Genomic DNA, 72089 nt, shown 5'->3' with positions numbered 1-72089 from the left:
CATCAATCCTTCAGGGCCAGGATTACAAGCAGTAAGCAATGGCCCTGGCGAAGCTTTCAGACAGCTCCTGCCTGTTTTCACCAGACAGCTGAGTATTTTCTTTTCTGACCAAGACTACTGTCATGGCTGCAGCAAGGACACGGTACCCAGTCATCTCCCCGCCTAGGATGCTCCAGGCATCTGCTGGTTGCTCTCACCTGTGTGCAGCCCTGCGTGCAGAGGGATTCCTGGCCACGTGTCCCCTCTGCGTCTGCAGTGCTGCTCTCAGTGGTGTCTGGAGCGCTTGCCCAAGCTGATGTATCTCCTGTAATAGCAGTTATCCTCTCCACATTTTCTTAATAAGCCACCCCACTAATTTTTCTTCACATCCCCTTCTGTATCACTGGAGTCTCCTGTCCTGTTCAGTTGTACTAGCTTTTTCTGTGGAAGGCAGGAATGTCTTGAACTAGTCTTCCCTCTTCAGATTTTGACAGTACCTGAGCAGAAACATGGAGAAAAAAAAAAAAGAAAAGTAGCTGTGGTATGGTAGTTACTCTGACTTTTATAAACAGAAATACATTTTTCTAAAAATATAATAGGAATAAATACTGTAGCTCTATGGATCTCTCAGGAGATGCATGCTTTCTTTCTCTCCTTGTATCTTTTTTCTTTCAGGAAAAGGATAACAAGTGATATATACCCTAATCTTATATAGAGCAGTCTGCCAATTTTATCTGAAGACTGTAAGAAATTACTCAAGTAAGTGCTCAAGCTGTGCTCAATGTTTTTAGGAAGAACAGCAAATTGAAAATATTCTTTCCTTCCACAAGAATCAGATGTAGCCAGAAAAAAGTAGAGGTAAAAAAGGAAGAAGAAGAAAAACAAAAATAGCAACTCCTTTTCTTGAGGAAGAGGAAATTCATCTCCTGTGTGGTAGTACACTTTGACCTATTTTGTCAAATTTGGATGAAAAGCTAAAAAAACAAAAACCAAAACCTGCACTTCAGATTGAATTTTTTTTGAGAATATTGAAACCTTTGAATATTTTATGTTGAAAGAAAACATTTAAATTGCCTCCAGTTTGGACCATTTAGGTTTGTTAGACTAACGTAATATTAAAAATTTAAGTGAATTCATGTGCTTTCTCAACCTTTCCTGCCTGACTTTCCACATCCTCCAGCTGCATTCCTGCAAGGAGCAAAGAGCAAAAGGAGTTTCCCAGCATCACACGAATGTCTAGTACTCAGTAGAAAGCATCTTCTTCAAAGGGAAAGGGGATGATATGTATTTTGCTACTATAATGTATACTGCTTTATTAGAGTACAAATAGACTTTACTTTTCCAATAATAGTGTGTGATTTGTTATATGTTGTTATGAAAGATATTTAGTCCTGGTGGCAATATAACGATGTATTAATCTTTATCACTTTGGTATGCTTTTAAGCATCTCAGTCTTCAACAACCTTCTGTAGCCTGGACCATCCAGGATATAAGCATAGTAAAATGCAATTATACAAGCACAAGGTTTAACACAAAACCTTGAAACATCTGTAAGTTCAAACTTTTTAAAAATAACATTCACAGTTTTAATCTTAGAAATACCTTGTACTCTGAATAAGTTTTAACCAAAATGAAGTAAAATCAACAGTATTCTTGTTGTATGTGGGATTATTTTTATATAGAATACAGTATTTCTTAAAGAGTAAGCAGCAGGTGAAAAAAAATTCTATTTGAGTAAAAACTTTTGAAATTATTTTAAAACCAGGCTCTAATTTGGGACCATTTCCCCAGATTTCACTCTATAAAACAGTTAAAAATCAGACCTGAACTGGACCTAACACCCAGAGTTTTTAGTATTCTGATCAGAAAAGAGCAAACTGCTAAATAAATAAATGACTGTAATTATACAACTATTTTGTGAGACAGCGTGTGCTTTATCTTCATCATGGCCACAGCTCTGTCCAGCAAACTGCCTGTGTTCAATCAGATTGCAGAGTCTGCATTTTTCTGAGGAATTGCCATTTTGTGCCTATTCCCAACTGCTGTAAGTAACAACATGTATCAGTGCCAGCCCATTCCTTCCCCTTAGAGCAAAACAGGTGCCTAAAGATGAACAGATTAACTCTGTTCCACTTCTGCACATGAAAAAAACCCTGACTTTTGGGTGTTCTTGTAAATATTTCAGTAGAAATCCCTTGTGAGGGATTCTGTCTTTTGTCAGAGCCAGGTTCCTCAGAAACGGTGCTTTTAGTAATAATTGCTTTGCAATCACATCAGTGTGTCCTAGTTTCCAACTCTGCAGTGATGTGAGGCATTTCTTTGAGCCTCTTCTCTTTCTGGAGAGGTTTATGGTAATGCATAAACCTCTCCACTGGTTATTATTTTTTTACATAATTAACATGCCATTAAAAAAAGATGTTTTGGAGCCTTATTATGTAAGCTGAATTTCTGGCTCACTTGCTAAACATCTAGCTTGTATTTGGGCAATGAGTGAGTCACTTCACATGATTTTCAAATGGCTATTTCCCCAATCTGAAGTCCTCTGAAATCAAGAAAAACCTTTTCTTGGGTTTAAAGGGCTTTAGATCTGACCATAAATTGTTAAAGTAGTCCTGTTTCTTATGCTTACTCAAACAGAAGCTGCATAGACTTAGAGATGTATTTGTATGTCCCAGCACTTCGTCATCATGTTGTAGAAGCAGCAGCAGCTATTTCTGAAAGGTGTGGCCATCTCACCATTAGCACAGAGTATATTCTACCCTTTGGATTTTGTTTTTACACTTTTTATACTTACACCAAAAAGTCTTTTATTTTCTAAGAAAAGCTTACAAGGAGACAAAAGAGAAAAATTTTAAATGACAAAATATGAAGTTGAAGTGATAAACAACTGTTTTGACAACATTTCAGTAGTTACACGTATAAGTACAATGTAAGTAGAGAATATTCTGGGGTTGGCATTTATTTTTCAGAATTGACTAAATCAAAGGAATAAGCGCCTTTCTACTGAAGCATCATTACAGTTTCAAACCTTTCTTCAGCTGTGTTGTAAAAGGTATCTAAGAGCACTATTTAAGCTACAAGCGCAGCCATAAAAACCATTACTACTTAGCTGGTAGGCAGTAAAATTTTCCTTTTATAGTCTTTCATAAAGGTCTGACTCATGCAATGCCTTGTTTCTTTATACATGCATATATTAGATATATATATTTATATGTATATTTTCCCTGAAATACTTTTAAATAAGGATGAGCTCTATAGCTAAGGAAAATGAAGTGAAGGTGGCCATAGTGTGTGCAAAAAACATGTCTAAATGTAGACACTGGCAGGCAAAAGTTGGTTAACTGCTCCTCGGATCAATACTTATAGATTCCTTCTGCAAGACTGTGACCTTGAGAAAGACACTTGCATTTAATTTGTTATGTTTGGGGATTACATGAGTGATGTGATTTGTGGGCAGATACAGATTTATTTCAGCTATGTCCTATGCATTCTTGCCTTCAATGTGGACCCAAACTAACTCCCAACTGACTCTTAGCATCATTGTTTCAAATGGTATCTAAATATTTATTTTCCTTCAGCAACAAATGAAAGATAGTATCTGGAGTAGCAATTAACATTATTAGCTATCTTCAAGAGGCTGGCCCAATTTCCCTGCATTTACTTTGCTAGTTTAACGGTAGCTGCACTCATCTCGTATTTAAGAAGGATCCCACCTCTAACAGGTAGCATTTGGGGTTTTTAACTGAAGTGAAAAATGGTTTTATCTCCCTTCCCTAAAAGACAGCAAAGAACTGGCTGTTTTTCAGTAAGTAAAAATAATCATGGTTTTATCCTATACATCTGCCTTTACAAATCCCAAACCTTTTTGCCTCTACTTATATTGTTTGCTCAGGTGGAGCAATATTAGGAAAAGCAGATGAGAAAGTTAACTTCTCAGACCAGCACAACTCCATTTAGTTTTGCAGTAAACCTGCTGTTTTAAGGTGCATTTTGGTTGTTGAATATTGGAACCCTCAAGGAGATTGATGAGATGAACGAGCCTGGCTTTGTTCAACTCCCTGACAAACACTTTAGGGAAAAGATGGAGGAGAGGTGCTCTGAAAATCTGAGGCTTCCTACCCTGTCAGAAAATAAGCAGACCTTCATTATATTCTCATTACTCCAGCTCTCAGCACAGAAAGGCAAAAAATAAAGGTCACTAGCTTTTACCATCTGTGCTAAAATGAGATGAAGGTAATAGAGAACTCCAAGATTTATTGCTTAACTGCTGATCCGAGGCTTCAAGTAAGTAGTAAGACATATAATCCTATTTGAACAACTTCTTAAGTTGTAAGGGCATGTTCCAGAACCACTGAATTTGATTGGAAAATTGGAATTAGTTTCATCAGGCACTGGATCAGGCTTTACAGATTAATTGAAAGAATTAATCTGAAATATTGACTTCTGAATTTGTTTATGATGGAAGAAAGCAAGAATTTTAATTTGTGAGCAAATGTTTAAAGAATACATCCAGGAGTATTTGAGAAAAATGAGTTTTGGAAGTTGCACCAGATTTCTGCCAAAGTATGATGTTTAATAAGAGGGGAGATTTTCCCTCAGTTCATTTGGGAAACATTTATAAGTTTCATTCGACTGTCAAACAACTGAGGGATAATGATACCTGGGCAAGAGGCTGTCTCAGCAAACATGAAAAATAATTCTCTCCTAGTGCAGGTATAAAGAAAACCTTGCAACCTCAGACAATTCCTCGTTTCCCTGACCAAAATTTAAATCTGTAAGTGTCTGGTGATGGCTTCATTGCTCATTAAAAAGAAAATTTCCATGAAACAGAAAAAAGTAGGAAATGTTTTGAAAGTAAATGTAGTACTATAAAGGAAGCTGGAAAAAAAAAACCCAACTAGTTTCACAGTATCTTTATCAGGCACCTTCAGATAACAACATTCTTCTTTACATGGTCCTACTAAACAACCAAAATAGAGTCCCAATAAAATGTCAGCAATATCAGAGTGTACTTAAAATAGGTATTTGCTATCTAGGTGTTGTTCTGATTCAGAGAGACCCATTTACTATTCAAGTAAAATTGGCTCTGGGCAAGACTTCTGTTACTGCTTAATCTGATTCATAAAAGAAGCCAATTTGTGCATTCATTTACTGTCTCTGCATCCTTGATGGGATGGATGCAAGTTCTTTTACAGTTTACCCCTATTCTTTGGAAAACCTCCTATCAAAACATTCTAGCTAAGAATCTGCTTATGACATGTGGTAGGATATGCAACACTTAAAACTATGCACATTATAACATTCAGTTGATGACGGCTATCTACAAACACCAGTTTTTCAAAGGTCAGTATCCTGTGCTCTTTGGAGATACCATCAGCTTTCAGTGAGATGGATAAAAAAGCTCAATAGCTAAATTCATGGAAAGAAATGAGGTGAAAGAGCCTAACTGTGTTAGACATTTTGCAGCTGATTCAGCAAGGCCAACTGTGCAATTTTTAAATTATATACTTTGAAGATCTGTTAATTGTCAGATGAGCTTTCATTTTTTAATCAGGTGCCTGTTTCCATCGGACCAAGGGATGTTTTTTCTTGCTAAGGACTTTATCAGCCAATACTATCTTTCTCTCACTCACCAGCTCTCTTTGGTTTTCCTGTGAAAGGCCAGGTGTAAAATACTGTGGTTATGATACAGGTAATTCCAGCATTTCTTAACTGTCCTGCTAATTGAGCTTTAACTACCCAAAATTCATCCTGGCCAAGAAGAGAATGTTTTACACTTCTGCATTTATGTGAGTTGCTCTAAATAATATCAGGTGAAGGAGAAAGCCACAAAAACAGTGTGGGCAGTGCATTTTAATAGCAATTACACTTCATTCAGGTTTTATTATGTGCAAATATCACCAACCTTATCAAACTGAATAACCACAGCTGTTAGTAAATTTGCATCTCTTTGTTAGGAGGATTTGGCTTTTTGCTGAACACTCTATAGAAAAAACAGTTAGTATATAGTCTTTGCCATGCCAGTCATGTTTGTGTCAGTCAATAGTTTTAATCTATCGTGGGCACAGTCATAAGCCACTGTCAGCACTGAGACCTCTTCCTGCATGTATCTAACAGTCTGCATGTACTGGATTCAGAGCTTTTAAATGCAAGTAAACTTTCAGCTTAAGTGATTGTAAAAGTCTTTATCTCTGCAGTTCATCTATGCTCTGATGAGTTAATGCAATGAATGTACGAAAATCTTAACAAGTTAATGAATTCCTCAGCCCTTTTCCTGAAGATCAGCATAGGCTCATCTCTAGTCTGTACTAAAATGAGATGCTGTCAGGTGTCATAGTAACAGCTCAGTGGATATTGTTTAATCCTTAGTCGTGAACTTGTACTGACTGACTTCAGCAGCAGAGACACACGCACATTAAGAAGAATCTTGTCCTTAACCTGGGGCGGTAGGAATCTCTGAAGATGAGCCTGCTGTGTGCATGGATGTAAATACATGGTTGTGGGGTAAACCTGCTCAGTCATGCAGACCGTCAGTGAAGTTTTAATAATCTTGTTTCACTAGAGGATAACTTGATTTTTTAATGAGTCCTTAACGGCAATAAAGAAGACAAAATGAATTAAAATAGAGGGTTAAGAAAAAAGAAAAAAGCCAGTCTGGTCTCTTTCCCAGCAGAGCGAGGAATTCATGCGTCTGTGAAAAAATAAGCAGTTCTGCTTGACATTGTAATGGTTTGAGTAAGGGCAGTGCGTACAGGGAGGAAGACCTCTCCATCTGGGGATCATTTCAGGATCTCTTTAAGTAGGAAGGTGATCAAATATGATAAACAGTTATATAGGCACCAGTAAGGCCTCGTTTGCCAGAGATGTATCCCTTGAGACAGACTGAGTTTGACTTCAGTACGTTATAAGGAGATAGCTCTGACTGAAGATTTTCCTGGAGCTGGGGCACCTTTCAAGCAGGGCTATCAGCCCCTGCTCTCTTATAGGCACTGAATTTACCTTGCAGCACTGCTCCAGGAGAAAGGCTCTTCCTCTCCATCCACTCCATCTACTCTTCTATTTCATGGGAGTTAAGTTTTCTCTGAGATCTTAATTCTCCCTTCTTAAACTTAGCCAATGGACTCAAAGGCTGTAAGTCAGAGATGGGCACAGGACAGTCCTCATGAATGAATAAGCCTTGTTTCCCTAACTGAGAGAAACAAGGAGAAAAATCCTGAAAAGCTAACACACTGCATCAGAGCTGGAAGCAGAAAAATCAGTGGTGTTTTCTGTGAATTGCAGGCTTGAGGTCTGCCGCCTTATTTTTCCCTCTTCCAACAGCCTGGTTTCGAACAGTGTGTCTTGCTAAATGTGTAACTGATTTTGATGTGGAATTCACTCTTGTTTTGTAGCTTTGAAAGATGTATTTGATGAGAAGAGCCTGTTCCCAAAAGAAATTCTCAATCATGAACTAAAAGCAAGACAATTCTGTGAGCAAATGTGCAGTGAAGGCAAGATAAAAAGAAAGAAGTAGCAGGCAAAACTGAAAGAAAAATAAACTTTCTTTTCTTAGGAATATTTGTACAAAGGAAAGTGTGTACAAAGAATGCCATATATAGATTGAAACTGCCTTTGCTACATGATATTACTTTCTATAATGCATTTCCTCTCTCCCCTCCTTTTTTTTGGGGGGGGCAACCCTTTCAGCATTTACTTGGGATCTTGTCTTTATAGGGCTCTTAGGTCTTAACTAGCAAAGGAGTATCCAGCTGTCTAGCTTTGTTCCTACATGTTTCATCTAAGGAAATGAAATCAATGAGGAAATGAAATCACTTTTTTGTCTGTACTGAATCATTTTTTTGACCAAAGTCCAGCTGAAGTTTCCAGGCGTTTGGATGCTTTTGGAGTGATAGTAAAATTGAGAGCAGCCAAAACCCAAATCCAGATTTGATTTAGACCAAGTAGTTTGGGTCCAGTCAAGTTGTCAGCTGTTCACCCTCTCCCAAATGTAAGATTTTCTGTAAGAATTTCCTGTTCTAACCCTAAAAAGAGAAATGTAAGCTTGAGGCCAGAGAAAAATCTGAAGTTTGCAGTTATTTTCTTACTAAGCATGTGCTGCCCTCAAGGCTTGATATTCATTAATTCAGATTAAATACATATTGACCCCAAATTTCATGTCATACTTCTACCAAACATTCCTTTATATTCACCAAAGTGTATGCAAATGACAAGCAGCAGTTGAGACTGAAGCTTGATTGTGTTCGGTGGTGTCTAAACAGTAATCATGGTAATCCTGGCTCTTTTTCCTTTGCATTAGAAAATGAAGTAAGTATTTCTTGTTTCTGCTAGAAAAGGAAACACCAATATTCTGAGACTGTTGTACTCCCACTTCCTTTCAGAATCTGAAGTGCAAGAAATCTCTGTAGACAACCTAATTTCCTAAGTTTTCTACCTTAATACATGTTCTGGATAAAATTTAGGGAAGTAATTGACTATTCAAGTGCTTATCTAACTGAAGGAAATGTTTTAAGATATACTTTTCTAAAAATTCAGGTTCTAATTCTTCCTCCTTTGGGAGCTTTGCCGCTCACTAAGGAGCAAGGTCAGACTATAGGAAGAAAGCAACTAGCTGGTTTTCAACCTCAGATGCAGCTTTTGCTCAGGAAATACTGTTCCCTGCAGTATATAGTTGAATGTTTGTCCTGTTCATTTAAAACTCAATCCACGGTTTCTAGCAACTTTTCGCACAAACACTTAAATGTCAGAGCTATTCTACAAAGTGGGTATCATTTCTACTTGAAAATTGTTTTCACTAGAAAATGGACTTTATTCAAACCAATTTACATATCTTATTAAATGAGTTTTAGTACTTTGGCTCATCCTCAAGTTTACGTCAACATGCAAAACTGTTACTGAATAATTTGCTTGTGTAATTTTCCAATCCGAATCCTGTGAAGTTTTAACACATTAGTTTCACTGGATTCAGTAGGACTATTCAGGGTTTATATATGTATGCTTTTAAAAAATAAATCTCAAGTGCGTACTTGTTTACAAAGTCAAATCTTTTTTTTCCCCAGTATCATATAAGAACTCCAAAATGAATAAAGTCTTCTCTTATAAGAACATAGTCACATCATAATGGGTAATATCCAAGATGTGTTTCATTAATTCAGAGCTCTTCTATCACCTCAGTGGCACAGATATAAAAATCAGTGAACAATTTCATGAAATAAACCAAGCTGAGGAGAGTTAAGTATTAAGCTAAAGATTGAAAGATTAAAAATTGTGACATTTTATGTTCTAATTTTTTGCCAGAACTATATCATGTCTCTCTTGCTCTCTCTTTTTTCCCTCCCACCCCTTTTTTTTACAGCTCTCCTGTAATATCGCCTTCATGGTTTTAGGACCTCAATTACACACATACTAGGTGTTCGATGCTTTCTGAGAAGGGAAAAATTATCCTTGCTTTGAGAAACTCTGATTCTAGATTAGACAATTAAGTGGAATAGAGATGAAGCAAGCAATCTGAATACATGTATAAGTAAGTAGATTTTGCAAGCCATGTGGCAAAGTTTGGAAGGGTCTTAAACATAAAGTTGGCTAGACAGGCTTTGGATGACTGCTGTATCCTTAAAGGGTGTGAAGAGAAAGGCACAGGGATGATTACATGAAGGGTGACAGAAAGATGCCTGCAAGCAGGGTGGGAGCACAGGGTACTCTTTTTCAACAGCCTGATACCTACATGAAATATCTTTTTTTTTCATATCAGTTAAACTTAATTTCAAACCTGAAGACTTTCAAGCAGAGACCAATTTTTAAAAATCAATCTGCTGTAGCGATGCTCTTTCTTGCCTCAGATATGGAAAGCAATTGCTGCATGTCTACCTCACGTCAAAATTATACAGGTCAGAGGTGCAAATGGGCAACAGTTCTGCTGTACCAATGACAACTTTTAGGTTTGATTATTTCTCAGTCCTCAGGGCTTGAAATGAAATCTTTATAGTCTTGGTGAAAGAGGATTCCTACCTTCCCAGCAAGACACACAACATGTGCTCCTAGTCCTAAAAGATCACAATATATTGGACTTTAAACTAGTGTCCCCTCTATCTACAGAAAAGCTATTCTGGTCAATCTCACCACTTTCCAAAACAAGCCTTATGGCACTCTCTTCCTTTAAAGCTCAAGCAAGCTTGAGTTTATACAAATACGAAGAGTGACAATGAACGTTTGCAAAACATCCACAAATAATATTTTTGGTACACTTACAGCACATATCTAGCATAGACTGGATAGTATATTAACAAGTTGAAATGCATTTGTGATGATTTGCACAAGTCACAATAGCCTTGTCTCAAACTCACACAGACTAAGAGCTTTCTAGCCTTTCTATTGTGCATTTTCAGTGCTTTTAATGCCAAAACGTTTCTCTGTTTTAGACTGGATTGCTCTTAGGCTAGAGCTGTTTTGGTCATGTACAGCTGTGCAACTAAAGGTGGATTAGGGAGTTTTTCCCCCTTTGCGTTGTATGCCCTGTGTAAAGGGTAGGCATCCTCATGCCTTTAGTACCGCACCGCTGCAGCCAGCCTTCTGCCATGTCCGACTGCTGGGAATGCCCGGGATGTGCTTTGGACGCGGGATCCCGCAGCCCATCTCCTGCTGCAGCCCCGCAGGAGGAGCTCGCCAGGGACCCTCTACAGTAGATGATTGATTTCAAATGCACAGAGTACTGAGCTTTGTTTCAAACGAAAATGCTTTCGGGTAAACAAATGTGAGAAGCACCCTTGGATGTTAGAACAGAACTGGGATCACCTTCCTAAGGCATCTTGTCGCCTCGTTAAACCCAAACATTGTTCCCTCTATTAATTTCTTACAGAAAGTGAGGCAGCTACGTTTTGGAAAGGCAGCCTCTCCTAATGAAGTCGGTGGCCACCTGTTGCAGGCTCTGTGCCTCAATCACACTGTTTTTCAGGATAAGCTTAGTTGTGTCCTTGCCTTAGTCTTTATTTTTCAAGGCAAACCTATTTTTAAAGTTAATACAGCCCTGAACAGTTAGACAGCTGGGATATTGTTTTCCAGGTAACCGTACATGTTAATCCTGTAAATGGCTTTCGGGAACAGTTAACGTATTAGTGATGGTTATTCACATGAGACAGCTAATGCGTTAGTGACAGCTATTAACACAAAAAGATAAATATTTTAAATTGGGGTTAGTATTATCACTGCCTAAATCCCTGTTACTTTTACTTAAGTTTCAGCAGTACAGCAAAGCAGTGAGTGAAGGCCTAATCCTTGTATTCCCTGAAGACCAGTAAATTTGCTATTGATCTCAACAAAAGCTGTTTTGGAAAACTTGACTGAATTAAATATATATTTATCTCCGTAGCTTAAGATGTTTGGGCATTGATCCAAAGCCCATTAAAGTAAATGGGAAGAGTCCTATTGGTTTTATTCCTTTTCAGATTATGCCTTTAGGACAGTACAGGTGATAAACAGAATTAAGGGTTTGGTACAGGATTCTCGGAAGAGCTAAAGTGAGATGCTTTTTAAATCCCTGCCTTCAGTTCCCTAATGCGATTGAAGTTTATACTCTAAGTTAACACATTACAGACATCCTATTTCTTGGTTTGTGCTGGTCCAGTGAAAAAGACGATTCCCATAAAAGAAAATAAATATGCTGTGGCACTTCTTTGAATGGAGGAAAAGGATGGCAGGTGTTTGTGATCCTTTTGAGGTGTACTTCTAAGTGTCAGTATCTGAAACTAGCATTTCTAAAGGAAAGTTTTACTGGGGCTTCCAAGTTCCAGTCAAAAAAATTCTTACTCCTTAAATGTCGGTTAAGAATTGTACCAATATCTTTAGTCATCTTGACTTAAAAATTCTGGATGGATACACTATACAACCGAAAATCCAGGCTGATACTTGCAGTAAGAGCCAATCTCTACTCGCAATAGAGTATTTCGCAATAACGTACAGGCTTGGTGTTCTTCTGTACATAAAAGATTGATACAACATTTGTGTGTGGAGCATTTGTTGCTCAAATCAGGGAAGCCAGTCTATCATTGAACTTGATTCTCAGAAAGGAAGAAACCCTCTCTTGTAAGTTTTAAAACAATTTTGACTGTGTTAGAGAGTGGAGCACTGAAAGGAATATGATACCTTAAGCCAAAAGATACTTGTAAGAAGGCCAAAAATATGAATTGTAACTTTCACTTATATGGATTTTTGTACATACAAGTGATTGTGAGACTAAATCTATGGCATCCATTGAGATACAGAAGCTTACTTTAAGGGCTGATACACACGGAGTCTTGTTACAGATCAGAGATCACACTCCCTAAAGGTGCAGACAAGTTGCTTTTCTCTGGACATACATTTTATGTATGAGCTAAACACACTAAGCAGTAAAACTTCAGAAAAGAAGACAGTATTGTTTTATCTAATTGTCTCAGACAAGTGTAGTACTTGGAAGATAAGTCACTTCCCTGATTTCAGTAATTTAATTTCAGTTTCAATCATTCAGAGAGAAAAAAACTGCAGTAAACTGTGCCATAATGAGAAGTGCTTAATTTCAAAGCTCTGCCCTCACTGTTACTGGCACATGTCTGGCTTGTAGGCTTGCTCTGTGCCTGTGATGCCGAGCATTGCGCAGTTGGCAGTGGATCTCTAGGAAGTTCTTCCCCCTTCTTCTGCATTCACCTCTTGGTGCTGCTCTAGTGGAGCAAGCAAACCAAAGCAAGCTTGAAACAAGCTTTGCAATGCCCAAGAAACACAGGTGGCGGGTATCTCCTGATCTGCTGATGTCTATATTGTGTAATAAAGGTATGGATTCCCTACCACTGGAGTAAATTGAAGTAAATTATTATTGGTTTGTCTTTGTCCCATAGTAACCACAGATTAATGTGGAAAATAAGTCCAAAAGAAAGGGAAGCACTTAAGAAGTATGTTAATACCTGTCAAAACTATCATCTTTACTGTGAGGGTCACTGAGCACTGGAACAGGTTGCCCAGAGAGGCTGTGGAGTCTCCATCCTTGGAGATATTCAAAAGACATCTGGAGACAATCCTTGGCAATGTGCTCTAGGTGATCCTGTGTGAGCAGGGGGATTGGATGAGATGATCTCCAGGGGTCTCTTCCAACCTCAACCATTCTGTGATTCTATGATTCAGAGACACTGGTTAGGTAGACATTTCTTTTGTTGATGTAAGAGTGTATCAGTGTCACTGAAAAGGACCAGCCATCATTGTTAGAAAATCAGAGAAGTGGTGCCTGGAATGCAACACACTATCTAAAGCTTGATCCTCTATTTGGAAGTCAGAAGTTTTGCCACTGGCTTCAATACAGGCAAAATCAAATCCCTGGATCAGGATTTTTCTGATCTGCAGTATGAATGTGTGTGGTGCTTTGCAGGTACCTTCCAGTTCCACGCAGCCCAGCCGGAACAGCGAGCTGAAGCCTTGCGGATGGCGAGACCTGACAGATGATATCTGGGGACCTCAGGCTGTGACCACTGTGCTACATTTAAGTGAGAACACCTCTGCTCATTTCCAGCTTGCATCAAATCCCACCTTTTAGTTTGTATGCCCTTTACTCACAACTTTATACATGTGTTAGTTTAGTCCAGAGAGCTGTAGCTACCCAAAACTTCTCAGCCTGAGGACTTGGTTACTATGAAGGTACTGATGTCATGTGTGCACAGCTACGTTCTGATGTCCAGGGTTACTGTGCATACAAACTTTACCCATTAAGTTCCTCACTGAAATTATGGGGGGAATGAAAAGTTCACTACTATCATGAGGGATTTCTGGTGTCAAATTCTGGTCCTGTATGAGAAACTGGTTGTACCTCCATTCTTTTTTCAGCCTTCCTTAATGCATACTTTAAACGGTCTTTTTTTAAAAGGGTAGACAAGAAAGACATTGAAAGATTAAAAAAACAAGTCCAAAATGCAATTCTACATGTAAAAAACCCACATTTTCTTTGCTAATGCTTTTTAAATGTGTGCAGACTGTATGAGAAAGGTACATTTATATTTTTAAAAGCAGGACTATCTGAAGCCTGATTCTCAGAAAAGCAATAAATCTACTTTAATTATTTATCATTCTAATACAATCTTTACAAGTACAGTCACTGATTTGCACTTAAAATAAAATGTCTGAGGCATATATAATGTTGCTTTGGAACACTTTTTTGCTGTTATGTCTCTTTCTATAGACTCACAACAGTATTAACTTCTCAAGGGAAAGTCTGGCTTTTATCACATACTCATAGACCTATGATGTAAGTCTACTCATTCAAGCAGATGCCTACTGGCTATCACAGTTTTTCTCCTGACCATTAAAATATTTAAATAGACAAGTTACATTAAACACCATCTCTCTAACTGCTGCCAAGTGTCATGCAGTCAGTCACTGCCAGAAAGGTCTCTTTTCAGAGTACCTACTGATACCACATGGCACGAGCAGAGCAGTGACAGTGGGTGGCCACAACACTAGATGAGTTTCATAACCTGCATGGTTGCAGAAATGACAACATCAGAGGGATAGGATAAGATGAGCATGGAACATAAGAGAGGAAAAAACAGAGGCTATAATCAACTGAACTACTGATACACTGGCACAAAGCAGTTTAGTTGTAATGCTAGTGACATCAATAGAGACACTCTGGAAATGCAGTTGATTCAGGATTAAAAAATAAAAATTACAATCAAATATGTAATCAATAAGCTGTAGATTTCAAAATGTAACTGCTCTCTACAGAGGGCTCTCATTATCCACCCTGGTAGCACTTTTAATGAAAATAATGACCGCCAGAGCACGGAAGTGACTTCAAAATTCACCTGTATCTCTTACATGCTACCCACAATCAAAGTCAGACACTTTATATTTACAGCTCTTGGCATCAACTTGCAAGAGAACCAAGGATCTCACTGGTACACTACCATCTTTAAATTACTTTGTTTCATGGTTTGCTTTTGAAGTGAGGTTTATTCCGTATTATCCTTTGAAGAAACTCATACAGTTAAGAGACAGGCTTTGCTACACTTCTGCTGAGCAGTATTTTAATTTTTGAATAGTCCCTGAGCCTGTTTGTGGGTAAACGGTAAATTCCCCATTCCAGGGGAAGGATGAATCTGTTTGTAAATCACTTCACATGTGTGATTAGGTCTTAATACTGAAGGAGTGGCTTCACTTTATTTTCCACTCTATATGAGCAGGGTCGAGAGTAGTTTCAGTAGCTGTCAGGTCATATTTATAGGAGGGCTCTGAGTGGGGAAGAGGATGTGAAGCATTACCACATCTGTCTTTCTGTAGTGCTGCTCTTTCTGAAGATCAGCTCTGAGGTACTTTCTAGCTGGAGGAGTATGCGTGTGGAGGTACAGAATGCATGCAAAACCAAGAGTGTTTGCTTTCTTATTCTTTTCATGCAATCTTCAGGCTTCATTACTTTGCCTGTATCTGCAGGGAGCTTCCATCTGCTGTGGTTTGCCATAAAATGACAAGACATCCTCTTTTGTATGACTCTGACAAGGACATTGCTAGTTTTCAGGGACGTCTAATTTCTTTACCTACCACCTTTACAAAGATTGTATTAAGGGGCTCTGTTTGGCAGGGGAATTCATTACTGTTGTCTCTCAACTTTCTGTTTCATTAAAGCAGAACTCCTGGTGTAACGGAAACATTCGGAACATTGCTATACATTTACAAAGCAGCCCTAGCTGTACCCTACTGTAGGCTCCAGGGGATTATGGAGTGCATTCTGTGTATGGATAACAATGCTATTACACAGCTGCTTTACGCTCTTTAAATGAAGGTGCTACTATTAATACGTATATTTTGGGGGTGAGGAATTTTCCCCGCTCCAGTCACTTTTCTCTGTCACACTATTAAAAAACAAAAAATTTGCATTTAATCTTGCCAGTGTCCTCTACCTTCAAGAAGGATTCATTGTGAAAGAATGGTATTGCCATAGCAACGAGGAATTTTTTCAGACAGCTATAAAACTGGTGAATTTCCAAGACACAAAAGCTTGTTCAGAGGCCAGAAGTACCTGGATAGAAAACAAAACAGATGGTAAATTCTCTACAGCTTTCACAGAATCATTTTTTGCCAGTTATTCCCCATCTTCTCCTATGACCTAAATGCTTTACAATTAGCTTGCGATCCATGACAGATTCAAGACTTTGCTCAAAGGAATTGGAAGTTAGCTCTTTTTCCACTATACCCTGTTGCTCACATTAGCAGCTAGTCTGTAAAGGATAGGAAAACTACTAAGGTGCTCTAAAAGGTTTATTAAGGGGTTATTAAGCTGAAGGATGGCTCTGTTTGGTAATAGAGGATAATAATATACTTCTCTAAAAGGATATGTACGATCATGTATCACACATTCTTGCCATGAACATGAATTAGTTTTCATGTGTATCAATACTTTTGCTCATGTCAGTGGGACAAACATGTAAGGAGAAGTTTTCTAATAGCAGTGTGACAGACTTCTATAGACAGACTGTATAGTACCTGCTTTTAGATTTTGATATTGTTTAAAAGAGTGGCTGGTATCATTATGATCTTCTCATAGCAAATAAGTGCAAATTTTGTTACAACTCTTGCTTTTTCTCTGAGCAAAATAATAATAATAAAAAATTGTTCCGAGTGAAGAATTTGGCCAGCAGGCTTGTTCTGGTGAATTCCACCTACTCCCCAGGAGAGTGAAACGGGGTCAGAACAGAAGCTACTCGTAAGACAGCATCACTACGAAAGAGAACTCTGTAATGCAGATATCAATGGTACACTTTCAATACAGAATGAGAACTGGTATTTTAACAAGAGCAAGGTTCTCCACGTTCAAGACAACTTTTTTGCATTTTAGCCATTTTTTCTGACAATTATGAGAGGGATCAGATTTTGGAATTGCCATAAAATGGAGAGTTCTGCTTAGTTTTAAACCCTGTTCTGCACCTACAGAGAACCTTGCCTACTTGACTTCTAAATACTGCTGTCTGGGAGCAGAGCGTTGGCATACTTCACTGCACCATAATCAGTAAACCTTAGACTGCTGGGCCCTTACAGCTGGTACTGCTTTTGTATTACATTTTGGAAATGTTAATATTGCCTTTAAGTTAATTTCTGCTCCAGTTTTTTAGTCCTTGGGCTGCTCGTGAACTTATTTTAATGCAGAAAAAGTGATTTACTGCATCTAGCAAGGGTGCTAAAAGGAAACTGGAGATAACCTGATTTTATTTTAATGATAGAGTTTGCCAGAATCAAATCTTAATTCTTAACCAGCCCATTTTCATTGTAAACCACGGTTCTTCAGCACATACGTCATTGCTTAAATGGGCCATTTTAAGCTTTCAGTTTGCCAGATGCCTGCAGGGAAGGTAATAACTATAGTTAAAACAGAATATAGTTACAATATGCCCTTTGGATAAGTTTTAAAGTGAAATGCCATTTCTTGAGTTGAAGAAGTTAAAATCACCTGCTATCTCAAGTGCGTTACTATCCATGATTATTTGGGCTAAGCAAATGCACACTACAGAGCAGCCATATGAAGACACAAGTGGATTTCTTCCCTTGTAATTGTTTGGTTTTATTTCACTTGCGATTTAACACAGCATTTTACTGAGGTGTGCCACTGTTCTCTGCTACACAACATACTAAACACCAAGAGAGTTGGGACAGTGGCTTGTGGTGGCAGATTTTGACTACTGGCTGTATTTCTAACTTATGAAGGAGAAATGCAGCCCCTTCTTCATGACTCAAAAATGGATCCTGGGTGGTTGATTAAAAAAAAGGTAAAGAAAAGTTATTTTCTTCATTCAGTGGGGAAGTGGCTTATTCCTAAACAAGAACACATTACAGAATCTTAAAGGATTTAGCAGAAGTCTATTAGGTTATTTTCTTTAGTGAATCAGATTTAACTGATCTTCAGCTTCTCCTCCTTTTTACCATAGTGCTTCTGCTAAGATTTTTCACTTTCTCTGAATAAAACTAAACATTAAAACAAACAAGTACTTTATTGGACTATTTATCAGAAAGAAACCTAAATCCTCATCTCAGCTTTTCTTGCTCTTTATCCAGGGATAGTTCTAGTCCCTTAGCACTACTGTACTAATCTAAAAAGAGTGTTTAGCACTGGTGAACCGGGGTACAGTAATCATGCTTTTTTTCTTTGTTACAGTACTATAAGGCAGCAATTTTTGCACTTTATTACAGCACCATATGATGGCAATCAGCAAATGAGAGTGCAGAGGGGGAAACAGGAAATTCCCCACATCCTTTCAAGCTACAATTTTTAACAATATGTCTTTAATGAAAATCTCTACTGTTTTACGATCTGTGTTGGAATTAAAATGTCAAAACCAAGATACTTCTTAAATTATGGGTTTGAATCAATGACAGACCATTTCTAGGAGATGCAAATAGCTGCCATAAAAAGAAGAGAAATTACTGCTATTTTTAAAGATTACACAGTCAGTATTTTTGTCAGAGTGCCTTTGGAGTCTGTCATAATGACAGGCATTTAGGGAACTATACAGGTCTAATGTGTATCATCGCAGATAGATTCAGACGAATGAAGTCCTGTAATACAGTCCTGTATGGTTGTTTTGCAGGCCTGGGGCAAAGTTGGTTGTTTCTTTACTGCTTTACCCTCCTTCCCAGAAATGTTAAATTTCAGTGTTCGTTCTGAGGGAGTGAAGCATTCTGACAGCTACAAGTGCAATGGGGGAAGATGAGTGGATATTTCATTTGCAAAGAGTGGAAATAACAAGTGGATATTACAGTTGGTTGATCCGCTATTGTACTTGTGGGAGAGTATTAGCCTTTTGTAACGCTGAACAGCATCAGATAAGTGGAGTCAGAAACCTTTTACACAGGTGCACACTGTAAAAAGTAAACTTAGTGCGTAATGAAAGCAAGGAGCTATAAGAAGAATGTAATATCTATAATTGTACCTAACGTACTAGCTCTTTACTGAACAAAAGTTGAATGACCATCAGCGTGTAGCACAAAACCGCACAACTTCACACCAACTTGAGAGATGTAATCCTAGCTAGATGGACTACAGAAAAAGGCACAGGAATACTAAGCATAAAAAAGAGAAACCGATACCTACTGGACCAGGGGGAGGAAACTACTGGGTTTCATGGGATTTTGAAAAAAAACCCCTTGTTATAACCCTGAATTGCATGGGAATGGGAATGCTAAATATAGAGCGTCCTTCTGATATGAGAAAGAAAAGGATCCAGCATGCAGTTTCCAGACTCCACATGTCTTTGCTATTCAAGACAACTTATCCAAACGGGCCATCACCAGTGAATCTGCTTGCAGATGAACTTGAGCTGTCTGAAACTGCTGATACTTTAAAGGTCCATTACTACTGAAAATTCCTTTTTAATTAAAGGAAAGGAGTCTTAAAAATGCATTGTTAGTTCTTCTTTAATCTTTTCCCTTTAAAACTTAAATATGGGGAAGAAAAATATTTGGTCCTCATGAATAGCACCCCTTACCCAACACTTGATCTTTGAAAGAGAAAGTATCAGATCCCTGAGGAAGCAGTTCATACACTGGCTGTCCTGAAGTCACACAGGCCTGAGAAGTTTTGAGGTCTGGGCAAACACGGTCATGGAGAAAGGCAGATAAACAGGCAGAAACCTGGAGGATTTCCATCTGTCTGTATGGCATTTTGATTTAAGCAGAACTTTGCAGAACTTTTTGATTTGAGAAAATCAGCACCTTCTTATCAGAACAGTTGTTGGAATTTTTTTCTAAACAGCTGTGCTCTAAGTGCTACATAGAGATTGGCCTACATTCAGTCATTGCACTGAATAATGTTTCTACATGGATCATTTTAAATCTGTGTGTGTGTATCTGCCCAGTTTTATGTGGGTCTTTGAGATTCCACAAGGTTTGGAGGCAGGTTCCCAGATCTCTTTTGTAGTCTCTAACGATCTGATGGGCAGACAGTTCCCTAGGACCTTTCTCCCTGAGACATTTCTTGTCAGTATTTTCTTATAGGAGGGGATTTTCTGGCCTATAAACTAGTTAAGGAGGAAACCTGTATCCTGCAGTTATTACTCTTCATCCATTTTAACAGAAGTGTTCAATTTCAAGAGAAGTCATTCTGGCACTTTTCATAAACACTGCATTTATTTTTAAAAAGAGATTTTCAGTAGGAAAAAGTACAGTGTTTTAAATTCTGTTTAATATTACAGGCAAACTGAAATTGCTGTTGGCAACAGCAGGAAGTTGTGAAAAGGTCAGACCACAAAGGAATTGGCTCCTAAGACAAAATAAAAAGTCCATAATAGTGGTAAACTTTTCCAAAATAGGTTTGGGCTAAGCTTATTTGTGACTGTTAGTTCAAGCTATTTGAGCTGCCAGCAAGTAATAGGTAAAAGCAGACACAGATAAGCAACACACTCTAAAAACATCTAGCATAATGATGAAACTGCATACCAGAGACTAGTTCTTTCAAGCAGCCTAAAGCAATATTGTGTCCTGTTCAGTTCTCTAGCTCAGGTTCATTTCTGCTTTTAGCACTGGGGAAACACTAATTATAAACAATTAAGACAAACCGCCATGATGAGTTTGGGATAGTTACTCTTTTTGGCAAAACTCTGTGTGCTCTACGAGACTCCTGACTGCTCACTTTGCTCTATTACGTTGAGCGTTGGGCTTTTGCCTCTATTTACGCATGGCAGTAACAGTAACCAACAGAAACAGGCTTTTGCACACTTTATTGTAATATGATGGCGTTTGGGAGATGTTCAGGCTAGAAAAATGAATGTTCTGCCAGGTTGGAATTTTTTAACTGGTTCTGCTTTGTAGTTTGGGGGTTTTTTGTACTTTATAAAGAACAGCTCTAGACTTCCAAGGCTACTGTGAGACAGTAACTTTGGTTATTTGTGAAAAATGGAAGGAAGAATTAGAACAAAGTTTCTCTGAGAACACAGGCGGCTTATCCCTTCTGAATGGGTGGTAGTAACGCTAGGAACGAATGACTGCTATTTTTGCATACAGGGCTCTTACTGATAGACAAATTCCTCTATGAAATAGGGCAGGAACGTGCTCAACACGTAAAACAAAAAACCACAAAACCAAGGAAATGATAATATTTGTACATTCAACCAGTAACACATAGCAACTTAGCATCAGAAAGTTTGCTTTTTCACTTGCAACCCTACATCTGCTAAATATAACAAATTATACACCAGAGACAATGCTCTCCTCTCCCATCCTCTCTTCCGCTCTCATCTCTCCCAACAACCTCAGTCTGATAATTGTGAATCTTTGTTGTAGGTGTTGCTTGCCCAGGAAGAGTGAGGACTACATACAAAATCTGAGGAAAGGCTGACATTCACAGAGGGACAGAAATCAAAACAAAAATGTCAGGAAAAAATGAAATGATTAAAAAAGTTAAACTGTGAAAAATTCATGCTGCTAAGCCAGCTTCGTAAAAAGAAAATTACTTTTTTTTTTCTATTTTAAACCCTCCGAATGCACAGAATCCTTTGAATTTGCTGCTGTGTGTGATGATAATAAATCACTAGTACATAGGAAAAAAATTCATCAAGGTACAGATACCATACAGCGAGGGTGTTGAAAATCTTACACAAAATACACATCTTAGTGCCGAAAGCTATGTAGTTTGACTATAATACATATTATTTGTTTGGAACTTCTTGCTCAAATAAATAATAAGGGCAGGTAAGGTCAGTTTAATTGGTAAAGAAAACATAATTTTTAATATCCTGTGATGTTACATTTCACTGTGGTGTTTTCTAATGCCAAGGAAATGTAATAACTGATGAAAAATCAAAGGTCATAGTAATGGTTACTACTAAGTCAGCTTTCCTTTTAACATTTAGGTTTCGTATCTTTTGGGGAAGGCTGAAAATACCCAATAGATCACAAAAGGGAAGAGATATGGAATAACTGCATAAAGATAAAAAGATGCAATTTCGTGAAATTACAATCTAATCATTATTAGACAAATGCTGTTTTTACGTATTGAGTGTTAAAATGATGAGAAATTTTGAATTTCAGAATAAGAATTCTATTTCTTTAGCAGTTTGGTTTTTGTCCACGCAATAACTGTCTGCTTGTTCATCTTAATATAGCTAACAAGAAGATGTGTTTGAAATCTGTATTGAATTCATGCACACTGAACAGTGACTCAATACCTAATTCTTTCTTTTTTCAGCTGTCTGGAATTGGAAGAAAAGGTCTGATCTTATTCCTCTGCTGCTATATGAATTTTCCAACAATGAGGTCCTCGCTTGTATTTACTTGGAGGACTAATGTTTTAGTCTGTCTGTAACTCTGGTGTGCCAAGAGAGATGATTAATTTCTATTGCTTTTGGGACAAAAAAGGACTCCATTGGAGCTCTTCTACAGTGAAGTTTTTTGTTCTTTCTTTTTTTCTCAATACAACAGCTGTTTTGTGCTTGTTTACTTGATGATTTTTTGAGAGACAACTTGAATAATTTTCTTCTTAATCTGTAATATTGTCAGCAATTTCCTGATAGAGATTCTGTCTTTTCTCAGTAATAATCCAATAACTAGACAACAAAATTTATACTATAAAGGCATCTATGTTTGTAGCCAAATATCTAATATGTGATAATTGCTTGATATAAAATTCTAGTGGAGCCAAGGTTGTAATCTTTAAATAGATATGGCTAGCAGTCAGCCCTATGTATTGACATCACGTAGCTGTAATGAGACAATAAGTACCTGTTTGTTGGCTCTATTAAGATTTTAATCTGAGGGATAACACATTTGTAGGGCACCAGCCTTTACAGTGATTATGTTCTATTACCACTGTATTCTGTAAATAGTTTTTTGTGAAAAGCAACAGAACTGAGAAACCAGTCCAGTGAAGGCCTTCGTCATATAAAGCAGCATCTAGGTACAACTGAGACAGCTAAGTTCAAAATAATAATAAACTCTGAAACGGAATCGTTGACCTTGATACTGAAGTCCCCTAAACATCATAGTTTAACTTCTGCTCAGAAGTGACCCAGTCTGATTAGCTTGCTGTTCATACTCAGGCTAACATAACTGGGATCCCAAAACTATTCATTTCTTATTGAAGTTCACGGAAGAATTTAATCTGTTATTCATTATCAAAGCAAGCACAGTTAGAAAAACTTAGAGGTGGTCACCTAAAAAGAGGTAAACAATGACAGTTCAATACAAAGTACAGAAACAGAGCCTAAAGGAGACAGGGAAAAACCTACTCTGCAAAAGGAGAGTGCAGGCTTTTTCTATGCAAATTGGGATAAATAAATAAATCGGTCCTTGGGAGATGAGAAATGTTGTCCTGAGAGATGAGAAATGTTGAGACCTCTTTGGCTGAGATGATCATGGGACAAAGGTTTCCTCTTTTTTGGAGGGCTATGAAGCAGGGTATTTTAGAGGTGGATACATTTATACTCGAAATTCTTAAAATAAAATGAGAATAAGAAAGAAATTCTTTCATAGGATGAAAGAACTCTGACAATCATTTTTTTAGATCAGTTTTCTGAGACACCTTCCTCCCCACGTATTGCACAATGCATTTGGATAACCTACCCAAAGATGCAGATTCCAGTCTGGAGCTATGCACCTAGAAGGGAGCTCTGCATATCCGTTATTAAATTGTGACTGGAAGGGAAGAAAACTTTCCAAAGTTGCAAACTTATTCAGAACTAATAAAAGACATTTCTCTAGCCTTTCATAATTTTGAAAGCCTGCTGCAAACAGTTTATTGCAGAACTGGAAGAGTTGCAAGGATGGGATGTTTCCCAGCGACTTAAACACAGGACTCAGGCCAGCCCTTCCTTTAACATAACAAAGACTTTGAGAATGGACAGATCACCTACCCAATGCAAAGGTTTTGCTCCATCACCTTGTCTGACTCATCCAGCAACAGTAGCAAGGTCAGGGACTCCGGTAGCATTTGTCTGTTGATCACAGTGCTTTCTGTACAGCTTGTTAAAAGTTACTGAGCAAGTTGGAAATGAGAACAATACAACAACCTAAGATACATGTGTTTCTAAGAGCTCATGTTCCTGCAAGCCCAGAAAAATAAGATTGGAATTTTCCATCTTTCCATTTCAGTATGCCATTGCAGTGGTTTAGCAATGAAAGGTTTTTAATATAGGCAGACCAAACCATCCTTATCGGCATTTTGCACAGTCTCCTAAACACATAGGAGCTGTAATAAGTGAATAGTAAGAGTCTTAGCAAAAGTTTGCAAGACTGCATTTTCCTAATGATTATATTGAAAACCTTCTTTCCTAGAGAAGCATTTCTCACTTTCTCCTATAGACCTGCTAAATAAGCACTATTTTCTCATAGTTGTAAGCACTTCCAGTGAAAGCTCTTTAAAAGATATGTTGGAGTTTTGGCCATAAAAGCCTACTGTGATTTTTTTGTGTCTTATTCTTTTGCTTCTTTTATATGTATGAAATAGCTGAACAATTTCTGCTAGGGCTAAGGGAAATGATTTGGTACTGCTATTAGGGCTAATCATTATTCACATATAAACTGCCCATTTACTGTTTCTCTTCTCCAATTTTTGAAGGAAATATTGATGACGACATTGAAATACCTCAGCAAGTCTTTGAAGAGCCACTACAAAGCTATTTTAGAAATAACTTGCAAAATACAGTGGTACAGTGCCAAGTGAATGTCAGAATAGTTACAGTTCAGTTGAAGATGTCTTAGTTTGAATCCTACTAGGAAGTTAGTGCATGTTACTGTAAACAAATTGGGTCAACAGAAATCATCTGAGACAAGCTATCTCCCGATACCTATTTTTTCTCATTCCACAGCTGGGAGAGACCGAGATACAGCAGTCACGAAATTTGAAGAAAAAGTTTATTAACCACTTCAGAGATCAGTAAAGCTCAACTCAGTTCAGGTAAACACTGCCCTAAAAAAACACTGCCTTTAATGGAGCACAAAAAGCTCTCTTTACAACAGCCTCTGAAACCCTCTGCTAAAATTGCATTGGTATCAGGCTATGGAGATTCGGAGAGTGGGCTATGACACTGCCTCTCGGCTTGTGACGTGGACCTACATTAAAGACAAGTCATGGAGAAGCAATGTCAGTCTTACAAATGGCTATGAGAAAAGCAGTGGTCAGTGTCTGGGGATATTAGGTAAGATTAGGTGCTGAGTCTGAGGAAAAGGGGAATGGATGCAAGGGGAGTCTGGGCTTACATCTGGGTAACCCTGGGCATCTAAAAATGTGTATTCATAAATCAATAAACGGGATAAAAAGAGAGGGGGAAGGAGAGAACCAACTTCACCCTGTCCTTCCTTCAAAACCTAACTGCCAGTTTCCTCCTCTGGTAAGAAAATTGTTCCCCACCTGTTTGAACAGACTTCTGAAATGGTAATTGTCAGGCTTGACGACTACATCTCACGATACCCACACCTGCAAAATGCTAATATGGATACTAAACATGATAGCAAAACCTGCTTAACAACTTCTATCACTGAGCTTATCTTGCCATCCTGCTTTTCACATGGATACTCCACTGAAAAGCCTCCAGGAAAGGCCTTTCATATCCAAGCTCCTCTGAAGTTTGGGCCTAAGCGATCTTTTTCCTTTGTGACTGTGAAGTTTTCAAGCAAAAGCAAAGGGCTGTGATCCTATGCAGAGGGAGAAATTTCAGGGACTTAAAATATGGAATGCCTTCAAGGTAGCAAATGCCAACTTCGTGTGTTCAGCAAGTAACTCTATCCTCCCACTATAATATCTGCATGCACACAAAAAGTTATTTTTCCTTTCCCCTACAGTTTGGAAGAAAATTGGTATTTCTATTTTTAATACTTGAATGCTCCTGAATACTTTAATACTGTTATATGAAAAGTGAAGACTGTCTGAACACCCAGATAAGTAAGATTAGACAGACAAAGGAAAATGGTGGTTGTTTCCTTTGGCTATGAAACAGCAACTAAATGGTTAAATCCCTATAATTTCTTAAGCCATTCTAGTACATCTATAACTTAATTTGCCTTGTAAAGAAACTAGCAAGGTGACTGTTCTCGTTCTTCTGATCTTGTATTTTCTTTCATTTTCTTAGGGCTTTGCCATGAAAGCTACTTTGTAGATAAATCTTTGTGGATAAATCTTCAGGTCTGTGGATTTTTTTTCTCTTAATATTTCAGCTGTCTTGAGTCTTTCCATTTTATCACATTTAAATATTTCAGGCCATTCGATGCAGTAATTATAAATGGATATGATTAAGATTAGGCCCTAATAAGTGCTAATCTTTCCTTCCAACCAAGGAGATAAAGCCTGTCTTAAAAGTGAATGGCTTAAAACAAGTTCTTTTTTTTAATCCTTACAAAGTGAACAAAACACTATCCAGGAGCTGTATTCACAGGATGCACTGAAGATAATCACTTCCATTTGTTACTGCAAAGTGCCTTTCTCTGTAGGTATCAGCCTGCTTTACTTTCAGGTGTGTAGGCCACAGATTACAGAGCTGCCTGAAATTTGTAATGAAACCTGAAACTCACCTGGTCTCACAACAAACTCGAAACTTGGCTCCATTTCTTGATACTTTTGATTGAATTTTAGGTGAACCAGGGCCAATTATAGTACTAGAGTTCTTTCTTCAAGGCATTTTCAAGCACAAGCTAATTAGCCAGTCTCTGCAACACTCCTCAAGGTGAATGATATCTTTCTCTTTGTCAGGTAAACTGTGATACTTCGATGTGCATACCTCTGTGCAGTTCTTTATTTCTGCATGTCCTTAGCTAAGCACAAGGTTGAGCCCAAGGTTTTTAATCAAACAAATAGCTCTGCTTGAGCAAATAAGTCTTAATTTATGAAGAATGCTAAAAAAAACTACTGAACATGACAATGCAGCCTTAGAGTTCACGGAAGTCTGAAAGACAGTTTTGATAGAAAACCAAACCTGTAATAGAGACTTTGATCTCAGGGTTTTTATTCCATGAGTGACGAGCTGCAATGCTGGAATGATTATTTTATGGCATGGAGTATGAGCTTCAACACACTGACCACATGTAAGAGACAAGTAAGCTCCCTGGATAACTGGCATGTTTTCCCTAACTTCTTTTGTGAATGCACACCCTGCTAGGGTTTGTCTTCCCCACAGTCTTAACCAGCCCCCTCCTATCAAGGAAAGGGGATTATGCTGTTTTGCGGTTGGCCTACACTTAAAAAGCTTTAATACTTCAGACTATCTTAAATGGGATCTGACGAGACTAGAAATGTAACACGCTTCATAGCTGACTGATTGGTAGCTGGCATTGTATGTGCATATGCTGCAGTCAAAAATGTTGGAGGAGGGGGGGAATTAGGTTCTTGTGCAGCAAAGTGGAGCAAGTAATCCACAACTAATAACTTAGGCTCCTCTTGATGACTGCAAATAATACTCTGCTTTGTTATTGGAGCTGTATTAGCAGTGTGCAGTCAGGTAAGTAAAATGGTATTATTTCCATTTCTTGGCTGATCATAAGCACAAGCTTTTCCAGAGCAAATTTAAAATTCATTTCCTGCAAATACCGGTATATTAGATTTTAAAACTGGCTTTTGGTGAATGTTCATAAAAGTGGAATTTTAACTACCTGGATGTTTGCAGAAAGTGAACGGAGGGAGCCTGAGAAAAAACAAAATGATATTTTCTGTTCCATCTCCTTCATTTTCAGTATTAACCTAACTCATAGCTCTCAGTCCTCAGAAACTACAAAATCTTGGACCTGGAACCTTTCCTTCGCAGTATTTCCCTGTTCTTGTATCAATTGCTGTTGTAGGCACACTTGTGCTACAGCCCACCACAGAAACAGGAAGGATGGGGAGCGTGACTTTTCCTAAGAGGAGCCACCTCTCCTCCTCTTAGCAGCTTTCCCCACAGTCCAGCTCTCCATACTGCTGCGCAGCCGCACTCAGTGACCCATCTGCTCTGGGAAAGGCAGAAGCTCAAAGGAAGTAAAACTGGACAAATCAAGCCTGAGGGCGACAGACTGGATGATGCTCCTCTATGTCTAGGGCTGCGCCCTTATTCACAGTACCTCACCTAAAGCTAAAGAGGGAATCCATTTAAAAATGCCTCAGAGATCAGGAGTTCCTCAATCCTGATCCAGTGAAAGCTGCTTCCACTTATTCCACAATAAACAGCCTTGTATTTTGTCTGAAACTGAAGCCTGAAGCAAATTTAAGGAACTGCAAATCAAAATAGGAATGTAAGTTGGTACAAAACCTTACAAGACAATCTTGCTAAGGTGTAGACTACACTAGGTGTAAAACTACAGTTCTAAGAATAGTTTTAAAACAGAATTTCCAAAACACCATTTCAAAATATTTTAATATAAATTGAAAAGACAAAACCAGAAAGTTAACAAATCTGATTTCACTTGTCAGAAACAGTATAGGAACAAAGGCAGATAATGGCAACAGGAAGAGCCTTAAGAAGCACAGAAGGTTTATAACTTATAGCACAACTCCACCAGATGGATTTTAGTTGAATTTCAGTTGTTTTTTTCCTTCTGAACTTTACATTTACTTTCAAGAGAAGTGACTCTGGGAGAAATTAGGGATTTGCTTATTTATTTTATGTCCTCTACATTTGTGAAAATTGACTACAAAAATATGAAATGTTTTTTTTATGAAAACCAGACTTAAATAAAGAAAAATAGAACTGAACACTACAGAAGATACACAAAATGACTGAAACTCAAATAATCTAAGTATAGATATGGTGACGTGTAGAATGCCAGCATCAAATTCCACATTACTTCATCTCCCATCTATGTAAATCTAACTGTCCCAAACCTGCACCACATAGGCTTTTGGTACTCGTCCAGCTAGAGAACTTTATCTAAAACCCATAAAGTCCGTATGAATTACTTAAGTTCTGGCAGATGAATGCCAATTTTTCTGCAGAAAACTGTCTTACATACAAACTGAAAGTTTTGCATTTTTCCTAGTGGAAACTTTGTAATAAAAAGTAGTCTTGAGGATAGCACCAATGACTGGGACATAATTCATCATCAGTAACACCTTACTTTTATATCCATTAAAGATAACAGGTAAGTTTCCCACATAAATGTTGCTGAAAGGCATTGTCATAGAACATGATATGAAGAATTTTATTGATGTGGTTTTCCTATTTTGTATGCGAAAGAATATGCATATATGCTATAAAATGATGCCATTGGCCCAAATGCATATCATCTGTATTGCCAATGGCACAGTTCACACAGAATATTCTCTTAAGTCATAACAAAAGCAAGACAAAAAATGTGGCCACCAGGGGTTTAGGAGGATATAGCTTCTCCTGTGTTCAGATACTGGTTGTTTTTCAAGGTAAGTTTTGGTTAAATATCTCCTCAAAAGAATATTTTTTCTGATGCCCAGATCGCTAATTACCCTGAAGTATTCATTTATTTCTAAGTAATTGAGCCTAAGCTGGTTACTGTTTGCATGGTCATCGGAATTATTTTGTTAAAGTAGATAATCTGTTTATGCTTTTTCACCAAAACATCTCATTGAACAGAAAACAACTCCAAATTTGTTTAAAAAGAGAGGGTATTAGGACATATTTTTAGATTCATACACATTATGCAAACTATGGTTCCTTCTAAAGATCAAAAAAATCTGTATGTGTTTCCACCAGCTCTCAACACAAATTGCCTGTCAGGGTAAAATTTTGAAAACTGTACTGTAACCAGGATGATGAAGGAAAATTACTGCCAGACAGATTATATAGTCGAGAAAAACTGTGTAACTTATTTTGTGCCTCCTAGCTTGAATACATATGGGACAAATGCAAATTTTCCAAATGAAGTACAGCTCATAGTGCATAAATTTCAAACAGATAGTAATTTGCACATATTAAAGCTTGGCTTGGATCATAAATAGAGAGCTTTTTCCTGAAATGCCAGCTTTTCTGTAAAGATTTTTTTTTCCTAAAGGAACATGAATTATAAATAATGGTCTAGCCAGCAAAATCGGACAGGCTAAACCTGAAGCAAATAAACTGAAAAATATGACTGATTAAAAAATGATTATCCTGCCATACATCGTAGGTATCATTTGAGGGAATGGTTTGGGGATTATTAGCAATTATATAAATTCCAATCTGAAATTTTCAAGAAGTAATGTTGACACAACTGGATTGCCATGCACACCCACAGGGTGTGCAAAGACAGCTTTTCAGAAAAGTTAAATGTCAGAAGCAAGCCCTTTAGCTCTCTGGGTCCTGAGGCCCTTCTAAGGTTAACGTTAGCAGTAGGTAACAGGATAACTTGTATGAAAAAGGTATTAAAAGCCTCCTTGCAGTCTGCTAAGTTGATTTAGATTTAGCTGCTGCTTAAAGCCTGGAACTAAATCAGGACTATACTGGTTCCTCCAGAAATTATAAGTTCCAAATTTAGAATTTAGAATGAAAACACTGAAGAGCCCAAATAGAAAGAGACGTGTTTTGTTGCGGCTCAGAGAATGAAGGTTGAAATGAGGTGGGAAGACTTGCAGCAGAAATAGCATACGTGTTGGGGAGAGGATAACAGCCACCTTTCAGGGCGCAGCTATGTACCGATTTGGTGTGTTTACCGAGAGGACGGATCCAAGCTAGCAGCAATTCAGCCATTACTCACCATGTGCGCCTCAGCTACAGAAGCACTGTCCCTGGCCGAGGGAAAAACATCGATTCGAGACAACTCCACTGTTGCCAGGATTTTCAGGGTATCCCCTACTCCTTCCACTTGAGCAGGGCACTTAAACAAGGACAGTGTTGCCAATACTATTCGGGAATTCTGCCATCAACTGCATGATTCTTACCTGTATTTAGATAGATAACAGATAGATATGCCCCACACAACAGTCCCCCACAAATTTTTGTTCCCACTGAATAAAAGCCTTCGCGCTTACTGTGGAGAAGCCTGCGCAGGAAGCCCCAAGAGGCGTCAGCGGATGAATTAAAATGGCGCTTCACCACCTGGAGGCCTCCCGCACGCGGTAGAGGGGAAAAGGGGCGGGACGGCGGCCGCCAAGGCCCTCAAAGCCCCGGCAGCGACGGCAGCTCTTGGCTGGGGCGAGCGGGCGGGCGGGCCGGGACACGGCGCCCCCCACGGGGCGGAATGGACTATCTCCACGCCCCCCTCCCCCTTCCTCCGCGGCGTCAAATGGGCTCGCCTGCTCCCCACGCGCTCCTTCCCGCCGCCTGCGCCGCGTGCCCGTGACGCAGCGCGGCGCCGCCGTTGCCATGGGAGCCGCGCGCGGCTGGAGCGGCGGCAGCGCCGCGGGGCGAGCGCGGCCACGGCGCGGGGGGGCCCGGACGGGGCCGGGTCGCGCCCAGGGGGGCCGCGGCGGCGGCGGTGGTGAGGGCAGGTGGTGGGGCGGCGGGGGGGGGCGTCGGGCCTGCGGGAGCGGGGGAGGCCTGGGGCTGGGGGGGGGCCGCCGCGGTACCCCCTCCCCCCCCTCCGGGGCGAGGGGTGGCGGTTAGGGCGGCGGTTGCCTCAGGGAGAGGCGGGAGCGCGGCGGCTGTGAGGGGGCAGGCGCGAGCGGCGTGAGGGCCCGGTGCGAGGGCTGCCTGGGGCACCCTTGCCGTGTACGTGCGCCTTGCCTTGGTGCTCCTCCTCTATGCTTTGTTTTTTCCTGTTTTCCTTTTTTTCCCCTCCTTTCTTTCTGACTTTAGACTGTTTTCTTCTTTCCCTGGCCTTTCTATCTTTCATTAGTCATCTTGAAAAGCGGAGCCACCTGTAACTTTTTTTTTTTTTTAAAAAAAGGTTGTCCACTGTGTTGACAGTACTTTTTCTTTTTTTAATACATCGTTTGTCTTCCCTTATGGCCTCGTGCCTTTCTAGAGCTGTCTCCTGGGCTCACTGGAGTCTGTAAGCCTGGCTTAGCTGCGACTAGAGTTTGTTGCCAGCACTGACGGCAAGTACTGACTTTGTTCCTTTTACTCAGCACCTTTTCCTCATCTCCTTCCCCACTCACAGCGCTCATTTCTACGGGAATTTGCAGGTGGAATGCCGTAGCTATGTAATGCTAGTGCCAAGGCCCCTACCTTGTGCGACCTACTTGGTAACTTGTGGTTTTTGAGTAGATTGTACAGAGAGAGAGAGAGAGAGAGAGAGAGACATCACTCTGTTAGCATCTTTATTGTTTGAAGTTACTTCTTGAAATGCAGCTGAAATCATAGGGTTTGGTTAAGCAATTAATGTACACAACTGATGGAAATATGTGCTGACTTGTCAGAATCAGTGACAATGTGTCCTTCTAATGTGTGATAAAATTGCTGAATATGGGGAAATAATTTATGGAAAACATCATTTAGATGTTTTAGTACATATATTCATGATTTTATTTTGTGTATGTTTTACAGTGTCAAACAGTTAAAGCAATAATTTGTATTCCAAAAAGAGAGAAATTTGAAGCAAGTGGCATCATTGATACTATGGCCTGGGAAATATGAGCTGGTCCTGAGAGGCTAAGATTATATTGCTATACCTGACTGTTGGACTTATGAGATAATCAAAAATTATTTTCTTTTTTTTTTAACTTTACTTAAAAAAAAAAAAACTAATTAGTGAAGTGATAAAAAGCATTATGGGAGAACCAAAAGTCTCAGTGGATACAGTTATAATTAACAGTAAAAGGCTTGTTTGAGGAGCAATGCTAGACACATTCTTTCTTAATTACACTAAGAATTCTTCTTCAAAGTAAATGAAGAGTAGTTTGATTTGAAGTCATGCTAAGTAGCTAGGGACTCGGTCTAGGATGAAATCTGTGTTCATGCTTACGATAACTGAATGCAAGTTATTACATATACTGTTGTTTCCCTTTGGATTTTATGGGTTTATTGATGTGAGAAAGCTGTAGGAATTTAGTCTGCTTTAGTTAAATTACTGTAGTTTGAAATAAACTACAGCTATCTGTAGCTGTCCTTAGATTATAAGGCTGTCTTTAAATTCACTAGGAACAAATGCAAGCTAACCTGAGATAGATGGTAGATGAGATTTGCGGTCGTTTAGCCATGCTCATTTAAAACTTAAATGAACTTACATTTCAGTTAACAGGAACACTAGTTCTTGTTCACTTGACCCATATATCTACCAGCAGCGCAGTGGAATCCACTAGAGTGATAAGTTCAACTTCATCAAATTGGGCACACAACAGCAGGTGGAAATGATGTGGATAATTCTTGATTTATTTATTTATTTTTATTTAATATTGATGAAGCCGTTTTGCTCTTTGCCTCACCTCAAAACTTCTCAGGCCTGTGTGACTTCAGGACAGCCAGTGTATGAACTGCTTCCTCAGGGATCTGATACTTTCTCTTTCAAAGATCAGGTGTTGGGTAAGGGGTGCTATTCATGAGGACCAAATATTTTTCTTCCCCATATTTAAGTTTTAAAGGAAAAAGATTAAAGAAGAACTAACAATGCATTTTTAAGACTCCTTTCCTTTAATTAAAAAGGAATTTTCAGTAGTAATGGACCTTCAAAGTATCAGCAGTTTCAGACAGCTCAAGTTCATCTGCAAGCCATATATAATAGAAAGAGAAAAGGAATTTGATCCATAGATAGAACAACAAGCGCAGAGAAAAAGGGAACTCTCATCTGTATTTAAATAACAACCCTGCTTACAGTTATTGAATTTGTTTTTGAGAAATCAGAGGCTGGCTTTGCCACATTAGTACTTATTTTTGGCAGGCTTCTTCAGGAGTCTCGACAATCTATCTCATGACTGCTCAAGGCCTGCTTACACACCCTTGGCTTGCAAAGCTTGTATTTCCCCAAACCGTGTACGCTTACCTTTGAATATTACAGTCTCATTGTTGATGTTTGCTTAACAGCTGTTCTTAAAACAATTAGGATTAGGCTTGCTATTACAATTTACTATAACATTTGGTTTTTAAACGAATTCATGTATCTTTCTGAGAACGATTTAGATTCTTGATCACCTATTACCTATTTAAATAACTTAATGTTTCTCGCCATGTGCCAAACAGACATATTGCATAGTCTGATGAAGGCCTGCAGTTGTCTTGTCTAAAACTTGCTTCCTAGAGTTAAAGAAAATAGCTTGGAAAGTCTGTAAATTACTTGCAGAAATGGTCCCATTGCACTGCTAAAAACTATGTTTTTTGCCTTGCATAATTGAGTGGGGATAAAAAGATCTGTGTCCCTACAGTAATGAGTCATTTGTTAGTAGCATTCATAAAAGAAAATAGTAAAAGTAGTATGATTCACATATATAATCCCTTTGTCTTTCTAATGTAAGAAAATGACTGATAATGTATGGCTTGATAAACAATCTAATTGAGAATAAACTTTCCTAATTACATTTAATGAAGTGATAACAGATTTGAATAAAATCCTGTGTTGATTAAATGCTCTGTAACATAACAGTTATGAAACTGAAACAGGTCTGTGTGAGAAAAGGGAAAAATATGCACTTCATCTTCTATTCATGCAGGAAAAACAAATTTTAGTGTCTTAAATGTATTCATTTGATTCAGCCTGTAAATTTAGTTTGTGTAGGAGGCTTAGTTTAAAAACAAAATTGAATTCATGTACTAGTAAAGGATTTTTTTTACCCAGCATTGTTATATTCTTCTTCCACTTTGTGGATGGTTTTATCTCAGTTTACACAATCTTCTAAAACGAACATTTTAAAATTACTACTTTAAATGTTTGCTTACAATGGAACATGTTAAAGTGTTAACTCATTTTGATTAAAAAAATACCATTTCTATAAGTTATGTATTTTTCCCTCCTTGAGCTTGGTAAGTTGGCCTCAGTCATTTATGTCAGGTTTTTACTTTTCACCAGTCTTTAGGCTGAATGAAAACCAGAGTGTTATCTTTCTCTGCCTAGATGCTCTAGTCCTGCTAGGTCAAACACATGCCCCGGTAGAAGAATCTTTGTCTATTGTGAGACAATAGAATCTTGTTTCATCTTAGAATATGATAATGGAATAATTGTTTTGAAACTATGAAGTATTGAGTGTTTATTTTTTCCAGCCACAGTAAGAAACATGTTTGTACATGTGTGAGAAATTTCTGTGAGCACTTAAGTATCATTGTTTTTAGGTTCTGCTACAGTAGAAGTTATAAATGAGTTTGTAATGTTATTGACATGTTTTGTTTCATGGATGAAGGTATTATTTAGATTTATTATTTAGATTATTTTAACTGTACTAACTGTAATTTTCAACTATACGTGTGACTAGACAGTTCAGCTCTTGCTCTTGAGCTCAGCTACTTGTGTTGAAAATACTAGGCTTGTCCACATCATTTCAGTTAGTTACCAGAGTCCAGCTGAAAGCAGTACCTAAGTGTTGAAGAACAATTTCCAAATGGCCTGTCAGCTGTAAGTCTCTGGAATATAATGTTTTTTGTCTTTCTGAAATGCATCTGTGCAGCACAAATGAAAGCTCAGCTTTGGCACTGTGCTTGAAATGGAGTGTTGGCATGTTTCTTCCAGCAGTCTGCTGACTGCACTAGTTGTAGTGCAAAAACTCTAGTGCAGTGGATAATCAGCTTTGGTTTGAACTCTGTGCCATATTAACTTGGTTGTTGGAAAAAGTATTTTACAGCTGGAATGTGAAAAATTGTCTCTAAAATAGCTAAATATCTCTAAAAATTGTCTCTGAATTTTTGAAAGTCTGCTACATGAGTTATTGTGTTATACACATTCATATGATGCATGATATTTATCTTCCCAGACCATTCACAGTGGTTTTGCTTTGATTTTATAGCCTTTGTTATTGAGTATTATTTTATCCTCTGTGCTTTCTCTGGGTCTGGTTCACAAAAGATGCATTTTATTAATCAAGTTTCCTTGAACTTGAGGGAATTGCCTAAATGAAACAGACAGCTAAATCTTTCCCTTGGCAACATAAATGTAATAAGTTTTTTTCCAGTTCTATTTAATTTAAATTTGCTTTAGCGTTTTATTGCTATTTCATATAAACAATTTCTGCTTTGTTTCTCTTTCTGCACATTAATATTATTTGGCTTTGTAATATTTTTCTACTGTTTTAATTTCAATCAAATTCCCATTTGAACAGGTTGCTAACTGTAGATTATTCTAATTTTCTTAGAAGAGATTACTCTAGGAATCATGAACATCAGTGACTTTGTAGTACTCCCAGGTTCAAAAACAGGAACCTCAGTGAGATTAAAAGCAAAGTAAGTGCACTTTCTTTCTCTGATAGAGATGTTGTTTCAACATTTTTAATAAGTTTTAATGCAACATTAAGTAGAAGAACTTAACTTGCATAAGAGCAAGAAGAATCGTAATGTGTTTCTTGTAATTTCTCTAAGCTTTTATCCTTAAGCCTTTCTTCTTTCTTGGGCTTTAATCTACTTTCTGAGGTAAGTTATAGGTTTTGTGACTCTTACAAAGTATAATTAGATATACAAACAAAATACTGAGGCATCCAATAGTTTATTTTAATGTAGTTAACCAACAAATTTTTGAGGACTGACACAGTTGTGTATCAGTTTTCCTTTGGCTGCTCTAAAGCTTATGTTGGAATAGCCATATCACTGTTCAAAAAACTCCCAAACAAACCATAAATCCAACATATTTTTATACCAGCCTATGTTTTGTCATATAATCTTTTTGTCCTTACGGCTGTATCATGAGGGTATGCAAGTTGGCAGGCAGCCTAAGCTGCCTGTTAGTAGCATGTCTGTATGCTGCTGAGCTGTGGAGGTCCCAATCAGAGCAGGAGCATGTCCGTCTTTTCACCAGAGCCTATCTTGTTGAAGGGCCTTCTGTCTTTCTCCAGCGGATGGCCTTCCTCAGGCCTCTCATATTTTATGTTTACTGGAAAGACTGGAGCAGAGTCTCCGAGTCCTCTGAGTACTTACTTGTTCAGCAAACTGCTCTGTGAGGTATTCTTGAGTGCATGGAGGCACCTGGCCTGCCCTCCATTTTTCAGAGCTGTGTTTTCAGTCCTGCTGAGAGATAGGAGAGTGACCTGCCTTTCATAACAAATTCCTCAATATCTTTTTAGCTTGCTGCTTTAAACTGTTTTGGGTATCTTATTTTCTTTCATGTAATTTCTAATACATGTTACTCCAGAAATGTCAGAGAATTGCAGTTGGAGAAAGTACAGTTAGAACTGGAAAACAAAGAGATGGAGAAGAAATTACGGCAACTACAATCAAACATGAATAGAGAAAAAGAAGAGAGAAAGTATGTGAAATTTCTATTTAAAAAAGGAATTCAATGAGACATGGTGTCTTCTTCCCCCCCCCCCCCCCCCCAAAGTTCAGAAATTAAAGTTATTTAGTCTGCTCTCTCCATCTTTCTTCCCTCAGCCTGCCCAATGATAAACTTGCTGTTGTGTGGCTTTCTTCTTTTTTTTTTTTTTTTTTTTTTACTCGTATGAAATCTTGGTTTTGGAACTGAACTGACAAATCTTTTTTGGCAGGAATATCCCTTTAGAGGCAGAAAACCTTTTTTCTTATTTATTCCCTCTTCTGTTCTCCCTTTTTTCACCTCCTATCCCATTGGATTTGTAATCTTAGATTTAAAGCAGGAGACAAAATGCTGTTTCTCTTGCACTGTTCCAGTATAATTTCTGTTTTCGAAGGGGATGCTGGTCTTGATAGTGCTTTAATCCTGTTTTGCATGCATCTGTGTAGCTTTTCAAAAAGACTGTTTTCTGCATGATGGGAAAAAGGCTCAGAAAGAAAGTAAGCATAATGTAATGAAGCAAGTGCTAGGCTGAAAGTTCAGATCTCAGCTCTGCTGCTGGTTTGGTCTGTATGTTAGGAAATATCTGCAACCTCTGCTTCTGTTTCTTTGTATTTTTGCCTGACGTATTTTGTCACTGGAGATAAGTGTTGTTGCATGGTGCCTTGGGTGCCATAGTGCCTTAGCCTTGGTTGTGGTAAAGCTGCCATTTGCAGCTCTGTAATCTTTCACTTGACCCTCCCCTGCTTTTCCCCCTGCCCCCACCTCTGCTTTTGGTGTGTGTGTCTTTTTAGATCCACAGTAGCTTTCATTGTTAGTCAATGGATGTCATGAGCTAGGGAGCCTGCTAATCTCTGTGCAAGTGTGCTAAAGCTGTCACTGACTAATCTCGCTTAGTCGGAAATTCTTCCCTGTTATCTTCCATGTCAATCATAGTAGTCACCATCAAATCTGTTGTTTGCTGAAATCTGTACTGTAGGTTTATATGCACCTAGTATGGAAAAGATGATGCATATTAGCTGTGCTGGATGAATGCCCTAGGGTAAATTGGGGTAATCAAGAATTTTTTAAAATCCATTTGTTGTTTTTATTTTTCCAAAACCAACCCTGAGAATTAATAGGATTTTCATGTCTAAAAACTTAGACCATTTTCAGTGGTTGAAAAATAAATGCTTTTTTCGGATGTTTTGATTCCTGTTCAAGTAGATACAAAGCAATCAATTCACGGGAAGGGTTTGCGTTTTGGGGAGTTGGTGATCTTACAATTTTTTTTTTTAATTTTTGTGGTGTTTTGTTCTTATTTAAAAAACTGAAGGAAAACCTCCATGCTTCTTCCACTCATGCTTACAGAAGACACATGATTAGTAATCTATTTCTTGCTGTTGGCTCATAGGAAATTGAGGGCTTATCACTGGAGATATGGACAGGCAGGACCAATGACCATCCAAGCCAGAGTTTTATCACAAAACCCAAAAAACAATGATAAGGTAAGAAACTATCAGTATATTTGCAGATAATGCTATTTAAAAACAAGATTTAGAAGATTTATACTACTGAATGTGCCAGATTTAAATGCTGTAAAAGTAAAAGCATAAGCAAATGCTGATAGAATTTAAGATTGCTTATTTTTTCATGCCAAGCTTATGTTTCCCTTTGAGCTGAAGGAACATGAAGTTCTGATTGGTGATCTGTTTTCTGCTTGCAATAGGTAAATGCAAACTTTCATTGCTTCTATAAGGTTAGTATAGTAAGTCTAATTTGGTACCAGTTGAAGTTGTCAGGAGTCTGTCTTTCAAATTAATTTGACCTTGTGTAATACCCACTATGGATCTGAAATACCAGGCTTCTTGTGTAGTTTTGAGTAGAAGTTTACCATCTTCGTAGCTATAACCTATGTGAAACACACAGCACACTTAAAAATACTAGGCTTCAAATTTCTTCTCTAAATCATTGATGCTTTAACTCAGTCATTGCATGACGGTGTCTCTCTTCACAGTAAAACTCCAATCTCACTCTGTGGTTTATTCTCTGGCATACGCAGGTTTCTCTTCAGCACTGTGTTTTTCTGCTTCTGCATGCCCAATAATCTTACCTCTTGGTTCCTCTGCATTTCCCTGCTCTCCATAAGAACAGAAGGAGGCTGAGAGCACAAGCACAGAGTCTCTTGCCATGTGGCCCATGGTCACTGGGAAGGCCTTACTTTCATCCTGTGAAGGCTGATGCTAATAGCTCAAGTGCAGGTTAACCAGACCTCTGAAGCATTGTTAGACAAATTCCAACTGAGATTGGATGCTTCTGAGTGTTTTAAAATGTGAATAGCGCAAGGCTCTAAAATGTGAATAGAATAAGGCTCACACCTTACGTTTGGCAATGGACTCTTGTTCTATGAGGCCCCTTTTTGTAAAACAGGGAAGCATGTAGAACTTTAAATCATTGAAAGCTTTTTTTTTTTCTTATGTGTGAAACATGGTATTTTTCCCACTTATCTTCTTTTCGAAGTGACTAGGGCAATTTGGCAACTTTTCAAAAATCTTAAGCACAGGGCAGACATGTCTGAGCAAGCTTGAGCTGAGATGGGCAACAGCTGACCAAATTTTAATTAGCTAAAAGGTGGGCCTTGTAGGGAGCATTATCACTTCCAGCTGTAATAACCTACTCTTAATATTTCATGCTCTGGTAAAATAAATTCATTATTTTGATAACCTGAGCTTTTGTCCTGGAGGCTTTACACATCATGGAAGCAAATGCTGGGTATATCCATGGATAGGTAATATTCAAAATAGAGGTTACAATAACAGAGCTGACACTACTTACTCATTCTGTGAATTAGTATGAAAAATCTGCAGGGGACCCCCAAATCAAAACTAATTCAACTTAGAGATATGTCAATGTCTACAAAAGGAAAGAGGAAACATCTGGAGATGCATATAGATTGGGCTGAATGGGATATAAGGAGTTTTTTCCTACAACTTTTTTTCTGGAAGCTATGGTATATATGTTATATTGAGATAAGCTGTTAATGAAGAAAGACTGTTTGAAGCTGGCTGAGATTAAGCTTTTGTAAGTCTAAAAGGGGAACCAGACTGATAATTTCAGACTCAGCCGTGGCAGTTGCCGTTTCAAGTCTTTTGAAGACGCAACAGTTTGCAAAGGTCTTCTCAGCCAACACATACAACATCAATAAAGCTGCCTACTTCACTGAGTAGAAGAAAGAGGGTCAGAATGAAAGTTTTCTTCAACCTGCCTCTGTCCTGCTCACTAAGACGAGCTGCTTAGAGCTGTTACTGCTTCAGAGACTTCAGGTTACAGCTGTGATGGCTAAGGAGAAGATACATATGGCAGAATTTTCAAAGGGGCAAAATTAAAATGCCTGCAAGAGAAGAAAAGAAAGGTTGCAATGTAGACTCCTATCTGGAGGGAAAAATTCAGGAGCAAAAATGTTGAAAATGATCAGTCACTGGGGGTGCTAGATCCTGGAAGGATAGCGAAAGGAAGCAGAAGCCTAAACAAACACCCTAGGTAGATGTCCCTGCAGGTGGCTTTTTATTCTGTGCAGTAGACCCCACTGGCTGAATTTAGGTCTCTGTGGTTATGAAATAGCCCTGCATGTCTGTGCTTGAGAAGATCCTTGCTACCTACCTAGCTAGGCAAATAAAGATGGTGTTATTTCATTGGGGAGGGATGGTGTCATGGTGGAAGGTTTTTGGTGGGGATCGATGGGTCATGTACTTGCTGTCAATGCATAGTTTTCTCTTTACAAACTTATCCAGCTTTTTTCATATAAACACTAGCATTTTAATATTTAAAAAGTTATATATGTTTTCATTACCACCTTATACTTCTTTTAAATATTCATACTCAAGTAGCTTAGTACTCATATAAATATTTTTCTGTGCAGGTTTCTCCAGGAAAAGTGAAACTGAAACTACTCAAAGAACAGATTCAAGGTAAAGACATCTTTGTTAACTAAATGAAAACTTGCTAACTTCTAATACAGTATCTGTTTTGGAAGTTGCTACAATTAAGCAGGAAAGAAGCCAGTGAGAGATTGGGGTGCTTTTTTCTTTTTTCAGAGCCAATGAAACAGCCTTTTAAGTGTGAAATGGCAAATGCTGTAGCTTATGAAACTTCTGAAATGAAGGGAATACCATGTGGACAATGTGAAACTAACAGTGCATTAATGGTAAGTGGTTAAAAAAATTACTGTATAGCAATGTAATATAGTAGCTTTATAATAGATAGTCAAATGAAGTACTTGATGTTTTTTTGAAACTCTAAGCTATGTGTAGCCTAGAAGGGCAGGTCATCTGGCCTGGAATTCACTTCATGAAGCTTCACCATCAGCCTGTTGTGTAGATAACTTTTTTTATCTGAGAGTGTTTGAAACTGTTTTCTTTCTATTTGGTGTCTAGATTTTTTCTATATGCATGTGTAAATATATACACATACACAAACTTGTATATATGTGTATATACATGCATGTGTGTATATACATGCACATAGCCACATGCATGCCTAAAACAGGTGCAACTCTAAATGTTATGTTAGCTCTCTAAGTTAGCTTTTCTATACAATGCAGCTGCATTATAGTTAGTAGTCTGAGAGCTGTTGTGTTAGTTGCCCCTCTCCCTCAACAGGGAATAATTTTAATGACAGCGTTGTCACTTTGAAATCATAATATCAAGGAGCTGATTTGAACTTCTAACCTTAGCTTTTCCGATGAATGCCAAGATTTTTATACCTTGTTTTTGCACTTTATACTGCTGGAAAATATTAATCATGTAAAGGATTGTCTAATTCTCTGAAACTGTCAGCTTGAAATCAAATTCAACTATTGGATGTGCAACAGCTTAAAACTAAGATTTTTTTAATTATATTTGCAATGAATTTGATCCTACTTTATTTAAATGTCTTGTTGGAATTTTTTTCCTTCTTTCTCCAATCTCAAAATATGTTGGTGACTTTTTTTTTTTTTAACAGGACTATGTGCACTCTAATTCTAGCATTGCCCTCTGTGATAACTCTACTTTGTGTGCATAAGGTAAAGGGAGGTTTTAAATGCTGATCTCCCTGACTGGCAAAGAAAAAGATATGACTCTGTTATCAATTCTTTAACAGGGAGTTTCTTTAAGCTTTTTTTAACTTGCCCAGCATATGAATGGGGCTAGAGACTGATGTCTTAAAGAACACCACCATATTGTGAAAATAAGCTATATGGTTGCAGGCAAATAGGACAAAATTGAATGATATGTGCATATTTTCTGATTTTAAATAATTTGATGAGCATCATGGCACACTTTAATTCCAAATATTCTTTCTGAACTGATAGTTGCTGGATATGTTAGAGTAAAAATTAGTAGTATTAATTACAAGGTGATTTAGATCTAATAGAGATAACTTGCCTTTCAGCAAAAGTAAATAGGAAACCTTGCTTCCAACGTATCTAAAGCAGCCCCTTACTCTTAGACTTTTCAAGTAGTGTTTGTGTGAATAGGGTAGTACTGTTGAATAAGAAAACAACATTTTTATCTTTAAAAATAAAAGTATGTGCTTTGGGTGCTCTCTCCCCAACATATGTGCCATGACATTTTTGTATTGGTTTTATGGCAGATTAAGGCAGTTGCAGCTGCTAACCCTCAAAATAAATGGAACAGAGTTTTTAATTGGGAGGGGCGCGGATGCCTGTTGTCCTTTGGAAAAAACCTGTGCATTTTAAACTTCTGTGAAGATCACCTGGCGTTAAAGCCACCTGGATTTTGCTTGGTTTCTTTTTCTTTTTATTGACATTTCATTTCATTAGTGCTCAGCTAAGAATTAATATTCTGTCTCTGTAGTAAAGCTGAAAATTCTCAACAGTGCAAACTGTGGGCTTTTTGCTTCTCTCTCCCTCTCTCCCTGCCCTGGGTGGGCTGTTAATATGCTGTCCCATCTGTAGCATAAACCCGTATTTTTATATGGGCGGGATCTAGTTTTGCAAAGCTATTATGATTAAGATTCTATGTAGTCAGTTGAGCAGTAGCACAGCACTCTTTCATCAGCATTTACTTCCAAAAGGTGGAAGAAATTTCCCAAGAAAACTGATGACAGTGATAATTCTGGGCAGCTTCTCTGCAGGAGTGCCCAGGGTGTGCTGCTCTGGGGCTGGCTTCGCTGGGGCACTGCCAGGGTGGGGCAGCAGCCCCCCAGGATAGTCCCTGCCTGCGCTGCCTCCCCTTCCAGACCCTATGAGATGTGAACCTGTCCATCCCCTTGTCACCTTCCTTCTTAAACAGGAATGGCTTTTTCCATGTGCATTTCTGATGCAGCTATTGTTTTGCCTTTCTAATGTTTGGCTTAAACAGTTGAAGTCATGGGTGGACTATAAATTGCTATTTTTATGATGAGTTAATAAACTACACTTTTTAATTTGGATGGAGCTGTGCTTCTGAGTACTTAGTTTCTGATCTCAGAGTCTAATATGACGTGAATAGCACTAGTAAGATCAGGGCAAAGTGGGTGGGTAGCAAGGCATAGTTTTGATACTGGGTAGATTACAAAGATTACTTTTGCACTATCAAATGCGATTTTCTTATTCAGTAGTTTTTTTTAAATTTAAAAAAATGAGTTATCATAGATGCAAATAGCATAGCCATTTCATTGCCGTATGTATATGAAAAAATATACTGTATTTTCTTGTGCATGAATAGATTTTTTTTTTATTATTATAAATGCCTCATGGAAAAGTGAATTCATCTGAACCAATGGTAGTTCTACACCATTGGGAATATGTAACAAGCTGCTGGTTCAGAAGACTACACATAATCCTTGAAATATTGACACATTGTTTAAAACTTCAAAAAATTATTGGATGTCAGGCAGTTTAGAAAAAAATTATGTACCAAAATGGCCATATTTTGCTTGTAATTTAAATATGGTTGTAAGAAAGCTTAAAGGTCTGAATTCCTATTTAAAATTATGCTGCTTCTGTCAAATATCACTGTCGGCATTCCTGTGTGTTCAGGTGTTTTTTTCCCATTCTTAGATATGACTCACAAAGCAACAAATTATTTAGCTGTGATGAAAGTGAAATGTTGCGCAGTGGAGATTTAAGCTGCATGTTTGTTCAACAAAGTAATATTCAGCTTTTAATATATAACTTTGTATCTGTTATGAAACAATAAAAGTTTTATGACCAGTGTAATAAAGTTTCCTCTTAGAATTATTGTAGCACACTTAAGTGTTACAACTTGAACTGTTTTTCTCATGTATAATGTCTGACTATTTCATAAATGGGTTGCAACAACCCTTTTTGGACAAAATTGTACATATATTTTGGATTTTGTCTTTTGGACAAAATCACTATTTTTATCCTGCTAAATTTCTTCCAAGTTTGTTTTTTTGATAAATGCCATGTTTTGCTTTTATATCTTTTCAAACATGTATAATTATTCTTGTTTTCACTTTTTCATTCATAGGTTAATTATGGCTATTTCATGGCTGGATTTAAGGCATCAAAAAGATTCCATATCAGGAATTCTGAGTTATGAATAAAGTTTAGATTCGTATTTCCCAGTCACTGGAAGGAATCAAAATTACTGCATCATGAGAATGAAAACTATTGTAAATATGGAATATGTAGATAGTGTCTTGAAAGAGTTTAGTCAATCTAACTATTTCAATTTTACTGTATGAGGTTTTCATGAAGACAAACTATACTTCTGGATGATGCCACTATTAGTGTAAAGATTCATCCTGCCTCTGAATATGGCATTCTGTTATCCCTCTAAAATTTGATTATCTCATTCCTGCTTCCCAGAAATATGATCCTTTTAGTAATGCAGTAAATTATCATACCTGTTGGTCTGATAAATATACCCTTGTTGGAGTGATCTTTACTTATAGTATACAAGTTGAAAGATAGCATCATTTGATGGAAAAACTTGAGGTGAGAATTTAAGGCAGTTATAAAAGTACATAGTATCTTGTTGGTAACCAAAAACAAGCAGTAAATAATCTCTTAAGTCCATGTATTTTTTTATAAAGAATAACCCATTTATCTCATTTTTAGAGGTAAACTGGACTGCAATGTTAGAAACTGATTTGTGGGGATTAGAGATCATGCAGCAGTTCAGTGGAAAAATACAAGGATCTAAACTGAGGATCATGGTGTGCTGTGCTCATTCCACTTAAGTCAAGATTCCATCTCAACTCTCTTGATACCTTCTTTTCCCCCCCCCCATCACTTGTCTACTTTCCTCTTCTCTCCAGTTCTACTCTGAAACTGATTTAGTAATGTTGCCTCTGTTAATAAAGGCAGCTAACAAAAGAGTGCAGTAAGTAGAGAGACATGAAAGGATCTTTTGCATTTGGAATAGAAAATGGTAGCTATGATTCCGTTTTTTTCAGAAGAGGAAATGATATTGCAGTTATAGTGAGATTATTGAAGTGGGAGAAAATAAACATCTGAGTTCAGTTGCAGGGAACTTTAATATGAGGCTTAAAATCTTGCAAATGTTCTTGAAGATCAGCTTTGCAGTTATTGCTTAGATTTTTTTGGAAACAATTGAACACAATGTTAATGAAGATGTTAATGTTGTTTAGATGAATAACACTGCAGGGCCAGTCTTTCCAGTGCTGGTCAACTGTTATATACCATGTGCCAAAGTACCAAAAAGACCTGTATGTAGTGCAACTGTTTGCTCAAAGAGAGCAATAAAGTTATCTCCTTAGCAGAAATGCAACTTCTACTGGAATGTTGTAGCTATTTTTTCCTTCATGTGGTTAAAAAGAAATCAGTACAATCTTTAGCTATGTACTTCTGGCTGCATGGAACATGGATGGAATGAGCCAAGGAGTAAGGCAACTACGGAGAGAAATTTTCCTGTTTCTCTTTAAGTATATGCTTCTGTGATCTCCATGTGTGTGGACAATATGTTGGTGATGCTGGGGAACAAAAGAATTGCTATCAGTTGTGGATGATTATGGACTGTGATTGAGGGACATGACAAAGCATGCATTTTCACACAGAAAACTTTGAACCTTATTCATTCTATACTGTGGTGTAAGAATTGGTAAGATTGCTGTTTGAAGCAATTAGTCTCCCTGCATACTCACTTTTATGTCACAAATACCATCTGCTGTGTGACTAGCAGCTGCAAAGTCTCTGGGTCCGTTGTAATGAAGGAGTTGGAAAGAAGTGAGTGAATTCTTTAGCTTGGCAATGGTTGCCTGACATCTTTGACTCCTACTGATTACACTTACTGCTTGTTTCTTTGCTGCTCCTGTGTTTTGGTGGTAGGAATATGCGTCTTATTCAAGGATTTTATTTTAGACAAAGTCTTTCCTTTTGGTCTTTCTCCATGTATATGGAGGGGATGAACATAATTTTTTTATTCTTGCTTGATAATTGAGTTGGCAATCAAAAACCTTCATATTATATTTATGCAGTAGTTTTTTTTAATTCTAAAGTTAGTTGTAAGTCAGTGAAATCCCAGTGTAAAACAATTACTCATTTTGCAGCTATTTTCAGCCAAGCTCACTCATATAGTTCTTTATAATTTGAGCTTTCCTAGACTAATTTTTAAGTGTGAACTGATACTCCAGTAAGTTAATCCTCTTGTTAACGGTTAGAGTGGTTTTCTATACTGAAGAGCTTCATTAAGCAGAATTGTCAAACTGAACTCCATTAATTACATAGCTTATAAATTAGTTTGAATGATAGGTTAGATTCTGCATAAAAAAAACCTTACCTAAATTGTCCTGTCACACCAAATGGAATATTCCAATTACTGAATTTTCACTTACACACATGCACACTATATATTGCAGATTAAATTGCACTATTAGAATATTGAAATTAGGTGTTTGTCACTATCACTCTCTTCTCTTGCTTCTGCCACTTATTTTTTTTTAATATGTTCAGTGGAAAGTTTGTGTATGTATGTAATAAATTAATGGTTTCATAACGTTTTGTTAACAGAGAGAAGCCCATATGCCTCTTGGAAAATTGGAAGTTGCCCATCGCTTCATCAAAGAAGTAAATCTGGATGAATCGAAAATTCATCTTGAGCAGAAGAGAAGAAATACTGGGCATCAGCTCACATCAGACAAGTCTTCATCTCTGCTAACATCAGTAGGTAGTGCTGAGGTAGCGTACAATTCAGAAGCAGATGAAAATTTCTCTTTTAACATTTGTGACATCTTAGGCAGAGTGGCCTTTAGGTTTTCCTGCAATGTGCAGGAAATGAGGGATCAGGTCATCGGTCTCGCACAATCAGATGACCCCTATTTATGTCTCTGTGACATAACTAGGGATATAGGCTGTGGCTAGTGCTTTTTGCCAACTAAAAACATATAAATTAAATACTTTTAGTTCAGACTGCTTATTCAGACTTTTTTGTTTTTCTTAGCATGCTCTTCATGGAACATTGCAAATTTAGTCTTCAGCAAGATCACACAAAAAATTGGGTGATTTGATTTCCAGCATAGCTAAACTAAGCCCAAAAAACAGGGTGCCACATTGCCATGGTTGATACTAAAAACATTGTTACTGTTGTATGTAACCGAGAAGAGGATTAAAACCAGAAGTGCTGTGTTAATTATGTTGTGGAAATGTTCTTAGCCCTCAGAATCAATTGGGACAGGCCTTGAAAAACAGGAGAGTGGGTTATTACTACATGGTGCATTTAATGAGGAAGAATCTACACAATGTTTTCAAGAAGCTTTGATTCAGTGGAGAAATAAATTTTGTGATCGCAGAACTAATATGAACTCCAGTGAGGTCTTATCAGGTATGAATTTATTTCTGTTTTAATTGCACTTTAAAACCACCAGTAGCCATTTTGGGGGGTAATACACATTCTTAAAAGAAATACCTCAATTTGTAGAATATTAGCAACTTACTATTTTCACTGAAATGGGAATTGGTGACTTTCTAGCTGTACCCCATGCAACTAGAAAGTGAAGCTGTGGTACTAGCTGTATGCCAGCACAGTAGGCTAGATGACTTGCCATTCATTATGCTACTTTAAGAAGGTAAAAAGTCTAAAGAAACTTTTATTGCAACATGCTGTAGTTCTACAAGTGACTTTTCAGGTATTATAGTCCAGTTTCATACCACTGTAAATATTTTTTTAATAATGGGCAGATTGTTGCTTTATCAGAATTCTTGTACTGAACTCTGATCTTGGTTAGATTGTTCCATGTGTGACCCTATTGTTTCATGTGAGAAACAATGACACAGAAGACTTTATACATTTGCATTACTATTCATATTAAAATCTCAGCTTTCAGTTGAGATGAGGAGTGTATGTGCCTCAAGATTTCACATGTTGTGTCAAAGTACATTGTCTGTTTGCCTTTCACAGGCTCTTAATCTTTCTTTCATTTTTTTCCCAGTGGAAAGAATGCAATCAGTTGAAGTATGCATGGAAAAAAAATACGAAAAAACTCTTGTCTGACTGGATTTGTGCAATATAGTCTTTGTCCTCTAACCCATGGATGGTGTTCATTCTTTCTATATTTTTCATACACAAAATATACTGATATTTTCTTCCTGTGGTGTGGTGGGGATTTATCTGTGGAGTCATGGAATCTACTTTTTCCACCATGTAATCATCTTCCCTTATGTGAGAAGCTGTAATAAATGAGGTTTTACTGGCTATTGCCACTGCCGACTATATTGTTTGAATACTAGTTTTTAGATCTCATACATCCAGTAACCAAGTTTTTCAGAATTAATAGAAATCTTGCATGGCAAAGGTAACCTACAGCTGATGAATAATGTGTCACACATTAGATGCAAGAAATGCTCATGTAAGTTACTGCTTGTCTGTGGAATCTTTACTTGAATCTCACAATCTCCTGTTTGCTGATGTTTCAGTCATACCAGGAGAAGCTGGCTAACCATTAGATACACAGTCCTGTCTAAACCTAATTAAAGCCTGTTTCTCCCTGTACACCCCCCAGCCCCGCCAAGTTCCAGCAGTTTGTAAATTTTCTTTTCCAGCTGAATCCAGTAAATCTGTAGTTCTTAAGTTGTTTTTTTTTTATGGTTCAAAGCTTCTAGATATATATTCTTGTGTAGCATAATATTGCTGGCATTTTAAATTTTGAAATTATGCAAAGACTTAGCTAGGCATAGGCTAATGTGGCATTCATTCAAAAGTAATATAGTTGATAGCAGGCTTACAAATCTGAATAGCTATATAAAAGTTTTATTTATTTAATAGAATCTGTGGGAGTTTGTGAGGTACAGACCCACCTTACTGTTACAAAAGAACCTATCCAAATTGAATTCAAGGAGGACAGCCTGAGCTACATGGAAAAACTCTTGCTTAAGAAGTACAGAAGGTATTGTCGAAATTGCTGGTACTAATGCAAGAAGTAAGAAATACTTAAACATTAACTCTTGATTGTTATATCTAATATTAAAAAAGTTTCAGTGACTTTTTGTTAATTAAGATGATTGTATACAGGGTATTTTCTTTTAATTAACATAATCATTGAAACCAGATTTGGTGACTTAATATTTCAGAATTACTCTAGAGGGAGTAATTGGAAGGATTCTCTTTGCTCTGTTTTTTGTAGCATTTGAATTACTAATAATGATATTTGACAGCTTGTTTTAGGGGCATTTGCTACAGAAGGAGTTTCATAGAGGAAAGGAAGTATGATCTTCAGGTTACTTATTTATAAATATAATGGGAATATGCTCTTAGTCCCTGAAGTGTGAGGTGATATTGGTGAAATCAGGAGAAGTTGCTGTTTGTCAGTGGTAGTAAATACTGAAGCTGAGATATTACATATAAAATACTGATGACTTTTTAAAGATGGGTTTCTCTTTCTTTTTTAGAACTCCTGTTAATCAAGTTTCTAGTAATCAGGTTAATGATTTAAGGCCTGTACAAACACTGAATGAACATCAGGCTGCTGTGATTGGAGGAGAAGGAGGTGGAAAAGGAGATGATGATGACGATGATGATGACGACTTAATAGGTGTATTGGATTTTTGTTTACTGAATCTAACTATTAAGCATCTTTTCTCAGGGTTCTTTTCCTCTCTGTGATTGCTGAACAGTTACATACTTAACTAGTTTCTACCTGAAAAAAGAATGTAACAGTTAAGGGAGAAATTTGTGATGCTTCATAATAAGCAAAATGTTTGAATTTTTGTAGGTGTATCAGGTATCTAAAACAGGAAAAAATGAGTGTGTGAAATAACTTGATTATATTTTTTTTTAGTTGAAGATATGAAGAGATATTGGGCAGCTCTTTTTAGACAGAAAGTACCTAACACTGTTTCTGAGAGTACAGAGTCCTCTCTGAAAATTGAGGTCCTTGATGATGTAAGTATATAATGAATGACTTTATGCATCTTTGCAGTGATCCTAAATGATTTGGTTTAAAACTCCTGTTCTCTTTAATCAAGTTGATGTGTTAAAGATTTAAATTAGCGACAACTGAATCTCTAATGAGAAAACTATTTGGTGTGTTGTTGATCTTTTCAATACCTATGTGGAAAAAGTAGCTTACGAAAGGTTCCCTGTAATTCTTTCCTGTTGTGTCCAGTGACCCTATTTGTATAGAAATTGTGCAGAAAGGAAATCTGCAGGCTTTTACTCACTTGAGTTAATATTTTTGGAATATTAATCTTTGAATATGTATTTATTTTTTTAATTAGTCTTATGGCAAGGACTTGGAGGAATCATCTAACTTTTTGGTGATGGAAGCTGGGGCTATAGGAATGAATAAGCAAAGAAAAACTGAACCACTCAAGCAGTTTGGAAGGTATCAGAAATGCAGAGATTATTTGGAAGAGAAAAGGGAGTAATCCTATCTTGCTTCTGAAATGGCTACATTACTAAATAACAAGCTCTTCTCTTTGCAGATAGTCGTCTCCTTCATATTTCCTGTGAATCTTGGAGAATCCTTGACTGTAAATTGTTTTAAGGCATGGTTAGGAAATTATCTTCTCATCCTTATCACAAGACACACTTAGTCTGTGTTAATGTTATGACACTGTCAGTTGAGTTCTTTCCCTTCCTTTACTTTTCTTTCAAGATTGTCTGTGATTGCTCTTTGTCATCTTTGAAAGTTTTCATTTGGTGAATGACCTGATGATTTAATGTTTTATAAGAAGTTTTAAAAACAGTTTGGCAGTTAACAGATGTATGAAACACTTACCATTAAAGTTAGTGAATAGTAAGTTTGTGACCTCAACTATGTCAGTGAGCCACCAAGGAATGTTAACTGTCTGTAGTTAGAGAGATGTTGCTTTGAAATTTCTTTGTTCTGTTTGCTTTATTACTTCAGCTCTTAAATCATGTAAGATGCATTTCTTTATTTAAGTCTTGAATTACAGGTGAAACTTCTTTTGCATGTTTTTATCCCAGTAGAAGCAGGGACTTGCATACAGACAAGTCCGTAGTTGGCCAGTGTCGTGCTGTGTATTTTAAAGATACTCTTGCATGATTAATCTTGTAATTGCAGGCAAACTAAGAGTCCTAATAAATGGACTGATGTTGTTAATGGTACATGTGCAACTCCTCTGATCTCCTAAAATTTATCTGTGGTTAGATGTGATCTGCCTTGTTATATTTTATTCTTCTGGTCTTTCCTGTTCCCTCCTTCTCAAAGTGGTGCAGCAACTGCAGGTCAGAGGAGCACAGTACCAGACCTTTTGCCAACAGAAATTGTAGGCGCAGTGAGAAAGTCATCTTGTCATTTGACTTCTACATCTGACACTCAATATATTTTACCTCTTCCTCTTGATAGAAATTCTGTTTCTTCTAAAGAAATTTCTCCAGGTAAGTTTTGAAAGTCACTTCTCTACTCTGCACAATTGTTTTATATACAGTTTTGTCATTCTCATATAGGATGTGGTAATCAACTGTGATAGTTGTCTGAAAAAATATCTTCATGATCTATTTTAAAGGATGTGCAGTTCACTGAGCTATGCAGGCTCCTTGACCACAGCTTGGTAGTTAGGCTATGCAAGCTGTTTTGAAGCCATGGGCATCTTCTGTGATAGCTGCTCTCACAGATAAGTTGATGAGCTTTTTATTTGTGGGGTACACTGCACCAATGTGAGTTGTATGCAGAAAACAGACTCATATAAAACAGAGTGATCTCACAAGTTTTTCTGTTTCTCTGTGCTTTATTAGATTTAATGTATGGCACATTAAATACATTTGTGTGTAGAAAAGTGCTTTTGTAGGTCGAGAAACAGTGTAAATGGTTACCTCTTCTGCATGGAAGACTTTCTATGTATAGGTATTCCAGTTTCTGTTGTGTCAGTGAAATAACAATTAAAGCTTGGCAACTTTATCCAGTGGCACTCAAGGGGTCCCAAAGATCTTATTCTGTGGCCTAAAACTGTATAAACTATATTATATTATTGTCACTTTAATATTAAGTTGCTATGTAAGGGTACTTTCATTTTTTTAATCTTGCAAGCCACTGAATAACTGCTCTAGCACTTCAGGACCCAGCATTTGTTCTCTTTGGGCTTAGTTCAAGAAACTTTTTTTCAAGTCTTTAAATGTGAAAGAGCAAACAAGAGCTGACTGAGATGCGATTCCTGTGCTTTAGGCACAGGATTAAAAAATGAAATGGCTATGTCTTGTATTTTAACCTGGTAGCATACATTTCAAGCAATTGTTACTACTTTTAAAGAAATGTTAAGCAAATGCTAATATTACAATTCTTAAGATGGTTCTGGTTACATTATATAGCATTTTAAAGGTAAAAACTATCACAAAGCAGTTGGAAATATGTTAAAAGTATTATCAAGATCTAATGTATTCATAGGCAGTGATGTACAGAAATGGACACACTGGGTGTAGAACAGGTACCCAGTAAGTCTACTCTGGCATCTCTGGAAGATGCTGGAAATTGGTTGTTTTGCTTTGCCTTATGCCTTAGGGCTAGCTTTAATGGAGAGTTCTTATCTTAAATTCATGAAGAATGACACTGTAGGCTTGCAGGTTATAACTAATATCAATTTTCATTAAATGTTCCTATGTTCATTATTTTATTTGTACTCTTACAGAAAAAATGGTTTTCTGCAGCCATCTTGAAAGAAATGCAGCGCAAAAGGAGAGTATTAAAATAAAGACTATAGGAAGAATGTTTAGCTCTTGTAAACTATCTGAGAAGATCTCTAACGCTACTAAACTAGTAAGCAACAAGTATCTCTTTGAAATGCAATTACGGGCAGGTGAAGATTCACAGGAATTGGACAATGCCTGCAATAGCCAGAGTTTTGGTTTTGCCTGTAATTACAGAGTCCTCAGTGGTAAAATATTAAATCTTTAGTTGCTAAATATATAAACTATGTTGCCCATCTGCTTTGCAACTTCATGTGCCTACATAGCATGTTTCTGAATCAGCGGAGAAATGCTAACAACTGTATAGGTATTATGAAACACTGTACTCCTCTTCCCCCCTCGCTCCCCCACCTCCCCCCACCCAAAAAGCAACCAAGAGTATCGTTCTGCTCAGAGGGGACACTGTATTGCGTGTTTCATCTTGGGAGGGTGAAAAGGCTTTCATTCATTCCACTAGGTATTGTCAGTCTTCTGTTGATAGTTTTTCCAAAAAGTACAAGAAAAAGTAGGCTAGCCTCAGACAGGAGAAAGAGAAAGAAAACAAAAGCAAACCACCCTGCTCTTCACATGTTGGTATCAAGGCCACTTCCTCTCAGTTGGATACCACAAATTGTAGATGCTCTTATCAAATCTAAAATATTCAAATGTTCTTTTGTTGAAAAGAAAATTGGAAGTGAATAGTAATGGTGAGGACTGGGACATTAGATCTGATGTCATTATGAGGGAGTCAGTATTACTTTGCTTTTCATATACACAAAGATAAGTAAAAGCAAGCAAACAAAAGCTGTTTCTCATTGCTACATTCAATCAGTGGAAGAAGAGACTGAAAACTCTTCCTGCATTAACAACAGAAGTATCTAGGATTTGAAAGCATGTATCATGTAAGCTTATGGAAAAATATATCAATTATATCAGGCAATTAGAATCATTCCAGGTTTTATGAAATGATCATTTTATTAATATGAACTTGCAAGGGGAATGTGTGTAGTCTTTTCCTTTTCTAATGTTCTTGTGTTTTATTCAAGTCATTACAGGAAGTAGCTCACAGAGAGAAACCTCTTTCTGCATGGTATTGGGGACTTGAAGGTTTCTTCGTTTTAGGTGTAAACCCTAAACAAGCAATGCTCAAAGCATGTTCTTCACTGTGTGCTGACTCCAGTGCTGTAAAAGATAATATTTCATTTTCAGGTAATGGTGTATGATTAAAACCGTTAAACATGATGCATGTTGAGTACTGCCTCTGTAACACATCCCTCTCCATTTAACTGCCCTACCTGGATCTAGCTTATTTTTAAAAGTCACTCTGGGGTAACTGTCATGCCAACAGATGCAACCAGTTGTGTGGAGAGATGAAGTAAATTCAGTACATTGAGGTAAATTGCATCAATATATCATTCAAGATTTATATCCTTTTTTGTATCCCCTGAAAACTTGGTTCCAGTATGAATTTCTGCTTTTCTCTGTAATACACATCACCAAATAAAAAGGTATCATTATTCTATTGCTTTTAATGGTGTATATGAAACAACATGCAAAGTGTTTGAACATGAATATCAATTTGATCAAGTATATCACTTGAGTTTAAGCTAGTTAGTGTGCTATATGAATTTTTTCACATGACATGCAGAAAAGTTCTGTATTACTTCTTTTAATTGTACATATATTCAATGTAGCAATTAAAATAACAGTAAATACACTAACACAAAACATGTGAATATCTTCCTCCTAATGCTTTTCAATTTCAGGAGATGGAAAATGGGTTACTGACAGAAGCTTAAGTGAATATGCCGATGACTCTGTAGTTCACGAAGTCTTAGAAAATCAATTGAACAGACCTTCAAATGGTTTGGAAAGAATAAACTCTTCAAACAGAGTATCTCCCCTGATGGTAGTGTATCCAGGTAAGGAGAGCAACAGTTTTGAGGTTCTACTTTATTTTTCTTATGATTATTTTTAAGCATATTTGTAATCTTTATACCTTTAACCAAAGCACACAGTTTAGTAACTTGCTCCGTTTGGGTCCCTAGGTTTTTAAGATACAAGCTGTAGTGCTGGTTTCTTCTCTGTTGAGATATTAATACTGTTTTCCAAGAGAAGCATTTTTAGAATCTGTCTATTTTAAAGTAGCTTTTTAAATGGTATACTTGAGTTACAACAACTGATGCATCCTCCTGTGATAAGGAAGAATGTAGTCCAGCATCTTCAGCTTAAATGCATCTTTTCAGAGGAAATGACGTTACCAGTCTGTGAACCAGACTATGACTGTCAAGGTGGATTCCACCGAGTGCAAAAGCATTTAGCAGATATGGCTGTGGTCAGACATGGTAAACACTGTACTTTCCCAAAGGTGAAGTGAGATATCCAAAGACTTGCTTTCTCCAGTTGTGTTATTCGATAATTATATTATCAAATCTGTGACTTGTACTGAAAAGAGCTTATGTCTTCCTTTTCATTACATACCATGAAGTCTGATACCTGTGGTAGTCACTCTCTACCCGCCCGCCCCCCGGTGTTTTACTAAGTGCTATAAAATTCCTACTGAAATTCTTTGAAGATATATAACTGACTCCTCAGCAGGACTTCAGCCTTTGTAAAAGAAGTTTTTGCAAAAGAAGTCTCTGTATCCATGATTTAATTGTCAAAGGTTGATCACCTGAATATTTTTTCTGTATATCAAATATCCAGAAAACAAACCTCACAAAACTCCTCTAAAATATAGAGATTGAGAGCAATATAGTTTAAGATTGTTCTACATGAGTTGTAACTGTTCATAACCACCATCTTCCCTTTCTTCTGACAGTAAATAGCGTATTTCTTCACTCATTAAAAATACTGTTTTATATAAACCTAAATGATGTATTTCTCCAACATTAAAAGTTTGTGTGGCTTCTGGTATGTCTACAACATCACCACCAGTTGCACACAAGGCACATTTACAATGCATCATAATGAAAGTGGTCTTTTTCAGTGACAGTATGCATATCTGAATCCCTTTGAGCTTTTCAAAATGTCAGTAAAAGAACATTGCTTTGAATATTATAGGCAAAGTATAAGGTCTCATCATTTCTAACTGTTTGAGTAGCCTGTTCTTTAAAATACATGAAATATTGTAAGAATTTAAGCAGTGCTTGGGCTGCAGTGCTTAATTGTACTTCTTGCAAGATTTCTGAAAATTTTTGCTTGATATCTTGGCAGGTTGGGAAACGTGATCTATTTCTAAAAAAAAGAAATTTGGTAAAAGCACCCTCTGTGAATTTGTTGAACTTAGGCATTATTTTTATATCTTCATCCATGTATTTGTATTTTAGATAAGATAGCTTGAATACATAATGTTTTTTTAATAAGCATTGGCTTCTGAGTTAGGAATTCTCTCTTACTGTAATAATACTTTTTATTGTGTTTGGTGTCTACTCCTGCCCCTACTTCCTTACATGTAGGCCTTGGATATTTTGATAATAAAGTGTCTAGGACAAGGTTATGTATTACTATAAGTCTTGCGGCAACTCATGTTTTGCAGCAATATAATTTTGATCTAATGTAAGATATATTTGTGATACTGCAATAATTACTATTGCATAAACTATAAAAAACAAGGAAACAACACATCACCGCATCTGCATTTTTCAGTTACTTTTCTCAATTTCAGCTGTCTCTATCTGAAGGAAAGTAGCTTACATTTTCTCTCATAAGCAACCAATTTGGCATTTTCGTTTTAAAAATGCTATGTGTGAAATTGCAGCTGTCAATTTTGAATTCCAGGAAAAAAAATTTGAAAGTATCAATATTTTATTCATGTTCCCCTAAATTAAAAATGACAGAACAAAAGTTTTAAGCTTTCCACAAACCTTAGTCCTTAGCTTGTCTTCCGAAAGTTGTGCTGTCATACTTAGTCTTTAACTTGAATAATTTTTTCAGAAAGGTGCCCCTGAAGTATGAGAGGCTACTTCCCATTATGATTTTAATGTTTTTATTAACACTTTTCAATTCGGTTTTACTCAAGATTAATAAATGATTTGGATCAATTGATAATTTTAACTAAAATTAACATCAGTGAGCTGAGATGAAATTCTCTTTATACATAAAATCTTGAATTTGTTAGGAGTTGTGACCTTTTGTGTTGCATCAGGGAAGGATTCTAGAAGACCATGGACAACAAATATGCTATACTATAAATTGGCTGGAAATTGTCCAACAAACACTCAGCCAAGATCAAGGAGTTCAATTATGCATCCATTAAGAGTTGTTACTGAGATACCAAAAGACAAGTGCCTTGATGCAAATGAACAAGATGAGGATTTTTTGGGATATAGTGCTGACCAAGAAGCCCTAATTACTCTGGAAAGAGAATTACAAAGTTATACAAGTAAGTGGCAATGCTACTTTTTCTTTCATATTTACAAGAAGCATACTGCAAAACAAGTAGTTGTTTAATTTTTCTTCTGAAATCTAATTAGTTTTGGTGCAAAAATGTGCTAATCCTTCTGTAATATGACTGTTTTTGTGGTTGAACAGGGTGATTTATCTCCATTGGATTGTATTTTAACCCTCTAATTTAGTTAAACTACAGCATGAAACTTTATGAATCTCTTATCCCCTGCATTTTTGTTCCAGAAATCTGCTGAATGTACTAGGTACTCTCAGATCATGAGTTTCTTTTGAATAGGTATCCTTTCTTTGGCTATGTAATAATGAACATATCAGATGTTGATGGAGAGCTGGATTTGTTTTGATGTAAGAGTAGTAGGAAAGGTGGAGTGGAAATCTTACAGATCTGTCCTGAGGAGAACTGCCACTAATCAGACACAACAAAATACGACGTTTTAGGAGAGCTGTCCTCCGTTTTTTGATAAATTCTCATCAAAACCATGTCTCTGCAAGAGTTTCTCTTAGTAGTGGTTGAAGAATGAAGATCCATGCTGCCTATGCACAGAGAATAGGGAGGGAGGTTATTACAGAAGAGACTGCTCTGTTTTTCCTCTCCCTCTTCATTCCAATTTCCTTGGAATACTTTTCACTTATTTAGAGGCTTTGATCAGAAACTTAGAACTATATGAAACTATGATAATGATAGCATACTTACATGTGTCTTCTAAAGAAGCATAGACTATGACCCCAGTTGATCACCTTTTTGGATTGATGGGGCTGTAACAGTTAGAATATATCCTGTTATTACCATATTACCATTAGTCGGCTACCTGACTTCTTGTCTTAGCTAGAGTATTTTGAGGTTGCATAGGAGTTATTGGACCCTACATACAAGATTTGATACTGCGCTGGCATAAGAGTCTTAGAAGCAAACCCTCTCTATCCTTACTAGTGATACAGGAACCATATAATAAAAAGTCATAACTTATTTGAGAGCTTGTAGTGACATCCTAAACCAGCTAGATTGGCATATACCTTTTGTTTCTATGTGGTACTAAAATAACTTAAAATATTTCAGGTCCTCAGGAAAAACTTTGCAGCTCAACTTCTGAAGACTTCCTCAGTGCAGATTTCCACCAAAATCTGGAACTAAAAGACCACAGTGGAATTGATACTTTAAGGTAAGTTAAACCTGCTGGTTATAGTTTTATGATATTGTAGAATGCTGAGTACCCCAAGCACCTTGCCAGAACCGAAGTGAAAACAGTCCTGACTTTCTGATTGCTGATTACAAATGTCAGCATGATATTTTATATATTGGTGTTTGAAGCCGGTACTCCTTAGGCATTTCAGATTAAATGATGTATTTTATTGTTGAGACCCCAGATGAAAAGTGCTAGGGTTACAGTTTTTCATAGATTAGCTTGGTTAATATAGAGCATTGAGACTTATAAATGTGTCTGTTAAAAATCATCTGAGTTCTTTGGTTGAAAGCTACCTTTAACAACAGTAGCTGTGAGCAGGTGAGCTAATAACACTTAATTCAGCATAGGCTATGTCTGTTATATTGCCTCAGAGACTAAGGAGGTGACTGAAAAGGAGATTCCCAGAAATTCTGTCTGGTATTGGGCTTTGTACTATGATCTTACAACTAGTAAAGAAAAGTGAGAGACAGTGAGGTTGACTGTATATGAAGTGGAAACAGCGATTCTGTATTCTGCGCTGTGCTTTTAAAATGATTTTTTTTTTTAGTTTATGCATTCTAGGATGTGGGATTTCTCTAAGGCATGTAATAGTGACAGTGTTGTTTACCTCTCACTTGGTTAGGAGATGAAAATCTGTGTTAAAAGCTGAGGGGGGAAAAATGAATAGAGTTGACTATGTATTGCATATATACATAAATTATAGGCAAAGTTCTGTTTGTGGCTTTATCGTGCATATGTGAACATATGTCACTAAGGCTGCAAGCAGAGTAGCTTGAGGAATTTGAGCTGCTGATCACCACTGTGGTATGTTTCTTTTAAGGGGCTGGGATGAAAGCCAAATGGATGATGAGGAAGAAATTCTGAAGGATAAGCAACAGGTTCTTGCGTTACAGTGAACATACAAAGAACTTAATGCAATTGCTATTTTTTTACATAAGATACAAAAACAAGAAGCAGATGGAGAGGTGTTTGAGTGCTGCTGATATTATTTATAAGGATTATTTTGTAAGTCTGAATAAAAATGCTTAATCACCTGGTTTTGACTTCTTTCTTAGTATGAATGTAATAAGAAATAACAGAATAAAAAACTTAAAACTCTTACTGTGCTGCTATTCTTTGTTTTTTATTCTTTAATTTTTAATCAATATAAGATTACTTGCCTGAGGATTGCATTTAACATCCAAATGTATTTTTATGTTGCTAAGGTCACAGGTAATGTGCAAGAAGGTTTTAATGTAGTGTTCTTACATTGGGGGTATCTCAATGTGGCCAAACTTATATGGTGAGATGCAGAGTAGAAAGTGTAATAGGGCTAGTATATGTCACTATTCCTATTGTATATGGTACCATTAGGGGACTTTTGCATCACAGAATAAAAACATACTAACAGTTTTATGTAGGAGATTAGCAAGACAAGTAAAATATAGTTTCTTCTTTATTTCAGCAGGTGATTATATAGTAGCAGTAAACTTGTCTCCCTCTGCTAAGCATAAGAGGGGAAGTTAATTCCCTTTCCACAATTTTACTACTTCTGTTTCATTTGCCAGTTTGGAGTGATCCCTGCTCAGCATGCCAGATTCTCCTGATGCAGGTTGCTATGTTACAAGCCTTCTCAGATAAGAGAACAATGAGGAAATACAGTGATTTTGATTTCACCAAATGATTTTGATTTCTCTATCTGATCATGACAAAGCCACAGAAGAGATTACTGTTGAACTTGCTGAATTTGTGTATTATAAAAAGGTTTAGGGTATTTAGGTAAGTGTCAAATCAACTGAACTCTATAACCTTTTCTATACTGAAACAAGTTCTTTGAGATGAAAAACCAAAAAACCCTGTTATCTAAAAAATACTATTAAAGCAGATTTTCAGCTTTTTGATTCTGCTCAAAATTCTGCTATTTCTGTGTGCTTAGAAGTAGTGGTAAAAGAGCTAATTGGTGACTCTTCCTCTTCATTCCTTCCTCTTCCTCCCTTCCCCTCACAATTAATATATGAGTAAATGCAATTAATAAAACTTCGTAAAAGGTCATATGGCTGCTACATGCTGACATAACACTTTATAAAGGGTTTGGTGGTTTTCTGTGCTTTTTTTTTTTTTTAAACAGATGATTAACTGTACCTAACAGTGACGACATTTCTGGGGAGGTGGTATGATAGTTTTGGAGTGATCCAACTGCTATCTCTACGATTCTCAGACTGTAGCATGTTCCAGTCTTCTTAAAAAGTTTTCTTCACCTATTTGAGTGTGGTGAACACTTTCAGTTTTCAGTGTGATATTACTTTCCTGCACTGTGATTTTTTTTTTTTAAGATGCTTTTGAAAGCATGGATATTTTTCCTCTGCTTTTGATCAAAAATTGCAACTGTTAAATCGCAGTGGCAAAATTAAAATTTTTGTAAGATCATGCAAGACTTCAGTCTGATTGTGTTGGGATATTTTGGAAGTGAGATTAGCTAAAAGCTTTTTGTTCTTATCCATTTACAGGTAAATCACCTGACATGACTCTAAAATGAATGGTAATTGTTGCTCAGAGAAACTCATAGGAATAGAAACTTCACATCCTTTTTTGCGTCTTGCATCTGTCGTCGATGGTTCTCACAACTGCTTTAAATGGGGGAGTTGTATAAGATGTAATTCAGAGAGCAATGCCATATGTGCTTGTTTTTGTCCATTTTGTATTTAATGAAAGGATTGTGTCTCTTCAGTCGCTATTCATCACAGCAACGTTAGGCTAACAGTGATCAATGAGTTATGAAACTTCATGTCAGAAGCCATTTAATAAAGGTCATGACTTCTGTCATGTCAACTTCAAAGTTGACTTTGTTCATAGTCTCAAATGTTTAAAAACAAATGTTGAGTGCTCATATTGGCAGTCTTGTGATTTTTATGGTCACAGGTGATAAGCAACCTTCACTGGAAATATTGCAGTGTATTGTTTAGGTCCTGATAATTAAATGTAGGCTTGTTTGTGTTCTCCGTCGGTCTTAAAATAATGAATGGAACTCCGACGTGTTAGGCTTGGCTTTCAACTGCTATGCTTTAATTTTGTAGAACAACCTGTAGAAAAGCTACTCCAACTCTTCTATGATGCAAGTTCAGATCATATTAAATAACTCTAATCCCAGGGGGATTTTTAGTTTCAGTTGTTTTTTGTTCTTTCCTTCCTTCCCCATCAATTTTTCGCTAATAAAAAACATAAACAGTAATCACTTCAACAGTTTCTTTTACAGGGAAAAGTACTTGAGTAACCTTAATTCATAAAACTAGGGTTATCAGACTGAACAGACCATTGATTTTGATTTTCTGCCTCATTTCTTGTATTCAAGGTGAGGACATGCTTTTCATTTCCTTTTCTTAATAGAGTGTACCATGTACTGATATTTTATTACAGCAATGCTTTGCCAAAAATTCTAAGAATAAAATACTCAGAAGGCAGGTTTTCTGCTTTGTAGATTAGAGCCAATGCTTTTCTCTTATGAATGTTACCTTTTCTTTCCTTTTGGGTCACTTTTCCAAATACTTGTCTTATACTCATTTCCCTTACACTGGTGGGCTGACTGCTTCCATGCTGTTCCCAGCTCTCTTTAACTAGAAAAGCAATGAAGCAGGTGCTTCCATAGTGTGTGCCTAGACACCTCAATAGACAGATTAGCCCTTGGTGCTTGCGCTTGTCAGAGTTAGATGGAGAGACTGGCTGTTTCCAGTATCTATTCTTTACAGTTATTGTCCTTTCCCATCCCTTTTTTCTGAAACAAAAAATCCTGGTAATACCCCAACTGACTAAAAATAAGCTTACTTCAATGTAATAGTGGTCTCTCTGGTTAGTCAGTGATGCTTTACCTGTATCTTAGCTTTCCTTTCCTAGAAAACCTGTTTTCAGGGGTTTAACACACTTCCTAATGTTTCTATTATGTATTTTTTGGGGGTAGGGGGCTTTTTCTTCCAAGATATAGTGGTGGAACTGATATTTTCACTGGAAGATCCTAGTCTAGCACTGACACAATTCTGTAAGAACTATTCCTTGTTTTTTCTGTTTCAAATAGAACAGATCTAGCGGTAAAAGCTTGCTGCTTGTGTTTATGGATGTGGTTTAATCTACTTCCTTGCATTTTTTTTCCTTGATACAAATAAAATGTGCATATGGTTATGTTCTTTTTTTCCTACTGCCCTATTGTAGGGATGCCTTGAGCGAACCCAAGTGATGAGGGATTTGCAGAGAAATTTGATTTTTTCTGTCCAATTAGAGAAAGAGAAAAGAAGGAAAAAAAATTTAAAGACCAGTTGTTTGATTTTTGAGCTTCCAGGGTGAGTCTACATGACACTTTGTGTAAATTAACTTTTTTACATTTAAAATGACCTGTTTTTATACAACCTGAATCTTGCAAATTAACTTGACAGTTTGTTTTTTGTAATCTATTTTGAAAGAGGATTACATTCATTGTATATTAAATTATTCTAGCATTACTGTGGACACATCTAATTTTTAGTAACCTGGCAGTTCTCCAGCTGCTGTCCTTTTCTGTTTTTGCAGCCTGTCAGAATGTCCTTTGTGTTTGCTTGTATGTCCTCCATTTCTTCCTGTAATTCAACCAAAACCTTGAAAATGCCCATATGGAAATACAAACTCTTAATACTCTGAAAGGTATCTCAGTAGTGATTGTCTTCCTATTTATATTAATTTAAACATTAATTTTAAACAGTAACTTAAGTTTAGCTGAGAGTTAATCTCACTGGCTTTTCTGGACTATAACTAATTTTGAATATTTGAGGTTCAATGAGTCAGTGTGTACAAGTGTAGTTTTGGAGTCTTCCCGAGTCATCAGTTAGCAAAAGAAAGTCTGGTACCAGCCCAACTGAAGTGGTGGCTGTGAACTGCATGCTATATCTTTGCAGTTTTGATCCGGAAGATTTTTATTGAATTCTGTACTGTGTCTAATGGAAAAGATTCTCAGAACTTCTGTCTCTGTCCTTAGCCTTTTTGAATGTGGCCATTTTCTACTTTCCAGCAACTTGGTGTAATATACACCAGCGTAAAAGACGGCTGAGTAAGCAGGTGGGAATACTATCCTTGGTGGTTATGCAGCCAAAAAAAATCAGTGAATCTGGTAAGGAAGAATGTCAGTTGAATAGCTGGGGAAATTTTGAAGGCTCTGTTGTTGTTGTCTTGGGAGCAAATGCTTCCTTTCTCTCTTTTGAACAAAAAAAGATGTAGTTTTGAGGTTTTTGCTTATTATTCTGACACTGAGCTTTTTTCACCTATGCTTTCTCACTATGAACTTGACGTGGTGATCAGTGAGACCCGGGAGAAGTTTGCATATACCATTCTTCTGCTTAGAAACTTTAAAAAAATGTATTTAGTGTCAGAGAATGGAATAATTTGGGAAGCATGAAAATCCAGAAGAAATTTGCTTAAAGCAGGAAGAAGCTTTGTGACTTGTACCAAGAGCAATGTACATAGGCAGTTTATGTGCCAGAGTGCTGCTGAGCTGAACAGTGAGGGTTAGCATATGGCAATAATCAGATGTTTCCAGATGCTCAGAGGAAGTCTTGTGCTTCAGAGATCTACTATCCATCTCTGGTGGGGAGCTCTACCCATATATTAAGACTTTGAGCTTTATTAGCCCCAGTTCATTGCAAAATTCATTCCTACCAGTCAGTATTTCTTTTTTCTTATACCTCAAACTGATGGTGCGCCAAGTAGAGCTACTATAAGAAAAGAGTCTATTGATACTCATACCTCCTCCTCTTCTGAAACCACCTTTCCTAGTGGACCTACCAGACTGCCTGGCACCAGTGGATGACTTTTACAGGCAAATCTAGCTAGTAGTAAGATACTAAACCTTTTTCAGCCAGTCTGTTTTGTTTTGGTATTTTAAGCAGCAGTGCTTCCCCCAGCCTACCAGAAGAGAAATATTTGGTATAGTGATAAAGGAATTGTGGGAATAAAAGTCAAAAACTTCAAAAGGCCTATGGTTCAAAGACTTCTCTTCCCTCCTTGCCTTCCACTAGATATGTTAGTACATTTCAGGAAAGTCAGAGTTGTTGGTAAAGTAGCATCAGACTGGCACTATCCATGCAGGGTGCTGTGCTGTTATGCCAGATTCTGGTGTGCATATGTAATTGTTTAAGATGAAACAACCAAGTTTCCATGACCATTAATGAACAAACTTGCAGTGTAAAATGTATGTGCCTGGCTTTCAAAATAGAGATAAACTTAACAGTTGTTCACTTAAGTTGAATGCTTATATCTAAAGCACTTACATCCGAGGCTAAGTACTCCCGGGTATTGTAATTGGCTGCCATTTGGCTGGCTTCCTGATAATGCTTATTTATTTATATATAATACATAATTTATGTATATAATGTGTGTGCAGATGTGTGTAGAAGGGGTACTCCAAGTAGCTGAGTTACAGAAATAACATGAAGCGCTGCCTACTTCTGCTGATACATGAATGCATGAGAATGTGTTGGTAAAATTAGAAACTGAGACTTTTGCATTCATGTTTCATTCTAATGAGCTCTGACAATGAATGAATGACACTGAAAACATTGTTCATTACTCTGCTTGTGCTGGTACTGTAACAGTCTCTTGTACATAAACTAAGATTCTTCCTATAACTCTGTTAAGCTCTGTATAAGCTCTGTTTTAATATGTTTGAGTCCAACCTCCAATGTACTTGAAGATGCTGCAATTTCTTGCAGCTTGCTTATAAAAGCCAAGAGTTGTTCTTTCCTCCATCATAATATGGCTTAGGTGCATCTCATTTAATTATCAGAAACACAAAAGCAATTAGTTTTAATTTGTCCAGCCCCCTTCGATCAAGAAAAAAATATCTGTCTCTTTTCATCTGATAAATGAATTCTGCTAATTGCAAGCTATCAACACAAGGGCATCTCTGAATTATTTTGGTTGAGAGAAGTGTTCTGTGACTTTGTATTTAACGAGGATTAATTAGGTTGTTGAAAATGCTTATGCTCCTTGTAAGGGAGGGAAACATGATAATAAGCTGCTTTATATTAAAATGACTGATCAGTTGACATGCGTAAGAAATCCAAACCTCAAAAAACCAAACCTCATTGCATTATATTGAGGAGCATAAGGACCCTCAAAGAAGAAAAAAAACCCCTTTTATTTCACTAGATCAGATGGATTTCATACACTAAATTCCAAAAGAAGTAAAATAGGTGTTATGGTATAAATATTCAGTAGAATATCTTTTCCAATGCCTATGTTTTATTTCACTCAAAAAATGGCAATTGCACAGACTTTCTGAGAAGCAGAGGTCAGGATTTTTTGGAGTCTTAATGAATGGGTCATTTTTAGGTTTTCTTCTGAGTAGTAGCTAATAAGGAATGCAAACTTTGCAGAGTCGCCACTGTAAAATCTTGTTAGATGAGAATTACATTCTATATACTGATTTCACTAAAAACTCTGAAAAAAGAGCAAATCTTCCATGAATATCTACACAAAATAGTACTACAGGACTTGGCCTAATGTATACATAAAGCATTGCTTTGAACCTAATACAACAGTATTCTCAATGAATAAAAATGTTATCTCCATGTAATATTATACTAAAAAGAATAAAAATTATTTAGTAATAACTAAATTAAAGAATACCAAGATCAATTTTTTCAGGTTTTTAGCCAAGCATTCAAGCTGTGGTACTTCTACCAATTTTTTAAAGGATTTTGGAGTAGATGTAGGAAAAATCCATAAATTTGTTTCCTCTTCCTTTGGCTGGTATGAGTTTTCCATATACGATATTTACTATAGATTTGTTGAAACGTAAAATCCCGGCTAAAGGAATTCCTTGAGAGGCACCTTCCGTGATTTTGTGCTGTAGTACTTTTTTCTGTATCATAAAATAATGATAATGGATGCAGGAGGTCTTTCTTTTCAATAAGCAGTTTCGTAAAGATGATCCTTGTGACCACTTGGGAATTATGTTTGTATCTACTTAAGATTCTGTTTATAACTGTAAATGGCTGTAAATTGGGCCATCCCTTCTGTAGGAGGAACTTGGTATGATAAAGCAGTAACTGAGACAGTGGGATCAAGAACTAACTATACTGAATAGTCCTGCACTCAACAGCAGGGCTTATACCAGCACAGCTTTTTACTTTGCACAATTTCTTTTGCTAGAAAACAATCTAGAGAGAAAAGAGTGCATAGCATTTCTCCAGGTGCATTGCTGAGATGCCTCCAGTTTCTTAGCTCACTAGAAGACTGACTACATTTTAAAGGAAGCTGCCTGTCTGAATGAGGGGGAAAAAAAGCTGGAAAAAGTATAAGACATGGTTTGCTAAAAGAGTTGAGCAAAATCAGCCCAAGTATGTGTTTGGGGAGAGGTATTTGTATTCCTTGAATGGTTCTCTGAGTCTAAAACTCCTTGTTCAGTTAAAGTGAAGTCTGTGTACTGAGGAATTTCTCTGCAGATTCTGTATTTCCTTGCTTTCCACCTGTGCTCCCTGTAGCCCTGTGATCGCATTCCCAGAGCAAGGTGAAATTGTAAGGGAACTTGCGATGTCTAAGCAGATGTGGTCTCGGGAGCATGAGACACTCCTTCCATCGTGCAGAGGGCTGGACCTCGATGCCTGGAAGGAAATCTGTTGCTGTGTTTGGGTCACTGTGAACTGGAAATGGTACAGATGTATTATTCAGGCTCAGAGAGCTCATCTGTGAGGGCCTGGGACCCCAACAGACAGTCTCTCCTGGGACAGATAGTGAACCAGTCTCTGACTGTTATGAATTCTTGAAATCTGAGGCTGCTGTTTTGAAGGATTAGGCTAGCAGGTGAGGTGGCTTTTCATAACCTGCATTCAATTAGTTGTCTTCCCCCCCCCCCTTTCATTTTGCTATATTTCCGAAATTAATACACTCTGAATATCTCATATCAAAATGTAGTTTTCAAATTAAAGATTATCCATGTGTTTTTAAAATAATTAGATAGTCCTGGCTGACAAAAGTTTCTGTAACTATTGGTGATACTTTTTTTCCCCTCTGAGACAAATGCACCTGTATGATTCACAAAACTGATTTGTCTTAAAGTTGGTTCAGGTAACTGTTACAGGGCAATTTAAACAAATGGACTTGTAATTTGCAGTCTGGTGGTGCATTTTGGTGTCCCTTAGCGCTGTCATTAAAAAGATGCAATGGTGTGGTTAATATGATAAATAGAAAGTTTTCCATTCACTTCAATTTGTTCTGCAGGCAATCCTTCTTTGAAGAAGTTGCTGATGATTCTTTTAATTAGCCTTTGCTGTAGGTCTGCCTTTTCTGTGTAAGGGGAGGTCTCTTTGGAGTTGACAGAACCAAGATGTGGCTTTCATTTATTCTCAGCTGGGATTTTCTTTGTGTAGTGGTTTGTGAGTAACAGTCACTCAGATATGCCTTTGTTTGCAACTAGCAGCTGTGTTTGTGATTGAAGAAGAATACATAGTTCCCCTGTTCTCATTTTACTGAAGAAAATGAGGCAAGAAAGCGTATGATACATCAGAGGTTATTTAGCAACAGAACCCAAAATGCAACTGGTCTGTAGGTCTTCAATAAATTAGCATGTATTAAAATGCTGAGTAGTCTTTCCCTGTGGAAAGATATGGAAGGACGTGGAGGATGTAGAAATTAGAGTGCTTGGGCCAGTTTTGTTTCTTGGAAAGAGCTTAGGGAGCCCTTCAATTAGTGGGGCTGCTTCTCTGTAGTTAAGAGCTGAAGTATTTGGCTCAGCTGACTTTTGACTGTCATTCATGACATCAGTGATTCTCAGTCCCATGGTTTAAAAAGATCTTTTAGATGAAGGTCACACTACTCGGTATATCTGAGTAGTTCAAATGCTGGAAGTTCTATGTTTTCTAGACGGTATTTGAAATACACTGGTTCATAGCGTGGTGCACACCAGCTATTTCTACCAATGCTGTTCCTCTATCATAGCCTTGGCGAAGCATTGTTTTTTAAAATTTTTTATTTTAAGTTTGGATCACTTTTACTGGGAAACGTGAAGTTAATTGAAAGTGGCTCTGTAGAAAAGCTATGAACGGTTTTCTTAATGTACTGTGAATATGAAGCCCTGAAAAAATTAATGCTCAGCTGCTTCATTTCTTAGAACATCAGAATTACTGTTAAATTATCAATTAGAGCTATGTATTGCTTAATGCAAAGCTACTGTTCTTGACATTATTTGCATTTTTCTGTTCAAGTGCTGTAAAAGATAACTTTAATAATCACAGATAGAGCACTGACTACATAATAGAAAGAACAGAGCTTAAAATTGGGGAAACTTCTGAGGCAAAACGGATGCTGTATCACCTATCCTCCTTAATTCCTGTCATTAAACTTTCCCAGATTAGTTCTTTCTCCTAAGCTGTCCTTACCCGTGCCTCCCCCTGTTGTTAGTATCTCTATGAGAGCAATATTAAAATGCCCTGATCAAGGTTAGGGCCCCATTCTGCTAGATGACATTCTTTGTAGGTGAGATGGTTAAATGCTGTGAAAGCAAAAATGCCATTCGTGGTCAACAGTGGGTAGCTGGAGCTCAGAAGCAGGCCGGAGAGGAGTGAGGAAAGAGGATTATGACAACAGTTTTTAGAATGATAATGTCTACAGTTATGGTTACAACCCTTTGTCCCCTGCCCTACACTCCTTTTTTCTTACCTTCTAATTTGTCTGTTTTTAAAGTTGACTTTGAAAACTCGTGTTCGTTTAAAAGATGTTAAGTTGGTTTTGCTTTGTGTATGGATTTTTTTGTTTGTTTGTTTGTTTTTTTTTTGAGAAAGTGGAAATAGGAAATAACTTTTTACTGCCATAGGTAAAAAGAAGAAAGTACTCTGGCCTCCCTTTCAGCACATACTTTGCAAATGGCTTAATTTAGAAAGATTAAATCTTAAAAACATCCAGGGACAGCCTATCTGTTCTTAATAAAGTCTGTGGGAGTCTTGCCAGTGGAAAAGCACATAACGTGCTTAGTCACATTTGTTTTTACTGTTTAAATGACCTTGGAATCCATTTTATAAAGTGTACAGTATAATGCAGTATTTTTCTCCAACGTAATGGACTCCATTACTTGCATTAGCTACCACATACTGGAGTTCATCTGCTTTCAAACCTAATGTACGTGATTGCTTAGAAACAGGGATCTGGGGAGAAGTACCCCTGTGGACTGGAGGAAAACTCCTGGAAATAATTTCCAGAGTCTTTGAACCCCTATGAACTCTCAAATGTAGGAGACAGAGTTAAAGCTTATAAACTGTCTGGCATATATATATAGGTAAGGACATAAAAATTACCAAAAAATGTTCTAGTACAGAGAATCTTCTGTGCCAGGCGTGATCTGGTGACTGGCTTGATTTCTGCTATAAGCCAACCATTAAAACTTCTTTAGATTACCCATGATTAGTTTCATAAACCCCTGTTCATCCTTTTGATTTAAAGTTGTTATTACATGACTTCTAAAATCATTCCCTAGATGTGCAAAATTTCATCAGTAGTGTGTATTGTTATAGTAGATGCTAAGAGCAAGAGACAAGTTCTCGCATCCTACTGTCTAAATTTCTTGTGCTTATTTGCAGAGCTTGAAAAATTAATGTGGAAGAAAATAAAATCCTCGTCTTGGTTGTAGGTAGACTGGCATTTCCTATGCAGGAAGGTATAGTATTTAACAAGAACTTGGTGTATAAATTAGTCCTTCTTCCTTGTGATATAGTGAAGAGTAGGAAAACTAGTGCTGGACATGAGCAATTCTAAATGATGTCCACTTGGCTCTAGTTCGATGTTTTTGAAAATGCTTTCTATTGAGCATTTAGAAATTTCAGGCCTTGGATGGATTTCTGAGAATGGAAAGGGAAAACATCATTTCCGTTCTGATGGGGCATAAAAGTAAGATTTCATTTCAATGAAGAGATTAAGTAAGGTAATTAGATTTTTCTTATTTTTTTTTTCTAGCTGAAAAGCAACATGGAAGATACAGGAGGACACTGCTAAATTAAATATATTAGAATTTGCTCTATTTGTAGGAAATGCAGTTCAGCTAGAAACAGTAACCTGCTCTGTATAGCATATTTCTACTGGTTTGTATTTTTTTTGGCAGAGAGATACTTTAAGCAACTGTAGGCTTTCTGCTGTTTGATTAAGAACTGGTTAAATCATTATGTTATTAGCTAGGTCACAGTTAAGATAGTATAATCAGCAAGCATTGTAAATAGCATTCATAATTATGAATATTATTGTTGTTGAGTCAGCTTTAATTTTACCAGGAGCTTTTTAGACCTTATTGGCAAGAACATGTGTATACTGAGGAATTTTGAAATTAACAATATAACTTACATTTAAAGGGTACTGGAAATAGTGCTGGTGTTTTACAAACCACTTAGAAGGATAAGGAGATTACTGTCCTGAGGAGTTTACAGTTTAAAATGCTGTTCACTTCATCAAAAACTAATACACAAATGTCACGATTAGCCTTTATTTTTTCTATATTGCACTGGAAATATGCAGTACCTTTTGATAATTTAAGACATCCATAAGTTACAAGACTTCAAAAGACAGCATTTTATAGTTATATATAATTCTGTTCTGCTTTGCAAATTAAAATTTGCCTAACTGTCATGGATAAGCATCGCCAAGTTACATTTCTTATGCTGCATGAGATGGCTCTGTTTTGAAAGTCAAAATAGCTTTCTTGGAGCATATTTTGCATTTTAATTTTTCTACCTGAATATATTTGGCAATCTAATTCTGAGAAGGTTTGAGTTTACTTATATAATTTAGGTATGTAACACTTAATCTTACTGTAAGACATTTTCCTTCTAGTTCCCTGGCAGCATTTTATACTGAAACTTTAAACACATTGAATCTCTGGGATTTTTGACTGACTGTGGATGTAAAGTAAATGCCTGTTCCTATGACTTTCTTTGCCAGCAAGGTTTTTCTGCTCTTCTCAGTCCTAATGATGATTTTTTTTTTTTTTTTTTTAATTCCTAGTTTGTGAGGCTTTTGGGCTGTGGAACAATAGTGGACTGTGTTTCAACTCCAGCCGGTAGGTTTGTCACCTAGCTTGGTTAAATTTATTTTTGGTACTCTTTTGTGCAATAGCATGTTATATTGTTTTTCCCTCTCTTTGTACTGGGGGACAAGTGTCCTGAACTGCTGAAATCTCGGTGAATCTGGCCCCTCCTTCAGGACTGTATTCTGCAGAAATTCCGATGTGGTGGGACTGTTACCTGAACACCACCTCACCACACCTTTCAACTAGGGAAAAAGTTCTGAGCTTGAGGGACCTTGAAACATAGATCATGTT

General features: G+C 37.2%; 1 protein-coding gene across 3 annotated transcripts; it reads left to right on the top strand.

The window, feature by feature from the left end:
• Nucleotides 1–31090: 31090 nt before the first annotated feature.
• On the top strand, nt 31091–59899 carry ZBBX (zinc finger B-box domain containing). Of its 3 annotated transcripts, none has more exons than XM_064516583.1 (20): nt 31091–31296; nt 31786–31858; nt 36032–36119; nt 37021–37134; nt 38531–38624; nt 41036–41084; nt 41211–41320; nt 47096–47263; nt 47738–47906; nt 49347–49467; nt 49970–50112; nt 50359–50462; nt 50798–50904; nt 51754–51923; nt 53168–53295; nt 54251–54413; nt 54971–55126; nt 57352–57588; nt 58669–58771; nt 59616–59899. In XM_064516583.1, the coding sequence occupies exons 3-20, from the start codon at nt 36052–36054 to the stop codon at nt 59689–59691; spliced, it is 2280 nt and encodes a 759-aa protein (XP_064372653.1). In that variant the 5' UTR covers nt 31091–31296; nt 31786–31858; nt 36032–36051; the 3' UTR covers nt 59692–59899. The 3 variants fall into 3 exon arrangements, with proteins under 3 accessions (XP_064372653.1, XP_064372652.1, XP_064372654.1); XM_064516582.1 differs by having other exon boundaries at nt 31091–31299; XM_064516584.1 differs by having other exon boundaries at nt 31092–31299; nt 47096–47248.
• Nucleotides 59900–72089: the final 12190 nt, after the last annotated feature.

This window comes from Dromaius novaehollandiae, chromosome 9 (genome assembly GCF_036370855.1).
Source record: "Dromaius novaehollandiae isolate bDroNov1 chromosome 9, bDroNov1.hap1, whole genome shotgun sequence".
NCBI classification, from domain to species: Eukaryota; Metazoa; Chordata; class Aves; order Casuariiformes; family Dromaiidae; genus Dromaius; species Dromaius novaehollandiae.
The sequence above is the reverse complement of the archived record's forward strand: the minus strand, read 5'-3'. Positions and strand labels throughout refer to the sequence as shown.

What these genes read in the sequence shown, in the direction of transcription:
- ZBBX (XM_064516583.1), top strand. Translation starts at nt 36,052, where the DNA reads ATGAACATCAGTGACTTTGTAGTACTCCCAGGTTCAAAAACAGGAACC. An exon ending in ACTCAAAGAACAGATTCAAG is followed by an intron (nt 41,085 to 41,210) that starts GTAAAGACATCT and finishes TTCTTTTTTCAG; the next exon opens with AGCCAATGAAACAGCCTTTT. An exon ending in AGTGGAATTGATACTTTAAG is followed by an intron (nt 58,772 to 59,615) that starts GTAAGTTAAACC and finishes GTTTCTTTTAAG; the next exon opens with GGGCTGGGATGAAAGCCAAA.